The 72,089-nt window shown below is 43.4% G+C and overlaps 1 protein-coding gene across 3 annotated transcripts; it reads right to left on the bottom strand.

The window, feature by feature from the left end:
- Positions 1–24,410: 24,410 nt before the first annotated feature.
- On the bottom strand, positions 24,411–63,584 carry LOC147624206 (uncharacterized). 3 transcript variants are annotated; one of them, XM_086819155.1, is made up of 11 exons: positions 63,365–63,584; positions 63,238–63,276; positions 27,171–27,262; positions 26,823–27,072; positions 26,624–26,743; positions 26,442–26,517; positions 26,112–26,320; positions 25,759–25,867; positions 25,419–25,511; positions 25,164–25,324; positions 24,411–25,087 (listed from the first exon to the last, which is right to left on the bottom strand). In XM_086819155.1, the coding sequence occupies exons 1-11, from the start codon at positions 63,512–63,514 to the stop codon at positions 24,497–24,499; spliced, it is 1,890 nt and encodes a 629-aa protein (XP_086675281.1). In that variant the 5' UTR covers positions 63,515–63,584; the 3' UTR covers positions 24,411–24,496. The 3 variants fall into 3 exon arrangements, with proteins under 3 accessions (XP_086675281.1, XP_086675283.1, XP_086675282.1); XM_086819157.1 differs by having other exon boundaries at positions 27,171–27,327; positions 63,365–63,565; XM_086819156.1 differs by lacking the exons at positions 63,238–63,276; positions 63,365–63,584 and adding an exon at positions 62,293–62,352.
- Between the last annotated feature and the right edge of the window lie 8,505 nt (positions 63,585–72,089).

Raw genomic sequence — 72,089 nt, 5'->3', positions numbered from 1 at the left:
GGCATGGCACTCCCCTATACATGAGTGCTAGCTCTCGTTCACACCATCACTCCCAGGGGGGATTTGTTGCCATATATATATAGGCAGTGATGTGTGTGAACACACTTAGGACCGCCGGGGCACTTTTTCCCTCTTTAGGAGGTTTTTTCCCCCAGCTTGTATATACGCCCATCTTTCTAGGGCTAACTTATCTTTTGTACATTGACACAATCTAATACATTATGTGTTGTGTGCATTCTTGCTTCTTCTTCTCCAAGGTTTGTGTGCTTTCCTGCAACCCTAATTCCAACAAGATTGTCATGGAGAAGCATCCTTTTCTAAGGGATTTAGCCATAAAGATGGCTATTCTTTTAGAGAGAGAGATTTACTTAAAGAAATCATTACAATTCAGCATAAAGGTTAACTTAATGTTAATTAAACATTAAGAAACCTAGGGAAAGCTTGATTTAAATTAAAACAATCATTTTGAAAGCTTCTCAAACTTGAGAGGGGTTGAGAAGAAGAAAGTTATTGAGAAAATTAGAAAAAAAACCATAAAATTTGATTTTACCTCCAAGTTTTGGCTTGATTCTCTAATTGTAGTGAAGCCCCCAACCAATCAATTGGTCCACCAAGAGGAGAAGAGCAACTTCAAGAGTTGTTGTAGAGAGAGAGAGAGCTCCAAGCTTCCAAGAGAGAGGAAAATTTAAAGGATAATAGAAAATATGATTATTTTAATATAATACTGGCATGGTATAGCTCCCATATTTTATTACAAATGACTAAGGGTCTATTTATAGGTGAGGGAGGCCACTAACCAAGTCCAAGTGGGTTTTAGAATTTTTCAGGTTCAGTTTGACTCAATTTGGACAAGATTTGGACCAATTTGGCTCCCTTTTTTATTTGGTTTTATCCAGGAGAGAGGAGAGATAAAAATATCATAATTTTTTTGAATTAAAAACCCTTCCACACGTGAAATATCCCCTACTGCAAGATTCCTCTCCTTACTAAGGTGTAAGATATGCATCATTATTCCAAAATATCTCATTTTTTTAGTAATATCTCTTAATTTTTAACTAATAAACCTTGTATACACTCAGTCAACTCTTCATCTTATGTGAGCATTTACTCATTTTTGGGTATTTATTTTATTCTTTTGGATTAATCTCATCCCAATGCTTGGATTAATCCAATTGGCCCACTGGAACCTTAATACCATAATCCAAAAATTTTTGAAAATGCAGACCCTTAGGCTAAGCCTCCCCTATACCATTTTGAATTAATTCCTAATGCACGAAGACAGTTTACATGCAGATACACTCCGTAGCAAAATGGAGTTGCTGAGCGAAAAAAAAGGCACATTGCTGAGATTCCGTGAGCATTGATAGGAGAGAAGAATATGCCGCATAGCTATTGGGCTGGGGCTGTTTCTACAGCAATTTACATCATGAACAGGACTCCAACTGCAGCCATACATGATGTAACTCTAGAGGAGAGGTTTGGCAGAAAACCTGATTTGTCTCATTTGAAAGTCTTTGGATGCATTGCATATGTGCATGTGCCAGATGAGCTAAGAACTAAGCTGGATCCAAAAGCTAAAAAATGTGTGTTTATTGGGTATTCCCTTGAGAAAAAGGGATACAGGTGTTATAACCCTGCTACACTTGAGTTGAGGGTAAGCAAGGATGTTGTTTTTTATGAGATGAGCAGCTGGTATGCTGCAAAAAGAAGCTGTTGGGGCTGATGTGAGTGGAAATGTGGTTGCACAGAATGCAAATCAGCACAATCACAATCTTTGAGTGGACCAGGAGAGTCCTCATCTAGTGGTTCAGTTGATAGACAATGGAGTGACAGGCTGCATCATAATACCAGTCCTGCAAATGTGATTAGTACATCACATAAAGGCAAAGAGAAAGTGATTGAGCCCCTTAGTATGCCTGACATTTCTGCAGGGCATTCTCATGTTGATGGAGAGCCTGGTGGCTCAGAGATGAGCCTTGATGAGGATCTTGGAATACCAGCTATGAGAACACCTGGTGTAAAGAAGGCTATGGAAGCCATGAATGCAAAGTTGCGAAGATCTGGGAGAGTAAAGAATTCTGTGCAGAGGTTTACCTATGATGGTTATGTGGCACATCACTATGCATATATGGTAAAAATTGTACAGGTTGTAGAGCCCACATGCATTGATGAGGCTGTTGGAAATGTGTGTTGGGAGAAAGCTATGGATGAGGAGATGGATGCACTATATGGAAATGAGACTTGGGATTTAGTGCAATTGCCTGAAGGCAAGAAAGCCATTGGATGCAAGTGGGTGTACAAAGTAAAAAATAAGAGTGATGGAAGCATAAGCAGGTACAAGGCTAGATTGGTAGCCAAAGGATATGCCCAGACATATCGCATTGATTATGAGAAAACTTTCAGCCCAGTTTTGCCAAGATGGCAACAGTGAGAGTTGTGATAGCAATGGCTGTGTCAAAGCAATGGTCTTTACATCAGATGGATGTAAAGAATGCATTCTTGCATGGGGATTTGCAGGAAGAGGTGTATATGTTGCAGCCACCTGGTTATGAGGATGTGAGTCACCCCGAGCATGTTTGTTGCAGGTTGAAGAAAGCCTTGTATGGCTTAAAACAAGCACCAAGAGCATGGTCTGACAAGATTTTTGAATATTTTGTCACTATTGGCTTTCATGTAGCCAATGTAGATTTCTTGCTGTATGTGAGACACAGTGATAGAGGGGTTGTGAGACACAGTGATAGAGGGGTTGTGAGACACAGTGATAGAGGGGTTGTGCTTGTTGTCATCTATGTAGATGACTTGATCATTACGAGGGACCATGATGCAGAGATCTTTGATGTAAAGATCTTGCTTAGACAGACGTTTGAGATGAAGGATCTGGGGGAGCTCAGATATTTCTTGGGCATTGAGGTGATTAGGTCACCACATGGTGTGATGTGAGTACGGATATAAGGTCGATGGCTTTCACTTTTTGAAGCTAACAAGACTGTAAAAGCTATGTTTACTCTTCTCAAGGGTGACCATGAGTATAGAATATGATCTTCCAACTTCATTAGCTTTGTGGGTAGTTTCTTTTAATGATTATTGTTGCATATGGGATTGATGTGCTTTAGTGTGCTATCCTCAAGTGGCTTGAGAGAGAACTTGTTCTGGACAAAATCCAAAAACATTCTCTAGAGATTTTAGCGAACTATATGTCCATCTCAGAGGGCATTATGTTGCCATCTGATTATACACTCCAGGATTACTATGAGGAAGTGAAGAGAGAAGCACAAAGATACATGTTCCCATTGTCAGCACATAGGGGATCAGGTCGCTGTGTGACATCTTCACCAAAGCATTGGGTACAAAGAAGCTCCACAGATTCAGGGCTTCGCTTGGTGTACATGAGATGGAGTTGAGATCGAGGGGGAGTGTTGAGATATCGAGCTCATCTAGTGAGGCGGTGGACAACACTGATGACCCACCTGGGGGATAGGCCCCACACTTACACCACTGGCATGGTTGGTGAGATCGTGGGTGATGTGCGGCCAGTGGGATGACAGGCTGTGTGACAGCCATTGGCATAGTTATAGCGCCAGCTCATTTAGTGGGGTTCACACTATACATATATTTGGTTGAGTACCTTTTCATATGGTGTGTACTCTTATCTTTGTATATGGTGTGTTGAGTGTTGTGTGAAGAAGAAGAAGATTTTCAGCCTCTCACCTTGTGTGTTCTCTTTTAGGGTTTTGTGAGTGTGTGTGTGTGCTTACAAGAGCTCAAGCTCTCTTCTCCCCTGCATCTTTTCATCAAGGTCCCCCCATGACCTCATTCCATGAGATAGTCAAAATGTTCCCCACCACCATTCTTGACGTAAAATAATCTTTAAAAAACAGGTTTCATATGCAAATACAGTTTCCAAACAAAATTCATATCTTTCCATATTATTTCACATCATTCCTCATCATTTCTCATTACTTCACATCATTCCGCATCATTTCTCATCATCCCTTATCTTTCGACATTATTCCACATCTTTCAACACCATTCCACATCAATTCACATCACCCCGCATCATTCCACATCATCCCACATCACTTCCACATTCATTCACATCATCCCACATCATTACTTCATCTAATCAAACAATATAAATCATTCACATCATCCCACATCATTACTTCATCTAATCAACAATATAAATCAAGAAAGGCATGGTTTTAAGAGTAAACCATAAGATAAAATGCTTCTGAAGCATGAGAGAGGTTGGGAAGAAGATTAACAGCAAAAAAGAGAGTAAACATCATTGTTTAGGCTTACCCTTCGTTTGCTTGATTATTTACCTTGCAAAAGATGTGTAGCCCTCAAGGAAGAGGCTTGGCCACCAAGGGAAGAGGGTAATCTTCAAGAGAAGAAGAGGTTTAGTGAAGCACCAAAGCTTCACAATGGAGAGGCAAGGTAGAGGGATAAAGGAATTACACTAAAATGAAAATTACACTAGCATATAAATAAATCTAAGATGAAAATAAAAAGGAATGGGGCTCTATTTATAGGTGAGAGAGGCCACAAACCAATCCCAATTGGGATCTAGAGGCTTCCAGCTTTAGTTTGATCCAATTTGGACAAGTTTTAGACTAGTTTTGCCCACTTTTTACTCTAGTTTGGAAGAGGAGAGATGAGAGATGAAATATCTAGCCACTTTATGATATTTTTGAATAATAAAAAAATACCCCTTGTATGTGATTTCTAGGTGCCTCCTTGATGAGGGGTTTTCTATCTCCTGAGGTGTCACAAAGCCTCCCAAAAGTCTCCTAAAATATCTAAAAACGCATAATTAACCTTCACCTCATGTGAGCCTTTTTTATTATTTTCTTGTGGACATTTTCAAATTTTTCCATTTTTCTTTTAATTTTATTTTTCAATCTTAATGGATAAGGATATCACATTTTTAAATTCAAAATAATTTAATAAGGCTTAGAACTAGAAGGGGACTCCTTGGTTCACCCACCGTCCAAATCTAATGCAACTTAGGAATTTTTGATTAAAATTCTATTTCAAGGGGGATCACTTCCTATTGGTGGTGGCTAAAAGAAAATACTTATCCAAAAATATTTCAAAACTATATCACCTCTCTCTAGAATATTTTCTCTCTCTAGACCAAAACAGGATCAAACAAGATCTTCTTCCATTTCTGAAGGGGGGGATGATTACAAGAGACTGAAGGGGAGATTCTTACATCTTTTCATCATCAAACGCTGGAGGGAGGAATCTTACATCCTACCCCACTTAAAAAACGCGAGATGTCCTCATCTCTCGCAACCTCGAGGATAATCTTGGTAAAAATCATCTTCATACTCCGAGTTCGGTTATTAAGGCAGCCTTTAGCTTAACAAAAACACTTTGACATAAAGTAGTCCATTGAAATGGAACATTCTTCTTGAGAAGGTTGGTCAAAGGAGATGCTATCTGAGCATACCTGGGTATAAAGATTCGATACCGCCTAGTTAATCCTAAGAATTCTCTGACTTCTTTCACTGTCTTGGGCTCTGGCCAATCTACAACTGCTTGGATTTTAGCGCTGTCAAGAGAATTTCCATCCTTAGATACTATGAATCCCGAATCAACACACAATCTATTGAGAAGATATATTTACTCTTCTTTGCAAAGAGTTTACGTAGATGACCTTCATGATCTGCTGCATTTTTAGAGTATATCAGAGAAGACAAGAACAAAATCATCCAAGTATTCTCTGAGAATATCTTGCATGAAGGCTACCCTTGGAATATCTTGATCCATGATCCTGTTAATTACGAAAGTTCTTTGTCAAGTTCCTTTTTCCAACTTAACCAAGACACTCACTCATGAGGACAATAACTTGGCCAGAGGCCACTTGTAAGGTCACATCGCAGTCAATGTTGCACCGGTTATATCTTGATCCATGATCCTGTTAATTACGAAAGTTCTTTGTCAAGTCCCTTTTTCCAACTTAACCAAGACACTCACTCATGAGGACAATAACTTGGCCAGAGGCCACTTGTAAGGTCACATCGCAGTCAATGTTGCACCTGTTATGTCCCATCCATACCCTTCCAAGGACTATTTCTTCACGCATGGTTCCTGCATGCATCACATAGGACTTCCCCTCCAAGGGATTATTTCCAATGTGGAATAAAAGCGTGAATGTGCCTAAACAATGAACATGCTATGATGCCATGGTGGTAATGATGGCAGGGGTTTCTTTTAGTGAGGGTTCCCCAAGGGAATGCCATGTTTCATGGGACATCAAATTGTAACTAGCGATAAGAGCTAATTTTTGGACAAAGCTCATCGAGGTAGTCATTCCTAACCACAACAGAGCTACCTTCACCTCTCATTATTCTTCTTCAAGGTCGACCACTTGGGCCATATTGACCATGATGTGTCTCTGCCAAAGCTTGCCTTTCCTTGCTTTGGCCTCTTGATGTGCAACTTGTTTCATATCCTTGTGGTCTTTTTTTGCATTGTTTTTTATCGTGGATGGCTCTTAAGGTATCCTTGGCGAGAGGGCCATAGTAGCTTTTTAGTTTGCTACCATTGAAATGACCAACCATTTCTACACCATCAAGTGTTTCGATGCGCACTACCCCTTGTGTTGTTATCTCTCAGTGACTAGGAAAGGTCCTAAGCCTTTGAGCTTGAGCTTCTTTTTATGTGTCTTTGTACTAAATAAGAGGACCATGTCTCCCTCGTTCATTTGTTTGTCCTTAAGCTAGTCGTTCATTTGTTTGCAGGTCGCCCGAGATTCTACCCACTGATGAGTCCAATGAAATCTATGCCCCATCTCTTAAATGGTTATAAGAACACAATTGGGTTTAGGGCCATGCAGTCCTTGAAGCGGGGAATTGTTGTATGCTAGCACTCATCACACTACTTGATGTATTCTGTTGCGTCTGCCATTAAAATGGGCCACCATAACCCAATCGTAAGGACCTTACGCATAGTGATATCTGCTGCAAAGTGCACCCTAGCACAAGCAGAGTGAGCTTGTTCAAGGAGTACATACTCATCTTTTTGGACACAATGTCATAGAATTTTATCTTTCCCCTACCTATAAAGTTGTGTTGTTATCTCTCAGTGACTAGGAAAGGTCCTAAGCCTACTGCCCCTTGTGTTGTTATCTCTTAGTGACAAGGAAAGTTCCTAAGCCTTTGAGCTTGAGCTTCTTTTTATGTGTCTTTGTACTGAATAAGAGGACCATGTCTCCCTCGTTCATTTGTTTGTCCTGAAGCTGGTCGTTCATTTATTTGCGGGTCGCCCAAGATTCTACCCACTAATGAGTCCAATGAAATCTATGCACCATCTCTCAAACGGCCATAAAGAACATAATTAGGTTTAGGGGCATGCGGTCCCCTTGAAGCGGGGAATTATTGTATGCTGGCACTCATCACACTGCTTGATGTATTTTGTTGCATCTGCCATTAAAGTGGGCCACCATAACCCAGCCATGAGGACCTTACGCATAGTGATATATGCTGCAAAGTGCCCCCCAGCACAAGCAAAGTGAGCTTGTTCAAGGAGTACATACTCATCTTCTTGGACACAGTGTCATAGAATTTTATCTTTCCCCTACCTATAAAGTTGGCCTGTAATGCGTTGGTAGGGGGCTACTTGTTTAATTAACCAATGGGATCAGTCTTTATTGAGGGGGGATCCACTGGTAAGCCACAGGCTAAGAAGTGTGCCACCTCGTCGCCTCATTCAGGAATCAAGCATAGTTGGAATAAGGCGGCATCTAGTAAATCATCATCTACTCGTGTTGGCAGTTCACTGTTGGGGATCCTTGACATGTGCTCTGCTAGAACATGCTGAGATCCTTTCCTTACCGTGGTGGTAAATTCAAACTCAAACAATATAAGTAGCCACCTAGTGATTCTACCTATCATACGCAGGGCTTGTTTATCAGCAGGTACAAGAGAGCTTGATGGTATACAAAGAAATCAAACTTAGTCACCAGAAGATCATGGCAAAACTTCTTGACAGTGTAGACCATGGCTAATCCTTCTTTCTCGGTCATGGTGTAGTTCCTCTCCGCTTCATTGAGTTGATCGGCTAGCAAAACTGATGGAAAATACATCTTGTGTTCTCCCAGTTGTGGGGCCAGCACACAACCAAGAGCAAAAGCTAAGGCATCCATGTGGACATGGAAGATAATGTCCCAATTGAGGGACCTGAGAATTGGAGCACTTTCCAAGGCTTTTTTGAGCATCATTATGTAAGCCCATTGGCATTCTTCAGTCCACTCGAAGAAGATTAAGAGTCCATAAAGAGGTCAAGCAATATTAGCATACATAAAAATGAATCGTCGCGATAGTAGCCGCCAACGTGTCCCATGAAGCACTGGACTCCTTTGAAGTTGGTGGGTGGGGGCAACTCAAGGATGAGCCGCACTTTGCTATCATCTATAGAGATCTCCTGCCTAGAGACAATGTGTCCCAGGATCAGTCCGTGGTGTTGAATCCAAAATTTGCATTTAAGTGGGTTTAACGAGATGCGATACAACCTACACCTTTTTGCGCAAACATTCAAGGTGTTCCTTCCAAGGTGAGTTGATACAAAGGTCATCCATAAAGACCTCAAGGAATTTCTAAAGATATTCCTTGTAAGACATGCACATGAGATGTTGGAAGGTACCGAGGGTATTGGTGAGCCCAAAGGGCATAACACAGTATGCATATGTGCCCCATTCAGTGGCAAAGGCCATTTTGTGCTGATCCTTGTTGGGATTGATTAGCACTTGATTGTATCCAAAGAATCTATCAAGGAAGTTGTAGGCTTCCTTTCCTACTACTCGTTCTAGCACATGCTCTCTATGAAAGGTAAGGGATAATAATCCCTGATGGTAGTAGCAACATTGACCTTTTTAAGGTCTACGCACACTCTGACTTTTTTGTTCTTCTTGGGCACTATCATAATGGATGATACCCATTCCGTATACTCAATTTCATAGATTAATCTAGCATCAATGAGTCTGTTGATCTCTTCTTGGACCATCTTAGAGTATTTAGTGTTCATCGGGATAAGCCCGTTGTTTGACTAGCCTAGCTTCATCAATGAGTCTGTTGATCATGTGCTAGACTACTTCTAGAGGTACACCTTTCATGTCCGTGTACTTCTAGGAAAAGCAATCCTAGAATTTTGTCAGTAGATTGGTGAGCTTGGTCTCTTTTTCTATAGAGAGGTCTTCTCCAATATATAGTGGCCTCGAGTCTTCACCCGATCCTGCAAGATTTATCTCCTTCACCTTGGCTAGACCATCATAAGAGGTCCCTAGTTGCCCACTATCAGACCTTTGTGTGCCAAATCATATTGGACAAATCATTTGGCCATCTGGAAGGTCTTGAAATGTTTAGGCATCTGTTTGGTCTCTTAGACTTTAGCACTTTCTTCATTGACTAGCCTTTTGGCTTCTTTTTTTGCCAGTGCTAACTTTTTCTTACATACTTTGCACGAGTAGCAAAGCTTTTCTGATTGGAAATTGATGGGCCCTGCTGGCTATGGGATGGTATTGTGGACTAGAAGGGAGCTATTAAGCAAACTTCTTTTGCTAGATTTTGTTAAAGTGATCATGTGCTTCCACTGCCCCAACATACTTCAGCCAGTGGGTATCTGAATCGTCTAGGAAGATATATCATTCTAGCCTAGGGAATCCCTCAGGCCTCTGAGTTCTATGGGAGCGTGAGCCCCTTGATGTCTCCTCTCTAATGTCTTGTTCAAGTTCCTGGGTGTGGCAACATTGGGTAGGTATGCTAAACTAAGCATGTAAAGAGATGTAATCTCTTGCCTGTCTGCCGTAGTAACAAACCTTGTGTCGGTGCGCCTAGGCAAAATGTCCAGGGTAGCAAGGATATGCATCTAGTTCTCAAAGTCATCCGGCTCTGGAAGGGGTGCACACTCCTCACTATCCTTCTCATCTTCAAGTGTCTTGTGACACGTCTGACAAAGATGGACTGCAGTGGATCACGTTGTTGTTAACAGAGTCCTCTGTGAATGAACTGTCACTCATTGGGTGTACCTTCCACATGCGTAGATTGATCTTGAATGTTTGATCCTTTCTCTGAATGTATATGTGGTCAGTATTCCAATCGTGAATCATTTTTTATTCTCTCATGAATGGTCTACCAAGGATGCATTCGTAAGAAACTGGTTGATGTCCAAAGTTCATCACCACAAAGTTATAGCGATAAGTAGTTCCAAGGATCTTAATTTTTAGATCCCTTAGTAGACCAATGGGACTAGATGTGGCTCCATCAGCAAGTCTGACCCAACAATGTGATCTTAGCAAGTTTTTCAACATTGTTTTATAACAATGCTGCTCCGATTCCCCCATCCAAGATAGCTATGACTTGGAGGCCATCAAAGGTTATCAGTAAAGCCACATTGAGTTTGTCGCTTTGAAGTATTATCCTCACTCAAACCGTGGGGGTACCAGTTATTATCCCATGGGGTATAATGAGTTCTTCTTCCTCGGATTCATTAGAGCTATCAAGCTCCGTAGATTCATGCATATCTACCCCACGGCATCCCTCCATCCAATCCTTCAGATCATTCCATAAACTTGGGCTACCTTGGAGCAAGGTGTCAATAGGGATTTGTATTTGAGAAGAAAGGAAGGAAGAGAGACCTGCAATGTCTCTTGGAGCAGAGGCTGTCCCATGTGAGGAAGGTTGGTTTGACTTAGTCTTAAGCTCTTTTGAGTGTATCGGATGTGAACAAGGTTTTTAGTACTCATTCTCCTAAGATGGTCATCCCCCAGATTTCTAAGATATTCGGCCACCCTGTTTCCCTATTAGGGGGTAACTGTAGTGGAAGCCGCTACTTCTGTTAGCCTATGTGGGGGTGGCTAGTCTGGGAGCTTCCCAGAATATACCTGAGCTTCTTTAGCAGGCCCTCATGAAGTTCTTGTGGAAACATGTTCCCTTGAAATTGTCTTCAAAATCCATAGCACTCCAACAGCATTGCTCACAAAGGAGGTATGGCCCAAGGCATACACAATGAGTTGTGTAAGGGCACATCATCAAGACCCTCTAGAAATCTCCCTATTAATCTTTTGTTAGAGAACTTTTCTCTCGCACTACAGCATGAGTGGAGATATCTAACTCTATTGATGTAGCCTCTTATGGTTTCTCCTTCCCTCTGTCTAAAATTATGCAACTACTCCACTGGGCTCCATCTAGTGCCTTGGCAAGAATATCCTACCTTGAAGGCCTCTTTCTAGGCTTCAAAGGTAGCCTTGTCCTTAGCTTTTAAGGGCCTAAACCATTGGCATGCTTTACCATCAAGGGTGAGGCCAAAGGCACTCACCTTGACTTGATCTTCTACATGGCCAAAGGCCTCACAAATCTAATTAAACATCTCCAAATGTGGGATGGGATCTCCACTCCCATCAAACTTAGTGATAAGTTTCAAGATGTTGGCAGGTTTGTTCTGCTCTAATCTTGGTGTAGGTGCAGGTTGTACTGGTGATGGGGGCATGATGCTCGCACCCCCTCCCTATATCCATGGCTAATCTCAACATTTTTGGTGTTAGCCCCTGCCATGGCTGGAGCGAGTGTATGTTGAGGAAATGTTGGTGGAGGAGTGGAGCCAAGAGAATAATATACCATTGGAGGCCCTTTTCTGAGAGGTGGGTTAGCATGTACCCTTGTGGTCCCATGTGGTACCCAGGGTAAACTCCCTGTGGTGGGTACTGCTGATATATATGTGGACTGCAGATGGCACAAATATTCACTTTCTAAAGGACATGTGTGGAGCTTCAAAAAGGAACGGGCGTGCACTTTTGAAATGGAGAAGGGAACGAGCATTTGCTTTCAAAAGCTGAAAGGAATGGATGTTCTCTCTTTAATGGAGAATGAACAGGTGTACCAAGCTAGGGTCAAGAAAGGAACGGGCGTGGCAAAGTTGCCACGCCCACGGGCGTTCACTTCCAAATGCTAAAGGGAATGGGCATTTGCTTTCAAAAGGAGAAAGGAACGACACTTTCTTTCAAAAGGAGAAAGGAACGACACTTTCTTTCTGAATCAAGTGCAAGAAGGAATGGCACGGGCGTGGAAAATTTGACATGGCTGCGGAGCAAACGTAATGAGGCTCTAGAATGAGTGCGTACCCTTCAGAAAGGAACGGTCGTGGCACTTTAGATTTAGAGATTTTTAAGATTTGTCTAGGGATTTCAGGGAATTAAGGCTGCAATTCTGACATCCACCAAGTGTATTCTCTGACAATTCAGTTACACCCACTTGATTGAATGCAATTGAATGCACTTTATGCTCAATTTAATGCAAATATTTCAATTTTAATGCAAATGCCACATTTAGGCTAAAGATCTTACCAAATTTGGTCAATTGAAAAGGGAATGGATGTGGCAGATGTGCCATGACTGTGTCAAGGGAACGGCCGTTCGCTTCTTAGAGCATAGCCAATAGAATGCAAGTTTTGCTTGGTTTTTCCTTTCTAATTGCTACTAATTCAAGTATTTTCCCACTGATTTTTTATGTTTTTTATTCAATAGAGAGCTAGAGGTAGTCTCTAGCTTCCTATTGGTGCCTACAATGCATGATGAAAACCAACTAATTAAGATTAATTTGTGGATTCAACTAAGATGCAAGCTTGAAGAAGAAAGAACAAAAAATCAAAGTTTTGTGTGAATGTCAAGGGCAATGTCAGAGCACTTATTTGCTTCTCTCGCGCTTGGTGAAGATTTCAACACTTCGATGCTCAATTAACCTTTAATGATCCATGTAATCACCATAAAAAACAAAAACAAACACAAAATCAAGCATCCAACCAATGGACTTGCACTCCAACCAGGCTAAACAAAGACACTAGCAAATGAATAGAGTGGAGGATCTAAGCTAAATGCATTCCTTGACAGTAGCGCCAAAGATGTTAAGGATAGCACACAAGAAGGAAAGAGAAGAGCAGAGAGACACATGCAAGGGTCGATTCCATAGAGTTTCACTTAGCCAAACCCAATGAGGGTTAACTCCTCGATGTGAAGCCGCTAGGGGCTCACTCCACCTCTTCTTGTGTCACCCAAGAAGAGATTCAATGGCTAGGTAGTGAGCAAGAAGGACGAAGCTATGGAGAGCTCAACCTTAACTTCATGCAACAAGCATGCAAAAGGGATGTGATAGAGAGCAAAGAGAAGGGAGAGAAGGAGAGAGATTAGAGCATTACCATCCCTACTTACACACACCGACAATCAAGCATGCAAGCAAGCAAAAACACAAGCTAACATGCATCCACAAGCTCAAATGAGAGATAGAAGAGGCAAGCTCAAATGAGACTAATGGGATTGTACCTTTTCATATTCAATAAAATGACTTATATACAAGAGCTCATAGTTACAATGGCCGATCACCCAGTTACAATTAGGCGTCCAAAACTAGTTTTCCTAGTCTTTCTAGCTCTATGTATAACTAATCCTCATGAGCGGCATTACACAAGCTGTAAGCTCGGTCATCCCATGTCTCTTATACAATAAGTGCATTGTGTGGTTACAAAAAAGATAAATTACAAAGAGTGTAGCCACACTAAAGGTAATGTTAACCAGAGTGGTTAACACGCTAAAGGTAATGTTAACCAGAGTGGCTCCCGTGGATGTTGAGTCAGCACATTGCGGTGTTCTCTCTATTTATTTTTTTTGCTTTGTCTTCTTCTATCATTGGAGCTCTCGGATCCTGTGTGTTGATAGGAGTGGTAGTCAGCGAGAGGATCCATACATGTGGAGCTGAAGGAGAGTTTAAGGGTAGGATGGATTAGGCATGAAGCATAGTTATTTGGGTGAAGCGGGGGTGATTAAAAAGATCCAGGCAATGGGTTATACGATTGAACAGGCTTGCGCCAGCATGGTCCCCTCATCCAAAGATGTACCTGGATGGCTGTCCTCAATGATGAAGCTTTGTGCAGTGTGTGCACATAGGACATAGCCTAGTGAGATTTGCAGGTGTTGTGCATGGGCAAGGGAAAAATGTGTGCTCGTGGTCCTAATCCCCTAGATCCTAATCACCTGTAGAATCTTTTTTTTTTGACATGTGTTTATTGGTCCAGCACCCCTAGAGTTGTGAGCTTACCTTTGAGTTTATCTTTGAGTGTTTGGATAAGCACGGCCCCTTGGTTTGGTGACAAAGTCGAGGGGTGGGGTGGGGCTTCGTGGGTTGAAAGGCTTGGGAAAATTGAGCTTTGGAGTGCCCATGGGTTAGGTGTGGGCAAGTCCATAGGATTTTGTCGAGGAAGATGGGACTTGCTATTGGTCACCAAACCATCTTTATTGATTGGACAAGTACTAGCGTGGTGGGTGTGGTTTGGGCAAACTCCTAAGGGGTATCCCTTGGGAGCCAAATGATGGAATTGCCATCATGGAAGCCTTAGGCTTCTAAGAGACATTTGGGCACCCAACGCTATCGAGTGATGAAGGTCCGTGGTGTCAAGGCTTCTGGCTTTTTTGTCAATGAGGTTTGGAGCTATGATTTGGTTTTCGATGTGGAGGAGAGGCTTTTGATTGTGGCTTTGAGAGCCATAGCTGTGTGTTGCCTTTATGGACGGCTTAAGCGGTAAGCACATTAGTAGGCACCCACCAGCATTGTTGGCTACGATATATATGATATTAAGATATACCACAACAAACGATAGAGTGAATATAAATTGAAACAACTTATAATGGTATGCAAAAACATAAATCTATATCTTTAAACTTAAAATTATTTTTTATTAAAAATATAATTGTCCTTTTAATCACAATAAGATAAAATATTTTAAAAAAAAACGTTCACCCAAACCACAACGAATATAAACATAACTATCCCTATGTACAAAAACGCATTTCCTCTCACTTGTAGATTAACAGATGCAAACTCTATTAGATAATTACTTAATATAGACATAGAATATATAGGCTTAACAAAATATGTGCCAAAAGACAAATTCACATGTATATACTTGAAGCATAAATCTAATCTCAAAGAGACAAGTGCATAAAACTATTGAAAATGCAAATGACAACATTGTTCTATAACTTAAGAATTAAATCATTGATCTAAAAAAACTTGTCCCAATCCACCTTCTTTAGTATTTGCATTTTTAGCACATTTTTATCTTCTTTATTCATTTCCAATAGAAACAAAGTCCTATATCTCAAGCAATGAAGCTAGCATTCTAGGTTCTTTATAAACCAAAGGGAATTGCTTGTTGGAACTTCTCATTAAATCATTGAATAGTTCTAGCTCTAACTTCTTGCACATATTTCCATGACGACATTCACACACTTCTTGATAAAGAATGCTTTAGTTCATCCTTTTCTAAGGCTATGTAGTTCCTTCCTTGATGACATTTACACACTTTTCTAATACTATATTGTAGTTCCTTCCTTTTTTAACTGCATAAAAACTATGGTACCTAATGCAAAAGATATATCAATACAACCACAAAATAAATCAATAAAATTATTGAAACACAAGAACACAAAAACGTGGTGCTTTATTCAAATATAATAAATTGAGAATCCAATTAGCCTCAATTATTATAAACAAAATTGATCAAGAATTGAGGCTTTTTATATGGATGTACAAGTGTCTTAGATCCATATACATGTTTAAGGTTTTTGGTCACATCATGGAATGATAATTATTAGATATTTGGTACTATTACACTATGGGGTGATGTACTTATGCCATGGGCACTTTTGTCCAACTCGATTTTTTCCCATGGCCATCTAGGTGTGAACGGGTAGCTTAGGGTTAGCTAGTATATAAGCAACCTCAGTCATAGTTTAGGACTTCTTACTCATTTGTACTTTCTCTTTGTATTTTTAGAAAGGTTCATGTCCCTCCTTTGAGGTTACCATTCTCTCTCACACTCTACTACATCTTTGTGTTCTTATCTTTGACCATTATGTCTGCCAGTGAGTCCAACTCTCCATTTTGTGTGACCTAACAATGGTATCAGAGCAAAGCGGGATGGTCAAAGAGAGGAGATGAGATGAAAGAGAGGATGAGAGAGAGAGAGAGAGAGAGAGAGAGAGAGAGAGAGAGAGAGAGAGAGAGAGAGAGAGAGAGAGGGGGTGGAGAGAGACAAAGACAGAGGGTGGAGAGAGACAAAGAGAGGGGATGGAGAGAGAGAGGAGAGGAGAGGATGGGAGTAAGATGAGGTGAGATAAAGAGAGAGTATGGAGAGGGAGACAAGGCAAAAGAAAGAGTGAGAGGGAGGGTGGCAAGGAGGGAAGAAGGGTGGGGGGGGGGGGGAGAGAGAGAGAGAGAGAGAGAGAGAGAGAGAGAGAGAGTAGGGAGAATGTGGGAGAGGGAGGAGAGAGAAAAGAAGAGAGAGGAGAGAGGGAAGAGAAAGGGAGAGATAGAAAGAGAGAGTAGAGAGAATGTGGGAGAGGGAGGAGAGAGAAAAGGGAGGAGAGAGGGAAGAGGAAGGGGGAGAGAGAGAGAGAGAGAGAGAGAGAGAGAGAGAGAGAGAGAATGTGGGAGAGGGAGAGAGAAAAGGGAGGAGAGAGGGAAGAGGAAGGGAGAGAGAGATAGATAGATAGAGAGAGAGAGAGAGAGAGAGAGAGAGAGAGAAGAGGGTGGGAAAGAGAGTGAGAGGGAAGAGGGTGGTGGAAAGAGAGAGAGAGAGGAGGGAAGAGGGTGGTGGAGGGAGAGAGAGGAAAGAGAGGAGAGGGGAAAGAGGGTGGGAGAAGGGGGAGGGAGAGAGAGAGAGAGAGAGAGAGAGGGAAGAGAGAGAGAGAGAAGAGGGAGAGAGGGAGAGAGTAGGGGCGATATATATATATATATATATATATATATGGGAGTAAGATGAAGTGAGTGAGTGAGAGGGAGAGGGAGAGAGAGAGTAGAGGTAGAGATAGGAAAGGGATGAGATAAGGTGGGCTAGAGGGGAGAAAGTGGGCTGGGTTGAGCCGTGGTGGTAGAGGTAGTGGGAGGAGACAGGAGGAGCTAGTGGTGGAGGGACAAGAGAGAATGTTCACATCTTTAAGAGAGAAGGGTTGCTAGCAAAATTTCCCTCCCAAGCTCCCTCAAAAAGTGGGAAGAGTCTAGACCTATACCATAGTTCCCTCACAGAAAGAGAGGGAGAGAGAGAGAGAGAGGCACCAAGAGAGACCGATAGCATAGCTCGCTCACAAAAAGAAAGAGAGAGAGAGAGAGAGAGAGAGAGAGAGGCACCAAGAGAGACCTATAGCATAGCTCGCTCACAGAAAGAAAGAAAGAGAGACATGTCTACTTTCAATAAGTTGCATTCAAGTGTGTCAATCTAACTATTGCTAAAGATAGAGAGTGAGAGAGCAGGGCCATGCTAGGTCTATTTTCAGCAAGTTGCATTCATGTGTGAAAACTAACTTTTGCTGAATCGCCATGCAATTACTAGCGTGACCGATAGCTTGAATTTGTAAAATTTAGACTTTTTAGTACTTTTCAAAGCTTACTTTTAAGCGCCAAAAAATTATATCCTTGACATTCCTTTCCAAGCCACCTATACATACTTTCACCCAATAACAAGTTATATTTTGTCCTCTTAGCTTAGCCATGACTTTTAGAACTATGGTGTCATAGTTCGCCACCTTCTCCACATTGGTGTAGTCAGTAGTTTGTGGCTTTCAACTGTATCATTGGCAACGCTGCCAGCTTCTCCTGCCAGCTTCTCATGAGGTACTAGCTTCTAAAGTAGCTTCTTCCCATAGTTTGGTATAAGTGACAAGGACTCGTCTAAGGTAATGTTGAGCTTCATCTTGTTGAGGTCCTCCCAAATCTCATATCCTTCTAAATTCTTTTCATCGCTTTCTTGCTATTGGTTGGAGTCATTGGTTCTGCCTTGTTTCCCTTGCTTCATTTATTGGGGTGGTATTTATTTTTATTTCTTGTTGGTTTGTATCCCAACATGTCCAGGTTAATGGTTCCATTGCCCATCTTCTTTTGAGTTGCTTTGGGCTCTTTATTGGTGTGGTATTTCTCTTTATTTATTGTTGGTTTGTATCCCAATGTGTCCAGGTTAATGGTTCCATTGCCCATCTTCCTTTGAGTTTCTTTGGGCTCTGTTTGGCACTTCTTTACCTCTCCATTTCCATGAGATTCTCCCAAGGACCTTTGATGCAAATCAAATTTGGACTAGTTGTTAGAACGACAATATATAATCAATTGTAGCACATTAAGCCACACCTTCTTAAATCCACCACACTTTCAATCTCAACAAATGACCAACACTTAGTAAAGTTCTCCCATGTTAAGAAGGGTAGAATCTTTTGGATCCATCTCAAGCAAAGATCTTTGGGAGGAAATGAGCCAATGAAACACAAACATGAGCGGACAAACAACAAAACCCTTGGAAATAGGAGCTGCCAATGGGCCTCCAAGCTCCGAATTCACCAACTAGCTTTGAAAACATCACCTTAATATTTATGAAGAAGCCATTCAACTTCTCTATCTTTGGGTGTAGCTCGAGTGATAGAGTGAGAGCAGGACTAGGAACCTCAAGGTTTGATCCCACAAGATGCGATTAAACCATGTTGGTGTGGATGCCACAATGTTTCAAACATTTGGTGTTGATCCTGAGCTAGGTTTATCCCAAGGTGACCATGACCACCAAACAATGCAACCACAACTCTTGTTATAAGAAAATTGAGACATGTCTCTTTTGTTGTACCTCCAAGGATGTGTTCTATAGTACACACAATAGGCAAGTGCACATAGTGCAAGAAAGAGTCCCGCTCTCCATAGAAGATCATTATGGAACCGTCTTTATCACAAAACCAAGTTCTAACCCTTCTCCATTTGGAAAAGGACACGAGGAGGAGTAAGGAACCAATGTGAGGAGGCGTAAGGACACGAGGAGGGGTAAGGAACCAATGTGAGGGACTACCTCATTGCACAGGGTATTCATAGAGCATGTCCTCGCCACATAGCAAGCCTACAAGTTTAAAGCTAGGCTGGCGTAAAGGACAAGTTCCATTGGAAACGGCATAACCTAACCCCATAGGAGGGTAAGAGATCCTATAACCTAAAATAGAGGGTTTCGCACAACCACCTCCTTACGTTCCATCGCTATAGAGGGTTTCACACAACCACCTCCTAACATTCCACTCCTATATGAATATGTAAAAGATATGCTAAAAATGACATTTGAAATGGGAAGGGGGTTTGCAACCAACATAACACCTAGAGGCTGAGAATTGGGAAAAACCAAGCCAATCCACATCTCAAGGATGATGAACAAAATTGATGGAACTAGAGACCCCATTCAATACACCTAGAGAAGTTCAATTAAATTTATGAGGCCATGGGATGGATTGCTGAACCCACAAATATTTTCTCAGTCAAACTTTGCCTTGATGAAGTTCAATCAAATTTGCGAGGCCATGGGACAAATTGATAAAGGCAAAGAAGGCCAGTGGTTTATGTCGCCAAACCCACTATATTAGGTGAGCTATTGCGAGGTCTTGACACACTTTCATAGGGGGATTCTTGCCGACTGGAGCCAGCAGATGGAGATTAATTGCATAGATCTATAACTTCAAAAGCAAGAGGATGGAGAAACAATGCGAGATTACATTGTACAAACCAAGTATCTCCATATGAGATGTAATATCTATGAAAGATTGGATGGCTTATCACTCACCAATTGATTTATGATCAGTCTCAAGAGCAAGAGGCTTCATGACCATATGTACAAGTCTGGGCACTACATCTTTGATGAGTGTTTCCTGTGAGGCAATAGAGGAAATATCCAAGGTAATAAAGGAGTAGAAAGTTCAAGCTTCAACCTTGAAGCTCTAAGTGCTAGAGGTGGAAGCCTCAAAGGTTGCACAACAATCCTTAAAAAGGCTAATGAACCACAACCAAAGGCCTGGAAGAAGAGCACGTGGAAATGCAATGCATGATCATTTGTCAAGGGAAACGACGTCATAACCATAGAATTAATTCGAATGATAGCTCCAAAGCCTCCTCCCTCTTGAGAAGATAGCCAAAAATCTTTTCTTCAAATCATCTCTTCCCAAAGAGAAGACTCAAACCTTCTAAAGAAACTCAGAGAGTACCCGAGTACCCCAACCCCGTGTTGGGAAAGGAGCAAATGAAACAAGCCAAGGAACTTGTAAGGAAGGCGTAGGCTGCATTAGACCTAATACTTGAGAAAGTGGTCAAGTATGAACCACTAAACCCACTAGAGGAGATTCTTCACCCCAATCCAGAGCTAACCATAGAACCAATGAGGGGAACTCATGCTCTCCACTCGCTCACGACCAAAGGTCTTGACCAAGATTATAGCCAATTTGACTACAAAAAGAGCTAGTTCTAGAGCCTTTACCTTTGAAACCAATTCGACAAGATTCTTCATTGCTAGATGCAATGAAGGAAGAATCAGTGGTGGGAGGTGAAAGTTGGGCCTTCCATGGGCCATCATAAACACCATAATATTTTATTCGATGTCAGAGTTGATGACTTCATTTCGACAACCATTAGAGGCACCACCTCCTAGGGAAGGATCAAGCACATCCCGTACACATTAGCAAGCCCACCTCCAAGTGAGTACGAGCTAAGTAAGTGAATATCGCACAAGGGACATAGCAGGCCTCACAGCCTTCTTATCCTTAGAAATCCAAGTCTAATTAGTTCTCTTTTACAAGGGAATTCTCAACTTCACAGAGACTTGTCGCACTGGTGGATGAAACCAATCAGGCCTCTTCCTTTAAAACCAATCCAATCCAATCCAATCAGATTCTCCATTACTAGATGCAGTGAGGGAGGACTTAATGGGAGGTGAAAGTTGGGCCTTCCATGGGCCATCATAGACACCATAATATTTTTTTTCGATGTGAGAGGTGATGACTTCATTTTGACCTCCATCAGAGGCACCACCTCCTAGAGAAGGATTAGTGCACATCACGTACACATTCATAGGTCCAAGCCCACCTCCAAGAAAGTACAAGCTAAGTGAGTGTGAATATTGCACAAGGGACATAGCATGCCTCACAGCCTTCTTATCCTCAAAAGGCCAAGTCTGATTAGTTCTCTTTCACGAGGAAATTCTCAACTTTAGAGAGACTTATCCAACTGGATGAATGGGATTTAACAACCCACATAGTTGAACTTGAACATGAATAGGAGGAGGATGATCCATGCCATAGTGAGTACTCTCCGTCCATACCCAAGATAAAAGGACAACAAAAAATGCCCATGAACAAGCTTGGACACTACTTTAAAATGGATGAAATAAACATCTAGTTACTTGTTATTTATAAAGGCATGATGGTCTTTATAATCTTGGATGGTGGTGATGGCAGCAGCACAATCCCCAAGGATTGTTAGGAGGCATAGGAGGAAGCCCACCACTCATAGGCATAAGCTTCATGGTCAAGCTTTCTACACAACAAAAACATAGCTAAACCTTTGGGCATTCTTCAAGATGCAAAGATTAAAACCTTCTTCCACCACACATTCGTGGTAATGGATTTTCGAAGAAGAGGTCAACCGCTCTTGGACCTCTTCAATCAATATTTGCAAAGCATGCAACGCAAAAGCTCACAGCACGTCAATTGATGTCTGCAGAGCTTATAAACAAGATTTTGGATAATGAAGATAAGGACCAAGAATATGAGCCTCTTGGAGCCTACTGACTCGGAAGGACTGAACTCACATTTGACACTCTTCCACATAAGCTTGGGACAAGGCTTGCATAATTGGACGATGCTAAAATCACATCCATGTTTGTGTTTGATGCATTTGAAACGAACCCAATTGGTGGAACTAGCTTACCTTAAGCTCGAGTTCCTTGAGAAAGACCACTAGCTTGGTTGACACTAGGGCTAAGTCATAACATTTTGTCGTAGGAGACTTGGATCTCGTCAGGGCACCTACCCCTCACATCTTTCACAAAACGACCATTACCACGATAAATAATTCTCAATCCATGACTGTCAGTTGTTTTGAAGTGGAGTATCTTATTGGATCCAAACCTGCCTTGTGCAAGTTTTATGTGAGACACGCAAGTACATTGAAAGAGAGCATCATCCTCGACAGGGAATGGATTGTGGTCATGGATTGCATCATTAGCTCGTAAAGAAGGAACACAAGTATGTTCGAGGTACCCTTCAAAATGATTACCATACCCTTGGTGGATTAGGGCACCCCAAACCTTTCAACATTCCAAACCTCATCCTCCACTTACGAGCCACCACCTCAGGTAACCCTTAACACTACACAACACCCTCGCCCGCTGTGTTGGCTACCCCCTCAAATCCTTATGGAGATCCAAGACTTCATCGGCAAAGAACGAAGACTTATCCCCAAACCTCAATCTCATCAATCCTTCAGGGAGGTCACCACATGGTGGAAACCCAAGAGTACCCTGGCTAGGCCACCAAGGAAAGTAAGATACCCATGCAAAGACTTGGCATCCCCATTTAGTCCAAAGCCCAACCATTCACGAAGATCTGCCAAGCAAGAGCCCTATACAATACCCAAACCTTAATCCCCATTGGATCCTCATCAAGCTTCCTTCGTAGAAGCCCAGGGCTGCTATGAAGAGAACCTGTCCGTTTGGGTTCCAAAACCTCACCGTCCGCATAGCCTTGGAAGCCAAAAGATCTAAGTGATGGTCTTAGTGCCCTACCACCCCAGAAGCCTACACTTTGTTGGATCCCGACAAAATGGCTAGGGAGACAAGGATTCTACGAAGTTGCACCTTATCAAGGCACTATCGGGTCCCATTCTTGCACATAACATCCATGCCCTATGCCAATACCTTACATGTTTTCCTTCGATCCAATTGTCTTGCCTAGTCTCGTCTTCTTCATTGAGTAGTTCAACCCTCTGTCCATACATGAAACATAATTTTTGGATGAAGATATGATACAACCCTCTTCATTTTTAACATTAAGCGATACACAATCATCATTTCCTTGTAATACCTTTATTTTTGCTTGCTTGAATGCCATTGAATCTTTTGCTTACTTAATGGATGTATGCTAGATAGTTTTGATGATTATAGGTTTTCTTCTTCCTTCTTCTTTCCGCACCTTTTGTGAGAGAGAATCACTACAAATTTGGATCTCTTCTTGTCTCCATCTAGGCATTTTGGCAAGGAGCATTCTGGTGTGACAATACAGTGAGGATGCGTCGGACGAGCTAGTACACCCATAATGCAAAGTTACATTTGTGGCTTGAAGGCAAGACCTAACGACACATGGCTCGACAAGGCTAAGGTAAGCTCTTGACTTACACATATTTTAAATGTGTATGAACACTCTCCCTAACTTTAGCTCTTTCATTCATCTAGTGCTTATGATAGGATCTTGGTACAGGAGAAACCTCTCACCACTCACTTAACTTTCAAACTAGAATTAAGCAACCATGTGCAAATAAATCAACCATGTCAAAAGTATATGAAAGCCTATAAAAGCATGAAAAATAACATAATTATTGGATATAATCTTCTCCCCATCCCCCTCTCCCTCGCAGCGGCTCCACTTCTCACACTAATGCCAGCATTGTCTACATTTCTTATAAAAAACTCAAGGAACTATAATTACCTTTTATTATAAAATTGATCTTATCTTTTACAAGAATAACCATAAGTCATGAAACTAAGGTTGCAACCATAAATAATTGTACTCACATGTGCACAAAATATAACACATCCTAACTATACAAAAATGGGAGCATATACATAATAATAAAATGTCAACATGTGATCAAATAAAGTAACTTTGCATGATACCACATACAATAAATATACACTATGCATGAGCCTACACCTATATCACAATGTCCTAGTTAGCTCTGTTGTAGTGCTCACACAATCATGTTAGTTACATATAATCCATCAGAGTCCTCACAATCAATCCCAACATGACAATATATAATAGGCATAAGCATAAACACCAATAATACTACTAGCTCAGTATATAACACGAAATCACCCGCAACACCACTAACAACACTAGCTCAATATATAACATAGCATCACTCACAATACCAATAATATTATCATAGTTCCAAATGTGCACACTAATAACACTAGCCCATTGGTATTTAATACAAAATCACCCATAACACCAACTAAGAGAAACGGTATTGTGGTATTTAAAGCGTCGTCCCCAATCTACCATAGAAGGATTTAGCTAACATCCCTCTTTCTTGAGTTGTGGCCTCAAATTGCATGCTTACTTATATGAGTGAAATATGAGTTGATGAGATCGGAACAAGTGAGAAAAATCACTCATGCATCCACTAACCATATTTTATAAAATGATTCTTGAAGGTCAAAAGATGCATGTGCGATAGTGTGTTGATTCCTCTTGATCAATAACTAGAGGTGACTCTTCATAAGTAGGATGTAAAGACAATGGTATTGTAAAGGGTTTCAACAAACCAATGTGAAAAGAATTATGAGAGTGCCCAGTGTGATGATAGATCAAATCAAAATTGGATAGTCATACATGAGCTTTTAAACCATGCAAAATTCATCACCAAAAATTTTAGAAGTCTTATTACAAGTGTAAGATTTTGATAAGCAGAATCAGAAAAGTGCTCATACTCAAAATGAGGAAAGTGATAAGAAACAAGTCCAGAGCATGTGACTTCCCTTGCAACCATGCCACTTCCTTGTGTTTCTTTTCCTGAGATGCTCCTTTCACTTCGGCATCTATCACTGCTGACCTATTTGGCACTGTGGAAGATAATGATGATCTCTTGACGAGTCCGTTCATGTGCATGTGAGTATCACTAGTATTTGCATGTAATTTAATTCGATGACTGCTATGTGGTGAAGAATGTTCCCTGGAAAGCGGCACATCATTTTGGGCACCTTGATTGCAGCAACCCTCTTCACCACACTGCAACATTTCACTCACACAAGAGACGGCAGGTCGCTCTGAAATTTTATGCTGCATTGCTGTGCTACGCTCACCGTTTTGTGCATTCGAGAGCAGATTTCCAGTTATTGGCTTGGTTTCAAACCGAACCACTTCACCTATCACCGACCATCTTCCTGTTGAGATCACTCTAACATCTACAGAGCTTCCTAGCAAGTCTTCGGCAGTGGGTAACAGCACTTGAACATACGATTTTGTATGGCCCACCTGCATCAATATGCACAAACTCAGTTTACCATATATTTGAGTCCATCCCACATTGCAGAGCTACATTCAAACATACCAGATGGATACCATCAGCTGCTACATCTGTTACCCACACTCTACACATCATCCCCTCCATATCTTTGTAGGGGGAAAATGACTCAAAAAGTGATGTCAGCTTGCGGCTCCGCTTTTTCACTTCTCCCGTCGGTACCCGCTTCATGCGAGCCGCTGGTGTTCCTGATTTTAATCATAAGCCAACAAGTCAATCACTTCCTCATCACAACCAAACAGCTTCAAGCATCTCTAAAGACAAGTTTTGGAATCAACATACCAGGTCTGGGATAAAACTGGGAAATGTGTACTTGTGGAAACTTGTACTCTTGAATCAGCTTGATGGTTTCATCGAAGTCCTCATCAGTTTCACCTGCAAAGACACATTGCCATAATCGTACAAGCTGCCAGTTGGTACTGACCACAGGTTTTAGTAGAAAGAAGAGAGAAGGAAATGGGACACCAGGGGGAAAAGCGGGAAGGGGGGCACTGCGGGGGGGGGGGGGGGGGGTGGATGATGGGATGCAAAGCATGTATGGAATTTTTCCAATGAAACAAATTTATCCAGCTAAAGACTAGGGGATCTAACTTAAACCAGTCGTACAGAACTGGAGGGAAACCTGGGAAACCACAAATCACATCAGTGGCAATCTGCATTCCAGGAACCAGTTTAAGAAGAGTATCAACTACTCTTCTAAACTCACCAATAGTGTATTCCCGTTTCATTGCCTGAATTCAGTAAAAAAAGAGGATGTTAAGTAAGATTATGGGACCAATTGTGGGCTCATAATGCTCAAATATAAAAGAATAGTGTACCCATAACATCATCCGCACACATACTTAAAGGGTTACTTGTACATTCTGTCTTAAGTTCATTTCCAACATGCATGGAAAAACAGCGACAGAAGCATTAATGTAGTGTTCAAAAAACTCCATCATTGGCATGCATAAGGTGGTGTCATGGCGGGTTTACATGTAGCACGGTATCACTTCCTGACTGCACAGGCACATGGAGAAAAGAGTAAACACATGGATGGCAAAGAATTTTTGCAATCTCTTCAAGATGCTCTAAGATGTAAGGTGGATTGGTCATGCCGATCCGCAGCATAACAGACCCATCTTTGGGCAGCTCTGCCACGAGCGCATGCAAGAGAGTAGGAAGATTGGTCTGAATATCGCGGCCTGTAAGAAAGCTCAAAAAACAGCACGACAATGTCAACTTAAAAGCTGTAGGAAAAAACCATGTGAACTGTGCTTACCCAATAAGTGGCTATAATTAGCATTAAGTCACTCAGTTACATACCATAAGCTCCCGTGTCTTCACTGCTGAGCCACACTTCTTTGACCTCGTCGGCAATCACCAATTTCATCCTCTCTACCTGCTTAACAAATTGGAGAGCGTTTAGCCTAAGCTCAGTGTTGGACTTAGAATCACACTGCACCAATAACATTATTTTCAACATTTCCAAGGCAAATAGACCATACCAAAGCCAAAACTGGATAGCTTCCCAGATGACCGCGTGCATGCTTAGTTTTACAGTACGTACAAGCCCCTAGGCAGCCCACATTTATTGGAAGTATCTCCACAAACTTGTTCTTTCTGACCTGCAAGACATTGATTCTTCATAAGGCATCCATGCTAGAACCTTTTCTTATTTCTAAAAGTTCCTAGATTTTTTGTTACCTTTGGTAAATCAAGAGCAGGAAGTGAACTCCTACGGAGAAGCCGCACTTCATGTCCTCTCAAAGTCTCCTCTACAACCTCCACTACACGGTCAATTTGCTGCACGCCAACAATGCTTACTCCATCCAAATCCTTCAGGTCCTTACTGCCCTGAGGCACACAACCCGCTACAACTAGAGGCTTTTTTGCACTCTTTCCTCTGTGGATTAATGTCTCCATGGCTGATTGACTTGGAGATTTCACTGTACACCTGTCCTAATCAACCCCATGAGTATACTACATAGCTAGGAAAGAAGGGAGAGATTTATGTGGAGTCAGAACATATCAAAGGCAAGGTTAGATTCTCACGTGTTTATTAACCATAAATCAGCCGTGTCAGGTTCTTCCGAGATGGTGTAGCCATACGCTGAAAGTTGTCCCGCCATGTACTCACTATCACTCTGTATCAAGCAAAAAACTGATTTGCAGTAGTGCACTGCTTATATGGCTGCTTCTATATTTCTACCTGTCAAACAGACTTTCAAATAAACCCACAGAGAAAAGAGGACAAAAGGGGCAAGGTTAAGTTTCTTCAGAAAGAGGTCTAAATTGGAATCAATCCCGACAGCCCACAGAGAAAAGATCAGGGGAGTAAACCCTCTGATAGCAAGGAAAAGAAGCCAGGGTGCAAAACCTTTTGTTCCTGGTTTGACAACGGAACAGCCAAAGGGCTAAAGGCAAAAAAAGATCTTACTTTTTAAGTGTTCATTGTTGACTAAAGAGAACGAGGGAAAGGCAGCTTTTAATGCACATGCCAGATATATACAGACATGGCAGTGCCCGTAAACTACAAAATGATGTTTTCAGGCATGATGACAGCTTCAAAACCAGTCCACACTATTCATGTTTGATGCTCATTGGACAACCTTACATAGAATACCCAAGAGTTTTAAGACGTTACGGATGGGGAAGATTGGGAAATTATCGCCTAGGTATTGTGGACCTTAGCAGATTCTGAAAAAGATTGGTGAGGTGGCCTATAAGCTAGAATTACCTCCTAATGTGCAAGTTCATCCAGTTTTCCATGTGAGTAGACTCAAGGAGAAACTGGGGGGCTTAGGATAGTATTGTCACTCCTCAAGAACTTGTTGATGTTGAGGACTTCCACAGATCACACAAGCATTGTTGAAACCGATCCCGTCAAGTGGGAATAGACTCCGTTGGACACCCACACGCTAATAGCACAACTTAAATTTCACAATATAAATGAACAACTAAAAACTGAAATGAAATGAAATGTTGATCAATGGACACCAGCACTGGGGCCGGAACGGGCCGACCCCCCCCCCCCCTCAATATATGATATATTATTGGAAGTATTTAAGAGATACAATGCTCCATGGGTTCAATGAACCAGATGATGTCCATGTACAACTGAGATGAATACAGTTACCAAACAAGAGACTTGAAGTAGACGTTCGAAGGAGAGCGATCCACTTGAAGAAGTCTAATCTCTACGGTCCCATGCCTTCACTGGAATCCGCAGAGAGCGCCCCACTGGTGTTCCAGGACCACGCACAAACAAGCGCTCTCGTACTAACGCCTGGCTCTCCCGATCTCGGCACCCATGGACCGTGGTTCTCCAGAAGCTTGGACTACCCGGCACCGAACGGGTGTTAGCAGCAGAGAGTATCCCTTATAAGATTTACATCAAAGACCTTTGCTTGAATCTCAATCCACTTACCTTCTTGCAAAATAACGGATATGGCCTTCACAACTAGTAGGCACCCACGTATGAAAGGAGAAGTCTCTATTACTGCTGTTGCTGCCAACCCGCAGGTGAGAGAGTCGCCTGTAGCTCGCTAGTGGGAGAACAAATATCAGAGGCGCCTAAGTGCAGCTGCATAGGGGCTAGAGAAGGACACCTGGGCGCAGCCGCCTGCTGGCCAGAGAGGAGCGAGAGAACCTGGGCGCAGCCGCCTGCTGGCCAGAGAGGAGCGAGAGAACCTGCGCACAGTCACCTGCAAGGCAAGAGAGGACAGCCGCCTGCAGAGCAAGGTGGAGAAGGTGGCATCTGGGCGCAGCCGCCTGTTGGCCAAAGAACAGTGATATCTGTGCGCAGCCGCCTGCAAGGTGGAAAAGGTGGTGTCTGGGCGCAGCCGCCTGCTAGCCAAAGAGCAGTGATATCTGTGCGCAGCCGCCTGCAAGGTGGAAAAGGTGGTGTCTGGGCGCAGCCGTTTGCTGGCCAAAGAGCAGTGAGGTCCTGCACACGGTCACCTGCAGGGCAAGAAGACAGCCGACTGCAGGGCAAGATGAAGAGGTCGCCTGCACACCGTCTGTGGATAGCCGGATGAAACGGTCGCCTAAACAGTCGAATACGGATAGCTGGATGAAGCGGTCGCCTATATGTAAGCGTTGGGTAGGGCACACGTCCAACAGCTGGCCCGCCCACCTAGCTTGCATGGAGGCGGCCAGTTCCCAAGGTTCCAAGGTGGGGGGTGGGTAGGTGGCCATCCACCCACCCCCACACACATGAGGGGTTCCCTTTCCCACCATGACTCAAACGTGGGTGCCCACCCTTCTAAGAGTACCATGAAATATTGGGAAGGGTGCCCACTCATTAATGAGTGTGAAACTGCAACCTTATAAAAAACAAAGGTTAAAAAGAATGCTAAGAAATAAACAAATGCAATACACTTACCACTTGTTCACACAATAAAACTCGTCAGAAGACAGAGCAAACTTCACGACTCACTAGCAGGCGTCCCCGCTCAGTAAGTGGCACGTCAAACAAGCAAACACAAAAATACAAGTCATGCGAAAACAGTTACAAACATGCAAAACATGAATGCATGTGCAAACAGTATCATGGACATATCTCCCGTTCATGGAACAAGTACTAAACATTTCTGTCGGGCACAATAATGGCACGATAGAAAACATAAATCCCGGTCTTCCTATCGAGTGACAGTCCCATAGGTAAGACACAGATCCAGGCACGAGCCTCCCTATGGAGTGACAATCCCATAGACAAGACACGGCACAAATACTGGCTCTTCCATGGCATGACAATCCCATGGATAGAACACAGTCCAGGTCATACATGGGTGGCACCAGTCTGGCTCCCGTCCATCCGACACCATCCTGCTAACACACGGGTGACACCAGTCTGGCTCCCGTCCATGTTATGCAATAAAAATATTGGCCCCTTCACATGAGACACCGGCCTGGCCTCAAGTGAACGAGACACAAATCTGGAGATGGACCAAATGGTCGGCCAATTGGTGACATCCCCCCGGGCTTCTAAAGAGTTGTCCTCAACTGAAAAGCCTCAAGATATGCCTGCAACAGCTGTGGATAGTCAACAAAATAATCCTCATTTACCCACTTTGCATCAATGGGCAAATAGTTCGTGAACTTCACAAGGTGTCGCCGGGAAAGCTTTCCTGCAGGTAGCTTTCTGTCCTTGTGAAAGACAATCTGTTCTGGCTGGAGGATCTCCTCAAGCTCATCAATCTCTGGCAGATCTTCTGTGACAGGCTCGTCAGGATCTCGCCCGACATATTTCCGGAAAAGACTCACATGAAATGCATTGTGAATCTTCAAATGACTAGGTAAAGCAAGCCTGTATGACACTTCATTGATCTTTTGAATCACCTTGAAGGGTCCATAATAGCGAGGAGAAAGCTTAGGATATGATCCTTCTCGTCCTGGCCTCTTCCGAAGCCTAGCTTTCTCAAATTTGAGCAAAACCCAATCACCTTCTTTGACTTGCATGTCCCTTCTATGCTTGTCAGCAGCCATTTTATGCTTATCTTGTGACCTTGCAATGGCTGTCCGTACTTGAGCAAAGGCTACATCCAAGTCACGAACATACTCATCAGCTGCAAAAATCTCATCCTTTGTACGAAGGATGGGTGGCAATACCACTCTGCCATAAATAATCTCAAACGGAGCCTTTCCCGTGGAGACATGGATCGTATTGTTGTAGGCAAACTCAACAAGTGGAAGATACTTCTCCCATGCAGTCTTTTGATCTGCCACATAACACTTCAACAAATCCAACACGGCTGAATTTGCAGCTTCACTTTGGCCATCCGTTTGGGGATGATAAGCTGATGAGTACTAGTACACATATACCTGTCACCCTTTGTGCCTTGTGGAGATGATGCATGACGAGAGGTGTCTGTCACCTCTTCCCTTTGCATAAATGACCTTAACCTTTGAGATGCGGGATCTGCATGCTTCAAGCGAGGTGGATTTCTGAATTTCAGCTCTCCATCTTCCCCCTCTTTGATGTCACCTTTGCGGAGGAGGTAGGAAAGTGCCAACTCCCTTGGCTTCTTGCCCACTTCTCGTGCCATGGACTCAAAAGTCATGTCTACCATTGCATCGGCTTTCCTTGCTTCAATGGCACTTTCCACATGGGGATCTTCATGCAAAAATTTCAGCTCTTGCTCTTGTGCCTGCAAAAGCTTTCTCATATGCTCCAATTCAGCCCTCATTGCATCAGGCTCTTCTTCTTGCATAACTGTCTTTCCACGAGACAGTTGTCCCCTCGAATCACTATCATTCAACCTCTCAAGGGGCTTGTGCCTTCCCTGTAAAGCATCAGAACCACGCGAGGCACTTGATGGGCCCCTCAAATTAGGCACTTCCAAAGGGTTGCGTGGTTTTTCCCCTTGGACATCAAGTGTGAAAGGACACTCTAACATATAATATTTTGTACTTCTATATTATATGGATGTGGCACACATGCAAGGGTTGACTTGCATTTTGTGGATACCACACTTTTGGCTCTCTCTCTCTCTCTCTCTCTCTCTCTCTCTCTCTCTCTCTCTCTCATTTCTGTGTGTGAGCTATTCTACCCTGCACCTATGTGCAGGTTTGTGTGTGTGAGTGTGTGAGTCCAACACCCAACATTTGGTATCAGAGCAGGGGGCTGACCCTGGAGTAGTGCCTGTGGGGAATCTGCAAAAAAACCGGCCAAATTCCGCCCAATTCTAAGCTCTGGGACGTTCACTGGTTTTCGCCGCCCAGCCGCCGCCGCCACTTTCGCTCCTCCGCTCGCCGCCGCCGCCCAGCCGCGCCAGCTCTTCTACTGCACAGGGGGCCACCGGCGCTCAGCCCAGCCGATGGCAGTAGTGCGCAGGCGACCACCTCCGCCCCTGACTCGGCAGCGCTGCTGCTCACGTCGCCCCTCTCGGCCGGCGCCTCTGCTGCTCCGCCACCGCCCAGAGCCGGCACCCGTTGCCGTTCCTGCTCCGGCTGTCCTGCGCCGACGACTCCAGGCACCCTGTGCCTCTGTTCGCGCCCAACGCTCCCTGCGCCCTCCGACTGCCTCGTCGCCTTTGTTCGCCGCCAGCGACTCTAGCACTTGCCGTTACTAGCTCCCGCCTGCTGGACTAGCCGACTCCAGCGCCGTGCTGCTTCCGCCTGATGCTCGCCCGCCTCTGGCTGGGGCCCGACACCTGCCGACAGCCTGCTGGCTCCCTCCAACGCCCATCAAGCGTATTTGGTTGTATGCGCTCCACCTTCACTTCCGCCTGGCTGCTGCCCGTCGACAAAAGCGTCAAACTGCTGCTGCTCGAACGCCTCTACATGACCAGTGCCTCCCGTGGCCAGCAACGCTCCCAGCTGACTGTACTACAGGTAGAAATATACAAATTTACGCAAAATTCTGCTCACATAAAATTCTGCAGCCATTTCAGTGCAAGTCATATGCAGATTTTGCAGACACTTCTGTGCAAGTCAGATTTAAAGGAAAATTGCAGGTGCAATTTGGGGGATTTCTCAATTTCAGGAAAAATTAAAAAAATTGGGCATTTTGCTTTGCCTGCAATTTGGGGGTTTTCGAAATTGAGGTCAAAATCAGCAAATTGAACCTCTTTCATTTGGAGAAATTTGGGGGTTTTCAAAATTGAGGTCAAAATCAGCAAATTGAACCTCTTTCACTTGCAGAAATTTGGGGCTTTTGTGGAAATTGGCCAATTAGATGCACATTGAAGCGATTGGAGTGCATAAAAATTGGGGATTTTCAGATTGGAGCATGTAATTGGGCATTACAGCTGTGATTTGTCGCGTATGTATACACATTGTGTGTAATTGGACAATTTGGTGCAGGTTTACACTTGCTTTGGTTTGCAGGCATACATTTGCACAGGACATTTGGTTGCCTGGCAGTGCACATTGGTGCTTGGTTTGCTTGCAGATATATTTTGTTGACATGGCACAGAATGCTACAGATGTATTTGGTGTGCTCACCCAGGAGGACAAGCTGGATGGATCTAACGACTCCCTCTAGAGTTTCATGATCCATAATTTGCTGGTAGCCAAAGGGCTTTGGGGCATCGTGTGTGGTGATGACACACGCCCACTTACCATACAGCCAGCCACGCCTCAAAGGGGAGGTGCTCAAAGAGCTCCTGATGTAGAACCTGCTCCCACACAAGAGCAGAAGAGATGGGACTCTAGAGATGCACAGGCCATGTCATTGATAGCCCTTTCAATGAAAAGGACTATTATTCCGCACATTCGTTCTTGCAAGACATCGAAGCTTGCATGCGATACATTGGAAGCAATGTATCAGGTACGCAACGAGGCAAGAGTTGCCTACTCGGCAATTGGATCTTCTTTCTATGGATGAGGGTGACTCTATAGCAGATCATCTCACCAAAGTGAAAGATTTGCAGGAACAATTGCTCAACATTGATGAGGTTATCCCAGACAGACAGATGGTCACCAACACTCTTCATTCTTTACCGCCTTCCTACTTGGGCTTTCACACCTCTCTCAACCTCTCAATGAGAGGAGGTGCTGATCCCGTCACTTTCAAACGCAAGGCCAAAGAGAAGAGAATGCAAGCAAAACTCAAAGTGAAGGCGAACCACGAGCAACAAACCCAAGAAGACTTGAGGGACCACTTCCAACACACACTACGGACTCTCGTAACTTCTTTCAACCCTTCTGAGTCCTCCACGACCATAATCACAACCTTGACAACCGTCATCCGTGCCTCACCAAACTTCACTAAGTACGTCAGCAAATGCCACCATTCGGTTGTGACCCAATTCATCCACAAGTTTGTTGCCCATTTTCCACTCTCTGAGATCACAAATCCCTAAGATAAAGTCCATTTGGCGGCTCCACACCTCACAAGTGATGCAGTCACTTGGTGGAACATTGGTCCCGTTTGCACACAAATTCCTACACTGGCTTACCGAACTATGATTGGGACACCATCGTGTCCGATTTGAAGACAAGGTTTCTACCTCCGCAATGCATGATGAATCTCAAAGATGAGTTCTATAAACTCACCCAAAACGGTTCCCCTATGCTCACCTACTCCAACGAAATGATCCCATCAGCTAAACAGTTGGGGAAGTCTGAGGAGGAGAAGCTGAAGCAGTTCATTCGAGGATTGGATCCAAACATTCGGTTCCCCGTTTGAAACTTCGAACCCCAGAGTTATGATAGGGCTTTGACTCTTGCGCAGAACCACGAGATGATACTCAATGGTGGCAAGCCCAAGACCGCTACAGCCACCCCCAAACCTCAACAGTAGCAGACGTAGACCACCCAGCAAAACTAGGCATCTACCCAACATTCACATAAGGGGGCATCCAACAACAAAGACTAGAAGAAGAAGGGCCAGAATAGCTCTTCTACTGTGAAGGAGCGACAAGATGGACCCAAGAAGACTCCTGAAGAAATGATCAAGGAGGACCTTACCAGAGGATTTCTAGAGTCACATGAGAAGGTACGGTACTTCAAAGAGAACCGTTGTTTTTTCTACCACCACACGGGTGACGGGACATACGCAAAGAAAGATTGTTCCATATGGCAAGCGAAAATAGGCAAGCAACAAGCCTCTACAGTGGCTACCACGACATTTCTCCACCCCCGCTCTCAACCACCAATGCCTTACAGGAGGATTTCTAGAGTCACATGAGAAGGTACGGCACTTCAAAGAGAACAGTTGTTTTTTCTGCCACCACACGGGACATATGCAAAGAAAGATTGTTCCAGATGGCAAGCGAAAATAGGCAAGCAACAAGCCTCTACAGTGGCTACCACGACATTTCTCCACCCCCGCTCTCAACCACCAATGTTGTTCAACTCTTGCCCAAGTAATTTCAGGACATCATGTTGCGGGATGATCTCCCACCCAAACCCCGACCTTCTCACCCTGAAGACCATCGTATCGATTTGGTACCTGGAGCTGAGCCACCCAGTAAGTTTCCGTATCGTCTTTCCAAGGCGTTGGAAGCTGAGTTGGAGACGCAACTAGTGCACTTGCTTACTTCTGGTTTCATCAGGCCTTCATCCTCTCCATTTGTTGCATGGATTCTTTTTGTGCAGAAGAAAGATAAGACCACACGTCTCTATGTGGATTACCGAGCCTTGAACAAGTTGATAATCAAGGACAAGTTCCTCATGCCAAGAATAGAGTACATCCTCGAACGACTCAACAGTGCTAAGTACTTCACCAAGATCAACCTTAAAAGTGGCTATCATCAAGTCTGAATTTTCGAAGCCGGTATCCTGAAGACAGCCTTTCGAACAGAACGACGTCATTACGATTTTGTGGTCATGCCTTTTGGTTTAACCAATGCACCAACGACCTTCAACAAGATGATTTATTGAGTCTTTGTCGTACTCATCGGTGTTGACTAGTGCCTTGAGTACTAGTGGGGAGAAGAGAGAGAGAGAGAGAGATGATAATCAACACAAGACTAAAGGGATTGTGGGAGTACAAGATGTAGTGGAAAGAATAAATTCATTATAGAAGTAGGTCCTTTTTATAGGAGAGACCTCATCACATATTCTAAGCATACGCTAGATGTGATGCCACCACATATGCTAAATATGATTCCACCACATATGCTTAGTATGATGCTACCACATATGCCAAATATGATGCCACTCACATATGCCTTTTAAGAGGTTGTTCCTACACAAGAGACTTATACATACTAGCGGTTGTTCATAGACATTGGAACCGCTTTATTTAAGGCTTACATTCAGTGCTAGTTTACTCAACCACCTAGCACTTGTTTATTCCCACATTAATCACTATTAATATTTAACATTTTCCCCCATAGTGATAATGTGGCTAGAAAGTCCAGTCATCTTGGACTACGTTTACTTTATCTTCTGGCTGCTGCTTCTTGTCGAAGAAGGTAGAAGAAGCAGAATTTGTAGTCTTCATCAACTTTCAGTTTTGCAAGCCTCTTCCAACACTCTTCAATGTAGTGCCTTGGCTTGTGGCAGTAGTGACACTTTCCTTTCTTCTTCTTGGTGTCTCCCTGTGACGAGTCCACTTTGCCTTTGTCCCTGGAGACATAGGCTTGGTCTCCTCTGCTTGCATCACCCCTGGATCTATTCTTCCTTGTCTGCTCCTCTTGGAGAAGTAATCCAACCAACTACTCGACGGATATAAGATTACCTCCTCCTCTCATAGAGAGATTCAGAGAAGTATGGAAACTCTGATAGGACTCAGGCAAGGAGTTAAGAATGGTGGTGACCAATTTTCTATTATCAACGACCTCATCTATATTCAGCAGCTGTTCTTTTAGGTCTGTTACCTTGGTAAGATGATCTGCAATGGAATCACCTTCATTCATGGTCAAGTCATCCAGCTCCTACATCAAGTACATGACTCGTGCTTCATTACGAGACTAGAACATGGTCTCGAGGACCACCCAGGCAGCCCTTGCAGAGCTACAGGATCGGATGTGAGGTAAAATTGAGTGCTTGATTGAGAGAGCAATCATGGCCATTGCTTGAGTATCTGTCACGTGCATATCTTAATCCGGTGCCATGTACACATGATTATTCCTTACAGCCGCCTTAAGAGCAAACTTAGAGGAGGTTGTATATGGGTAGTTTGGAGCCAATTTGCTAGCCCTATAGGTGCTCGGAGGTGCCCAGGACATGCACCAATGGTTGGGACACATATGAACACATTATATGACATTTTTGATGACTTTTTATGGCTTGAAAAGTGAAAACTGACCTAATTACGACTTGCTATCACTTTACTATATAAAGGCAAGTTATGGGTCATTCATAATCATTCAAAGACAGAGATTGTAGAGCCAAAGTCCAAGGACATGCAGTCTAGCAATTTGGATCAGCCAAGTACATCTCCAAATCAGCATTTTCCATTAACGCACAGTGGAGGACACTAAGCTTAAGTTAATTCATAGTCTAGATCTACATTGGATCTATGACAATCATTGTAATTACTCATTCATTCAGTAATATATGGATAAGACGCAATCCTAGTCATACACGGGTGGCAACAAACATGTTCCCGTCCATTGGCACAATACTGGTCACACACGGGTGGCACAAAACTGGTTCCCGTCCATGTGACACCAAATGACAGACCCTTTCACATGGGGCACTTCAGAGAGCCCCGGACACCGACACCTATTGCAGACCCATAGACATGGCACACATATGCAGAGGGCCTATACCACGCCCCACAGCAGCCACCTATACCTCAGCCCCCACAGGAGCCTCGACCTACCACAGCTAGCTTCTTTACCCACTCGATGGTACAGGAAGCTATCCGCCGCCTACAGCATGGACGGGCCGCCAACCATATGGGCCTGCAGGGTGAGCATCTCATATATGCAGTAGATTCTTTGGCTCCTTTTCTTGCACACCTGTTTAACAGGGCACTAGCAGAGGGTTTGCCTGCAAAGTGGACGATGCACACCATTGTGCCGATTCACAAAACAGGGGATATGCTCGATCCAAGCAACTACAGGACGGTTATGGTTGGCCACGTGCTGGCCAAACTCTATGGTGCAGTGTTGGAGCAAGAGCTTAGCTTATATGCTGAGCGAGCAGGTTTACGCTCATCAGGGCAGGCAGGCTTCAGGAGAGCTTTCTCTACCACTGACCATGTATTCACTTTGAGATGTATGATTGATCAGGCCAGAGTGAGGAAGAGAAAGCTCTATTGCTGCTTTGTGGATTTCCGCAAGGCATTTGACACAGTACCACGAGAGAGGCCCTTTCAGCGCCTGCAGTCTCTTGGCATACCAGCAGATATGACATGGGGCATCTATGCATTATATGAGCAGGTTTTTGGGCGAGTCAAGAGGTATGTCCGAGACTATTGCTAGCACCATTGGTGTGAAGCAAGGATGCCCACTTTCCCCCACGATATTTGGGTTATACATTGATGAGGTGGCTAACTTCATTACACGGGGAGGCGGAGATGGAGTTGATTTAGCAGGTACCTCAGTACATATTATGCTTTATGCTGATGATATTGTATTAGTGTCTGAGTCTCCAGGTGGTCTACAGCAGCATCTACATGCACTCGATGATTTCTGCACACAGAGGGGTCTTACTGTGAACCTTGGGAAAACCAAGGTTATGGTCTTTCATACATCGAGACGACAGGGCAGGAGTCAGCTGACATTCACTCTCGCAGGACGCCAGGTGGAGGTGGTGACATCATACGTGTACCTAGGGGTTACCTTCTCTGCAGCAGCCACACGCTTCACCATGGGTTCAGCAGCCAGAGCTAGATTGACACGGGGATATGCAGCATTGGCTATGCTAGAGAGACACTACCACCAGGCGCATTTTCAAGAGCCCCGGACGAAGGGGTGGCTATTTGACACATTAGTCACACCGGCATTGATGTATGGAGCAGTGGTATGGGCGCCAGCCTTGCTACCCATTGGTGGACACAGATAGAGAGACCACAGGCTCTCATGATGGCACGCATGATACGCAGCAAACCGTCAGTACCTCATGATATTATCCGAGCAGAGTTTGCTGCGCCTCCTATGATGGTAGAGGCCATATTTCAGACTATATGCCTGCTAGACAGATTCAGAGAGATGCCACAGGACAGATTGTCATACAGAGCTTTTGAGGCATCTAGACAGCTGGCTGAGGCAGGAGACAGAGGATCATGGTATGCACAAGTCACACATTGGTTCTCACAGCATGGCCTAGACATGGATCATCTACCACCATTCCATTATGACAGGGATGCACCACATATCCATCTCTCTCATAGTGAGAGGAACAGAGTATTGAGACAGGATCTATGGCAGCTCTATACACGAGAGACATGGATATCGCCTACACAGCCTCTTCCACCGAAGATGCTATCCTGCATAGATTACTTCATGAGTATCACTGATGATGGATTTATAGAGAGGCTAGATACATGGAGGGCTTTTTACCACACGGCTCCCAAGTGGCTATTGGTCAGCATAGAGTTTCATCACACCGATTGGAGATTGAGACTGGCAGAGCAGCACGGATCCCCCGAGAGGAGAGGGTATGCAGATTGTGCAGAGAGGAGGTGGAGAGTGAGGAGCATTATGTATGCAGATGCAGAGCATATACAGCCATCAAAGAGAGATATCCCATTTTATTCAGAGAGCCACATTCCCTATGCCAGATCTTTAAGGCAGCAGAACAGCGCATACTAGGGAGATTCATTCTAGACATACAGCACCACAGAGAGACATCATTACACGCTCAGACAGCTCCAGAGGGGGGACGACAGACACGGATTACCACATTTTTTTAGAGATCCATCCCACTCCCAGCCACTACACGGCAGGGAATTACTCTCCAGAGAGCAGAGACACTCAAAGCCCGCAGGAGACAGAGGACACCTGGCTTTCGGACACCACGCCTATACCAGAGAGAGATGACAGAGATCAGAGCTCAGTTTCACAGACCATGCATATAGCTTTGCATTCTCCTAGTAGTAGAGCTCCATCCCCTCCCCCACTCATTGTACTTATTGCACACCCACATTCAGCTTTTTAGTTCAGTACTTTTTTCATTTTGTTGGGATGACAGAGGATACCCCATTCAGGTACACTGATTTGTCTCATAGGCCGAGTTCGGTCTTTTGGAAGACGTTAATAAAATCTTTCTTTCTTTCTTTCTTTCTTTCTTTCTTTCTATGGAGTGACAGTCCCATAGAAGTGGCTCCAGAAATGGAGATGGACCAAATGGTGATAAAGGAAGGATGACAAAGTGTCCACCCCGTCATTACGTTTAGCAGAAGGGAAAATGTAGCGTGACTATTATGGAGAAGCGTACTTAATGATAATTAACGCAAAGCAATAAAGATTAATGCTAATCACATGCTCATGACAAAGAGAAGTAGAGAGAAGGAGAAGAGAGAGACTCTTTACCTGACGTACTCCTATATATTACTGAATGAATGAGTAATTACAATGATTGTCATAGATCCAATGTAGATCTAAACTGTGAATGCTATGAATTAACTTATGCTTACTGTGCGTTAATGGAAAACGTTGATTTTGGAGATGTTCTTGGTTGATTCAAACTGCCAGATTGCATGCTCTTGGACTTTGGCTCTACAATCTTTGTCTTTGAATGATATGAATGACCCATGACTTGCCTTTATATAGTAAAGTGATAGCAAGTCGTAATGAGGTCGGTTTTCACTTTTCACGCCATAAAAAGTCATAAAAAATGTGTGTTCATATTGTGTCCATAATATGTCCCAACCATTGGTGCATGTCCTGGGCACCTTTGAGCACCTATAGGGCCACCAAATTGGCTCCAAACTGCCCATATACGGCCTCTAACTTTGCCCTTAAGGCGGCTGTAAGGACTAATCATGTCTACGTAGCACCCGATTAAGGTGTGCACGTGACATCCCGTCCTGCTAAACTTGGAGTTGGGGTGCACACGATGCGCCTTTGCTCCATGCTGTTGATTCGTCTCCCACATGGTGTCCACCACTATCTCCTCGAGAACTGCGAGCAATGGAATTGGCCCCTTTGCGTCTGGAAGCTCTATTGGCATGGCAGACTCCATGAACACCTCAGAAACTAAAGTACTTATCTTCTCCTCGTCAATGGATTTAGAGATAATTGTGGGAACCTCGCGAACTGTCACCTCCTCAATGGCTATGATGATCTCAAGGAATCTAGAATTATTTGTAGCTCTGCATGCTTGAACAATTGCACCTCTTGGTTGACCTCGACTTGCAGATTCGACACGGTTTCTAGTGCCTCTTTGGTATCCCTTTGTCCTTAGTCTTCTACTATGGTACTCTCGTCCTCTTCCTTGGTCTTTACCACACTTGCTTCCACTGGAGTACTTTGACTCATCATGGCAAAAAGCTTCTTTATTTCTTTCCAATAATCTTCTTCATGTCTTTCGTCGTCTTTTCTTCTTTGCCTTGCTTCTTCTTCACATTGCTCCCTTCAGCAATCTTGATCTTCACATGCTTGGTGGTAAATCTTTGCACTTTCCTAGGATGCCGGTTCGAACATTGCCCAACTAGCTTCACTTTGCCTTTTCAAAATATCCTCTATGGTTTTCATAAAGAAATGCTTGCTGTTTTTTTGCTATAATCAGTCCCAAAACCCTAAACCTAGTCTTCTACATGCATCCTAGACACCCTAGAACCATGCTAGACTGAAATATAGACTTTCTAGTACTATTCTATGCTGACACTGAGCAAAAAGCCGATGCAAAGACTGATTTAATACAAAAACGCAAATCCTATGCTTGCAAACTCTAATTTACTGATTTACATGGATACCTTAGCATTGATGCAAAACTTTTCCTACGAACAATCTAGACATGCTTTGATACCAATGTAAGATGACTACTATGCGAAAGCGTGCTACCTTACCTACTCTACCATGGGACTGTCACTCCATGGTAGGACTGAATTTGTGCCGACCTTGTCTATGGGATTGTCACTCCATAGGAAGGCCCGTGCCAGGACTTGTGTTTTGCCTATGGGACTGTCACTCCATAGGAAAACCAGGACTTCACATTTCTGTCGCGCCAGTTTTGTGCCCCACAAGAAATCCTTGTACAAGTTTCATGAAAGGGAGATTTCGTCCATTACATGTGCACATGCATTTATGTTTGCATGCATAAACTTGTTTTCGCATGACTTGCTTTCGTGTGTTTGCCTGCTATGTCGTGCCAGTACACTGGACGGGGACGCCCCCAGTGTACCATGGGTGTGCTGTTTGCTAATGAGTTGGTATGGCGTGTGAACATGTGGTAAGTATTACCCTTTTTGGTCTTTTCAAATGTAAAATCCCTTAAGTAATGTCAACCTTAATATTTATAAGGTTGAGTGTTCACACACATTTAAACATTGGCTAGACATTTGCTTTAATGTGGGTGCCCAACATTATTAAAGTTTAATGATAATAATGTAACAAGTATTCCATGAAGAAATTCCTTTTTCCCACACGTGGATGGTTGGTGGGAAAGAGATTGATGGAAAGTACTTGCCTCTGTCTACTAGCTTGTACCCGCCTCTGTCCAACACCCTGTACCCGGTTCTACCGCTATACCAGCCTGTACCTATTTGTACCCAGTTGTACCAACTTGTACCCGGCTGTACCTGACTGTATCCAATTGTACCTACTGTACCTGTTGTACCTAAATATACCCGACTACACCTGATGTACCAGCCTGTACCCGACTGCACTTGCTGATGTACTTGTTGCTAGAGTACCTAATTGTACCAGCATGTACCCGACTGCACTTGCTGATGTACTTGTTGCCAGGACCTGCCTACAGTTTGGGAGTGCAATAAAAAGGGGATGAGCTTCTCTCTTGAGAATTGAATTTAAATATTTGTCAGGTATTTATCTTTGTATCTTCAGATTCAATAATTATTAAAATTAAATGTTGTTTGTACAAGTCTTGTTTGGTAAAAATATCACAACATGTTGCCTTCACTAAGTAAGGCCATCAGGACGGTAACTTTTTCCTATGATTACCTGACCGTGCCCTCACATTTTGAGGAGTCAGTGAAGGTCATTTAGGGTATGAGGAAAACTGGGAGCAAAGCTGATTCGAGAGAACTAGGTATTGCTCCCTCCGTGGTGTTTCACCTTGCCAGGCGTTAGTACGGGCGTGCCTGTTGGTGCACGGTCCCGGAAGACCAGTGAGGGCAAGTGTTCACCCAGTGAAGGTGGGAGATTACCTGTGACTTGGTCTACTCCGACAACTAATTCTTCACGGACAAAATCTTATTGTTTACCAGTTGTACTCACTCCTTGTTATGGAGAAATCTAGCCTAGGACCCATGAACACTTGTACATATAAATACTCCAAGAAATACAACAGTATTGAGGGAGGGGGGGGTGCTGGTGAAACCGGCCTCTGATAGAAAACCAGAGTGCGGTAGGAGCAATCACCCGTCCACTTGTAGTCTAGATGAGAAACAAAACACAGATTGGAGCTAGAGTGCCCAAATCTGAAAACACAGCGACACCTGTTGGCCCCAAAGCTTGGCGCCCCTTGCGGTATTTCTTTATTCAATTAAAAATAATATGGATGGCTGAGTACAACACAAAGACCAGCCAAGAGTTTACACCTGTAAGTCCAATCTGACGGCCCACAAATCCTTCTCAGCACAGAGGATCTATGCACACAGATCTGTGTCTTCAAACAACACACTGTGCCTCCCTCTGATCAGCCAAGATCACTAAGCAGGCCAGCCATGGGCATACATCTGGCATAACTCAAGTGCATGATACATCTTCTCAGCTCAAACATACATGTGCTGTCCAATCTCTGTCTTAATCCCTTGTCAATCTGCCATACCCCTCCTCTCACAAGGGGCCAGATAACACATATCTGCAACAGACATCAAGCAGTAGAAAGAGAGATAGATGAACAGAAACAGAGCTTACCAAGTTCAGCTCGTGAAACAACACTGGAGGAAGCAACAGCACCAATCTGTGCTTGCAGGCACTTGAATCCACAACCCTGCTTCACACGTGTGCTTGTACTTGCCTGTATCCTCCTCCTGATGTCCACTCTTATGCTGTCCTTGAAAAATACAGATCTGAAAATCAGCACAGTACCCGTCTGTACCGCCTCGGGATACGTGCCAAGAGTTGTACTTGCACAAACAGCCGGCTGTCCACTCTTGTACCTGCCTGAATCAGAGTAAACAGTCTGTCCAGCACCTGTTTGCACCACCTGCAGCAGCCTGCAGCAACTGTACTTGCTGTACCTGGCTGTCCGTACACTGTACGGCAGCCGTACAGTGTTGTACTGGCTGTTGTACCTGCTGGTACAGTCTGTCCAGACCCTGTGCGCAGAGAATCCAGCAGAGAGAAGAAGACCCGCCGCCTGTACCAGAGAGAGAAAGAGAGTGCTTACACAGATCTGGCCGTATAGTGCTGTACGGCTGATCTACACTCAGAAAATCAGCAGCAGTACACAGCAAAACAGCAGCCGCCTCCCTTCTCCTGTGCTCTTCCACGTTAGAATACATGCGCATGAGGGAACTCCCACTTTTGCTACACGATTCCCCAAAAAGGGAAGAGAGAGAGAGAGGAGAGAGAAACACTCCTCCCCAAATTAATCCCTAGGGCCCCAAACTTTAATAAGTTCCTAGGGCCCCTAAGGCCTAGGGGCAAACTTCAATAAACATTAAAACTTAATGTTTCTAGTTCCCCCCTTCACACCTAGGGATGTCCACACATCTTAAACTCTGTCCGGGCACCCCCCATGTGAATCATAAAATATTCTGACTTTGCAACCACCATGCCCACACTTGTCCTGCTCCATTTTCACAGGGCCATGACATACCCCCCTCTTGAAAGATGGCAAGCGTCCTCGATTGCATTCTGGTGATGCATCAAAATATCCAAAGTGAAATATACAATATGGCAAGATCAGCGTCCCAATCTCTCTAAGCCATACACATGTATCAACATTCACTGCAAACCAATGGCATAGTAATAGTCCAAGTTGTATACCACTGTGAACCATACATATCCACAACAATCTCATGTGACTAGTACACATATATCATAGAAGTCCCATAAACAGATGTACTGTCAGCCTCAGTACCTTCGGGTGAGATAAAATCTGCACCAAGCGACCTCTAGATGTCATCTGAGCCTGTTTGTATCAAGGGAGTGGAGGTGCTACCCCCCTCTTGAGCATCAGGTAATGCTCCAGACCCATGCTCTGCTGAACCTGAATGAACCACAATAAGAGTCGGCTCTAACTCAAAGGCATCGAGATAAAGCTGCAAAACCTGAGGTGAATCTGTTAAGTCACCTTCCTCCATCTCTTCGCATCCATCGGTGAATAGTTCGTGAACTTCACAAGATAGCGACGGGAAACTTTACCTCGTACCTTCCTTTCTTTATGTGCCAGTATCTGCTCTGGAATCAGAACCTCATCAAGTTCTTCAACTTCCGGCTGAGCCTCATCTGATACATCCTCAGGCACATCCCCACGGAAAGGTCTAAGAAGACTCACGTGAAAAGCATTGTGAATCCTCCAATGATCTGGTAACTTCAATCGATAGGTTACCTCACCAATCTTTTCCAAAACCTGAAAAGGCCCATAATAATGCATGCTCAACTTAGGGAATAAGCGCTCTTTACCCTTCATCTTCTTGAGCCTAGCCTTTTCAAAGCGCAAAAGAACCCAATCACCCAATGCAAAACTGTAAATCACGTCTGTGACGGTCTGCGGCTTTCTTTTGCTTCTGCTGAGTTTTCTGGAGGGCCAACTTAACTCTCCGATAAGCTTCATCCAAGCTCTCCACATACTGATCAGCCTCAAAGATCTTATCCTTTGTATGCAAAATGGGCGGTACCTTCTTCCCTCCTTCTACAATCTCAAAAGGCGCCTTGCCTGTCGAGCTATGTACAGTGTTGTTATATGCAAACTCCACTAGAGGAAGATACTTTTCCCATTGTTGCTTGTGCTCTGACACATAACACTTGAGAAGATCCAACACTGTAGAGTTAGCCTCTTCTGACTGACCATCTGTCTGTGGATGAAATGACGATGAAAACTTGAGAGTTGTACCCATGTTGTCAAACAACCCTCTCCAAAACAAACTCGTCATCCGTGGATCACGGTCACTAATGATAGACGTAGGCAAGCCATGATACTTGAAGATGTTCGCCATGAACAACTTCACCATATGATCCACTTTAATCGTCTTCCTCACGGGAATGAAATGAGCCTGCTTACTGAACCTACATATGATAGTCCAGATCCCATCATTTCCCGTTTGTGTCCGTGGAAGATCAAATACAAAATCCATGGCAATGCTCTCCCAAGGTCTATCTGGAATAGGTAAAGGCTGTAATAACCCAGGTGTCTTCTGACGGTCAAACTTTACCTTCTGACATACGATGCATTGCCTCACAAAGGCATCAACATCTCTTCTCAAGGTTGGCCAATAAAAGAAAGTCTCCACTGCTTTGACCGTGGCGTCAATACCTCTATGACCTGCATACGGTGGAGCATGACTTTCAATCATAACCTTGAGTCGCAATGGCCTGGTAACACACAGTCTGCCATGCATCAATAAAAACCCATCTCTGAGAGTGTAATGCTCATGCCGCTGACCCTCAGACATCTGATCATACAACCTTTCAAAATCCTCATCATGGGCATACTCCTCTTTCATTTCATCAAGCTCATGATGATAAGCAAGTGAAACTGCAGAGACCTGTGACTTGCGTGACAAAGCATCTGCCACTACATTCTTTTTGCCTTCCACATGCACAATCTGGAAGTGAAACATTGACAAAAAGTTTGCCCAATGCATATGCTTCTCTGAAAGCTTAGTCTGCGTGAGGAAATATCGCAAGGTCTGATGGTCCGTCTGTACAGTAAAATCAGCCCCAAGCAAGTAGTGTTTCCATGTAGAAAGAGCGTGAATTACAGCCAACATCTCTTTCTCATACACCTGTAAATGCTTCTCGGCATCTTGCAAAACTCTACTCTCATAGGCTATCACATGTCCCTCTTGCATGAGAACTGCACCAATGCTACTTCCACATGCATCACACTGGACAACAAAAGCCTTTCGGAGGTCCGGTAACACCAATACTGGGTCCGAAGTAAGCTTTTCTTTGAGCTTTTTGAATGCTGTAATTTCCCGATCAGCCCATCTAAACGGAGTTGCTTTCTTCATCAAAGCATGAAGAGGTGAAGCAATTTCAGCAAAGTGCCGTATGTAACGCCTGTAATAGGAACACAATCCTAAAAAGCTGCGTACATCATGCACGGTCCTCAAAGCTGGCCAATTAAGTATTGCTTCCACCTTTGCTGGATCCATACGGACTCCATGACCAGACACAATATGCCCCAAGAAATGTATCTCCTGCAAGAAAAACTCACTCTTCTTGCCATTAACCACCAACCTATGGTTTCTGAGTTCTGCAAACACAATGGCCAAATGCCTTCTATGCTCTTCCTCAGTTCGTGAATGCACAATCATATCATCAAAGAATGTGCCCACAAACTCTCTATGAGGCCTGAAAATCCTGTCCATCATTCTGTTAAATGTGGCAGGCGCATTTGTCAAACCAAAGGGCATAACCAAGAATTCATACAACCCAAACGTGGTTCGGAATGCTGTCTTATGCACATCCTCGGGTCTAATGCGTATCTGATGATACCCGCTTTTCAAGTCAATACGACTAAAAACTGTGGAGCCCTGTAAGCGGTCCAAGATGTCATCGATCCTCGGTATGGGGAATCGATTCTTGATGGTATTCTTGTTCAGCGCCCTGTAATCAATACACATGCGCCAAGAACCATCCTTCTTCTGCACTAAGAGCACAGGTGAGCAAAAGGGTGATGAGCTAGGCTGAATCAACCCCTTATTCAATAGCTCCTGCACCTGACTCATAATCTCTTCTTGTTGGGCTGCACTAACACGATACGGCGGTCTATTCGGTGGAGTACTACCAGGAATCAGATCTATGGCATGATCTTCTGGCCTCTCAGGAGGTAATTCTCCTGGCAATGACTCGGAAAAACAGTCTTGAAACCCACTTAAGAAATCAGCCCTGTCCTTATCTAACATTGACAAATTAGACTTAGACTCATCATCCTGTGCATCCTTTACATAAATCAAGTACGCGGAAAGATGCTTTTTCATTACTGATGAAATCGCCGAAGCGGATACAATAGGAACAGATTCCCCTTTGAGTTTTACATCCAATACATGCTCTTTCCCTCTATGAGTCAGAGGCCCATACATACCCATGCCTCCCTGAGGATAACCCCCAGTCATGGATTGAAACACCGAGCCACCACCAAAATAACCTGGATGCATATTCTGCTGAGGAATAGGTGGCTGTCCATAGAAGGAACTCTGAGAGTTTGCACCATAAGCATGCTGCATATTCGGAAACTGGCCAAAAGATGGTTCCTGTGGAATGGCACCACTATGACCCTGAGGAAGATTCTTCGAACGAACCTTCTTCTTCTTTTTCTGGGGCTCTGTGCGGGGCTCTGTACGAGATCTCAGAAATTCAGCAAATCTCTCACTCTGTGTGAGCTGCATAAAAGTATCCATAACACTAGCCAAGCGATCTTTGAACCGAGCATCATCATCCTCTTTACCATGCACATCTTCTGGCTGTGTTACATCCTCATAAGGCTCAACATCTGCAGCCTGTTCTCTTGCAAAAATATCCTCAGATACATCTCTTTCAGGAGAAGTCTCTTGCTCTTCTTCTTCATGATAGAAGTACTCTTCCTCTGTATCAGACATGATTGCTGAATTTTCAGCGATGGCTTTCTTCAAAGCAACCACGAGCTCACCCCCTTCAGAAAGTTGATGATTGGTCCCGGGGACGGAACCTTGAAACCGGCCTCTGATAGAAAACCAGAGTGCGGTAGGAGCAATCACCCGTCCACTTGTAGTCTAGATGAGAAACAAAACACAGATTGGAGCTAGAGTGCCCAAATCTAAAAACACAGCGACACCTGTTGGCCCCAAAGCTTGGCGCCCCTTGCGGTATTTCTTTATTCAATTAAAAATAATATGGATGGCTGAGTACAACACAAAGACCAGCCAAGAGTTTACACCTGTAAGTCCAATCTGACGGCCCACAAATCCTTCTCAGCACAGAGGATCTATGCACACAGATCTGTGTCTTCAAACAACACACTGTGCCTCCCTCTAATCAGCCAAGATCACTAAGCAGGCCAGCCATGGGCATACATCTGGCATAACTCAAGTGCATGATACATCTTCTCAGCTCAAACATACATGTGCTGTCCAATCTCTGTCTTAATCCCTTGTCAATCTGCCATACCCCTCCTCTCACAAGGGGCCAGATAACACATATCTGCAACAGACATCAAGCAGTAGAAAGAGAGATAGATGAACAGAAACAGAGCTTACCAAGTTCAGCTCGTGAAACAACACTGGAGGAAGCGACAGCACCAATCTGTGCTTGGTATCCTCCTCCTGATGTCCACTCTTATGCTGTCCTTGAAAAATACAGATCTGAAAATCAGCACAGTACCCGTCTGTACCGCCTCGGGATACGTGCCAAGAGTTGTACTTGCACAAACAGCCGGCTGTCCACTCTTGTACCTGCCTGAATCAGAGTAAACAGTCTGTCCAGCACCTGTTTGCACCACCTGCAGCAGCCTGCAGCAACTGTACTTGCTGTACCTGGCTGTCCGTACACTGTACGGCAGCCGTACAGTGTTGTACTGGCTGTTGTACCTGCTGGTACAGTCTGTCCAGACCCTGTGCGCAGAGAATCCAGCAGAGAGAAGAAGACCCGCCGCCTGTACCAGAGAGAGAAAGAGAGTGCTTACACAGATCTGGCCGTACAGTGCTGTACGGCTGATCTACACTCAGAAAATCAGCAGCAGTACACAGCAAAACAGCAGCCGCCTCCCTTCTCCTGTGCTCTTCCACGTTAGAATACATGCGCATGAGGGAACTCCCACTTTTGCTACACGATTCCCCAAAAAGGGAAGAGAGAGAGAGAGGAGAGAGAAACACTCCTCCCCAAATTAATCCCTAGGGCCCCAAACTTTAATAAGTTCCTAGGGCCCCTAAGGCCTAGGGGCAAACTTCAATAAACATTAAAACTTAATGTTTCTAGTTCCCCCCTTCACACCTAGGGATGTCCACACATCTTAAACTCTGTCCGGGCACCCCCCCATGTGAATCATAAAATATTCTGACTTTGCAACCACCATGCCCACACTTGTCCTGCTCCATTTTCACAGGGCCATGACAGCTGGGGGCTTTCCGGCCCCAATGATGGTGTCAAGTGTTCTTTATCATTTTCAGTTTTAATGTTGCAAGTATTGTCCATTGTTTGAATTAGTTAAGTGATCTAAAATATGTGTATTTTATCTTCCGATTTGTAGGCCTCCTGGAGGGAGCGATCACATTGGTATCAGAGCCGGGTCGTCTCTCTTTCTCAAGAGGAGACATGGTGTTTTGAGATCGGAAGCAAACACAAACACTTGACTCAATGGACAGCCAAGGCAACCCTTTGGAAGTGCCAAATTCAAGAGGCTAGTCTAGTGCTTCTTGTGATTCTAATGTATTGCATGGAAGGCACAAGCCTCTTGAGACAGTTTATGACAGTGCATTCATGGGACAGCCATCCCGTGGAAAAGAGCTTGTGCAAGAGAATGAGCCAAATGCATTGAGTGCTGAATTAAAGCACATGAAGAAGCTTTTGCAGGCAAAGAAGAAAGAGCTGAAATTCTTGCATGAAGATCCCCATGGACAAAGTGTCATTGAAGCAAGGAAAGTTGATGCTATGGTGGACATGACCTTTGAGTCTATGGCTCGTGAAGTGGGCAAGAAGCCAAGGGAGTTAGCACTCTCCTATCTCATCCGAAAGGGTGATCTCAAAGAAGGAGAGGATGGGGAGTTAGTATTCAAGAATCCGCCTCGCTTGAAGCAAGGAGACCCAGCATCTCAACGGCTGAGGTCTTTTATACACAAGGAAGAGGTATCAATCACTTCTCGCCATGCATCTACTCCTCATGGTACATGAGGAAACAAGTATGTGCATGTTGGAGCTAGTGGGCGACATGATGGCCTTGTGGATTCAAAGGATGTTTATCATGGAGAGAGTGGTCGGCATGCAAGCCGAAAGACTTTGCCCATTGAGTTGTATCACGGTGAGACATTGCAACATTTGGAGAGGTCACATGCATCTGGGCCACAGATTCATAATGCACATGCCACCGTGTTTCGTGAAACATCTTTGGTTGACGATGAAGCCCATCCAGAGAGGGCTGCCCCTTTGGATAAGGGGAAGAGAAAGAGAGAAGTGTTGGGCAAGGTAGGATCAAAACGTACGTACGGATCCAATCCGTACCGTACATCCGTACCGTACGGGGATCCGTACGTACGGATCGATGCGTACGGGGTTTTTTTTTTTTTTGGGCGTGCTTGCGTCTTGTCTCTGCGTCTTGTGTCTGGACTCTGGAGGCCGTATGACCTCAACCTTCCGGTAAGGGCCAGCCGCCATGCTCTCTCCTCTACAGCCGCACTCTCTCTGTTCGCTACTCTCGCCGCCGCCTTCTCCCTGGGCCGCCCCTTGCTCACCGCCGCCTCAGTTTGCCTCTGCCCTCACCGCCCCTGTTCGCTTCACGCCTCTGTGCGTAGCCGCCCTCTCTGTTCGCCACTGGCGCCCAATACGGCTGGCAATATGCTGGCCCGGCCGCTTTTCCCGACCCACCCTTGCCCAGGCCCCAAGGCAGCAACATAACTCTCTCTCTCTCTCTCTCTCTCTCTCTCTCTCTCTCTCTCTCTCTCTCTCTCTCAGAGACTTAGCCCACCATCTGTGGACGACTCACTTGTGACAATGTGACTTGTCTTAAGTAATAAGTATTAAGTATTAAGTACGATTAACTTATTAAGTATGATTGACGACTTGTGATTCTAATTTCTCACTTTTGAATTAGTAGGTTTGTGACCTTGTTGTGTCTCTATTTCGAAAGTTTTATATGTCAATGTGGACATGGACTGAAATTTTATGTAGGTGGCTGAAATTTCTGAGATTTTATATATTTTTACCAATGGTACGTATTTTTACGTACCTTAAAATTTTCTTCCGTACCAAACAACGTACAGTACGTACGGATCTGTGCAGTACATAACGTTTGGTACCACCTTGGTGTTGGGTGTTGGACTCACACACTCACACACACAAACCTGCACATTAGGGTTAGGTGCAGGGTAGAGAAGCTCACACACAGAAATGAGAGAGAGAGAGAGAGAGAGAGAGAGCCAAAAGTGTGGTATCCACAAAATGCAAGTCAACCCTTGCATGTGTGCCACATCCATATAATATAGAAGTACAAAATATTATATGCTAAGAGTGTCCTTTCACACTTGATGTCCAAGGGGAAAAACCACATGGGAAAAAGTGCCCTTGGTTAAGCCTTGTTCACACATAGCACTACCATAAGTGAGCATATGCCTACAAATCCCCCCTATAGTGGAAGTGTGAACCTGTACAAGGTAGCAGATCACTCTCTGTATGAGAGTAAGCCCAAAGCTTTGCGGAAAGCTTCAAACTTTTCTCGAGGTAAAGCCTTTGTGAATAGATCTGCAACATTATCCTGTGTAGGGCAGTAAGATAAACTGATCTCCCCTGCATGTAGCCTCTCTCTGACATAGTGATAATGAATCTCAATGTGCTTGGTACGTGCATGAAATACTGGATTTCGTGCCACGGCCATAGCACTCTGGCTATCAGTGAGAATGGTGGTGGGTGTCTGCTGACACTCACAAAGATCAACCAATAGTCTCCTCAACCATACACAATCTACTGTAGCTGTGAAGACTGCCCTGTACTCAGCTTCACAAGTAGATGTGGCAACAGTGGGTTGCTTTTTACTCAACCAAGATATGCATGAACTGCCAAGAAAAATTCCCACTGGTGGATTGCCTAGTATCATAATCACCAGCCCAATCTGAATCACTGTATGCATAAAGCTGCAAGCTGCCCCCCCGGGATAGAACAAACCAAGATCCAGGGTACCCTTAAGATAACGAAAAATGCGTTTGACTGCTTGCCAATGCTTTGTGCCTGGGCTGTGCATGAATTTGCTCAACAAAGACACCCCAAAAGATATATCTGGCCTCATGTTACACAAGTAAATGAGGCATCCCACTGCCTGGCTATAAATGCCGGCCTCAAAAGGTTCTCCAATATCATGCATAGTAAGCCGTACACCTGGTTCTACCGGAGTAGAAATGGGCTTACATTCATCCATGTGAAACCTTTTAGCAAACTTTTTATGTACGTAGTTTGCTGCATAACAATGCCATCATCTGTATGCATAAACTGTATGCCGAGATAGTAGTGTAAAGGCCCCAAATCTAGCATATCAAATTCAGCTTTCAAATCAGCTTTGAAATCTGAAATTTGTGCTTTGCTAGTACCTGTAATGAGCATGTCATCTACGTACAAGATGACTATGAGAATATCGGCATCGGTTTTCTTCACATACAATGTGCTTTCAGCTGGACTATTCTCATAACCTTGGCTGGTTAGATGAGCATGTATCTTATCATACCAAGCTCTTGGAGCTTGCTTTAACCCATACAATGCTTTGTGTAACCTGCATACTTTATGTTCCTCGCCAGGAACTACAAAACCAATGGGCTGATTTACATATACTTCCTCCTGTAAATCCCCATTTAAGAATGCAGTTTTGATGTCCAATTGATGCACTATCCATCCTTTATGTGCAGCCAATGCAATCACTGATCTTATTGTGGTCATTCTCGAAGTAGGAGCAAAAGTCTCTTCATAATCTATTCCCTTTTTTTGGGAGTAGCCTTTAGCCACAAGTCTTGCTTTGTACCTGTCAATAGTACCATCAGACTTTCTTTTGACTTTGTACACCCACTTTGTTCCAATGACATGCTTGCCTTTAGGCAATTCCACAAGATCCCATGTATTGTTCTTCATGATAGAAGAACTTTCAGCTTGCATAGCTTGCAACCAATGCTCATTCTCATGTGCTTCTTCATAAGAAGAAGGCTCTTCTGAATCAAAGAGACCACCCACTGCTAATGCAGACTCTCCACGATGTATATTCAAAGCATGGCTGGAACTAGCCCTTGTTCTACCTGTGAGTGGAGCTGCAAGTTTGCTTTCTTGCAAAGTTTTCTCTTGGCACTAACTTGGCTGTGTCTATGGCTGTTTGCTCTTCCCTGACAAGATCTTCCACTTCTTCCATAGAAGGGGGCTGAATGGCTGGTTGTTCCACATGTTCTACATGAGGATTTTCTTGTGTAGGGGCTGGCTGATCTGAATCCCCCCTAGTTGCAATGGGTAAAAGTCCATCAAACATGTCCTGTATGCCTGTATCATTGCTTTTATACAAGCTGTCCATGGGCTGTTCTGAATTTTCAGCAAATACCACATCTCTACTTACAAAAATCCTTCGTGCAGTTGGATTATAAAGACGGTATCCTTTGCTCTCATTGCTGTAGCCGACAAAAATGCATTTCATTGCTTTGTCATCTAGCTTTGTTCGGAGTTATCTGGCACATGTGCATATGCCAAACACCCAAATGTACGCATATAGTCCACTGTTGGCTTTCGGCTATACCAAGCCTCAAATGGTGTTATGGTTTTCAAAGCTTTTGTTGGACACCTGTTCAACACACGAGTTGCACACATTATAGCTTCCATCCAAAATTTGTGAGGCAACTTTTGTGCTTTCACCATGCATCTTGCCATCTCCATGAGAGATCTATTTTTCCTTTCAGCTACACCATTCTGCTGCGGTGTATAAGGCACAGTACATTGGTGTTTGATGCCCTTTTGAAGCATATAATCCATGAATGCATTTGACATGTATTCTCCACCTCTATCTGAGCGGAGTGTTTGGACTTTACATCCACACATATTTTCAGCCATTGCTACAAAGTGTCGAAAGCATGTAAACACATCTGCTTTCGCTTTCAAGGGGTAAGCCCAAGCAAACCTAGAGTAGTCATCAATGAATGTGACGAAGTAAAGATGACCCCCTATGGATGGTGTCCACATTGGACCACATACATCACTATGTATGAGCTGTAATTTACTTTCAACTCTAACAGCTCCATCTTTGGGGAATGGTTTTCGTTGCATCTTTCCCCCTCACATACATGTCTTGGTGGAGACTCAAGAGGCTGCATATTATCAACCATATGATGCTTCTACAAAAGCATCAAACTTTGAAAATTTACATGCCCAAAACGAGCATGCCATAGCTCTGCATCATGCATAGCAGGAGTGTGGGCAGCCACTGTATTTGCATCATAAGTACGCTTGGCATAGCTGTCCAGCTTATACAAGCCTTTGTATCGTGTTCCAGAAGTGACTATTTCATAACCCTTTGATGGGTCTTTTACCAAACACTTCCCGTCTTCAAATTCAACCTTTAAACCTTGGTCGTTTATGGCTGAGACGGATAGTAGATTTTTCTTTATCCCTGGAATATACAATACATTTTTCATACAAATATTGGCACCATTGGCTGCAATAAGTATGACATTGCCAATTCCCTTTACTGGATATGTGGTATGATCTACACATGATACAGTGCGGCCATTTGAAGCATAAACCAAGTGCTGAAATACATCTTTGCATGAAGTGATGTGGCTCAAAGCACCACTATCAAAAATACCATGATGCATTCTGTCTGTCAGATGCAATGCAAGACATATCAGTGTTTGAAGCACTTGATGTGCCACTAGTGCATGTGACCAAAAAAGTGTACTCTTCTTGGATTACATTAGCTGATTGCTGTGCTTTGTCATCACAAGAGTCTGCTACTGCATTGCCTGCTTCTTTTTTTTTCTCTCTTGCAATCCGCTTCCTACATTCACTGATGTAGTGCCCAGGCTTATGGCAGTAATGACATTTGCCCTTCTTTTTGGGCTTGTTTGCATCCCCTTTGTCAGACTTTTCACCACCAGAAGAGGGCTGTCCATGACCAGCCTTGATAGACTGTTGTCCCCCATGCCTAAAGCTCTTTGCTTTACCTTTATCCTTGGCTGTAAATGCCTTGTCTCCACCACGGTTGCTCGATAAGTTTGCTCTTGTTTGCTCTTCCTGCAAGAGTAAACCCACGAGCTCTTCAAAAGTGACGGGATCACCACCTCCTCTCATTGAGAGGTTGAGAGAGGTGTGAAAGCCCAAGTAGGAAGCCGGTAAAGAATGAAGAGTGTTGGTGACCATCTGTCTGTCTGGGATAACCTCATCAATGTTGAGCAATTGTTCCTGCAAATCTTTCACTTTTGCCATGGAGTCACCCTCATCCATAGAAAGAAGATCCAATTGCCTCTTCAAGTAGGCAACTCTTGCCTCGTTGCGTACCTGATACATTGCTTCCAATGTGTCCCATGCAAGCTTCGATGTCTTGCAAGAACGAATGTGCGAAATAATAGTCCTTTTCACTGAAAGGGCTATCAATGACATGGCCTGTGCATCTCTAGAGTCCCATCTCTTCTGCTCTTGTGTGGGAGCAGGTTCTACATCAGGAGCTCTTTGAGCACCTCCCCTTTGAGGCGTGGCTGGCTGTATGGTAAGTGGGTGTGTGTCATCACCACACACGATGCCCCAAAGCCCTTTGGCTACCAGCAAACTACGGATCATGAAACTCCAGAGGGAGTAGTTAGATCCATCCAACTTGTCCTCCTGGGTGAGCACACCAAATACATCTGTAGCATTCTATGCCATGTCAACAAAATATACCTGCAAACAAACCAAGCACCAATGTGCACTGCCAGGCAACCAAATGTCCTGTGCAAATGTATGCCTGCAAACCAAAGCAAGTATAAACCTGCACCAAATTGTCCAATTACACACAATGTGTATACATACGCGACAAATCACAGCTGTAATGTCCAATTACATGCTCCAATCTGAAAATCCCCAATTTTTATGCACTCCAATCGCTTCATTGTGCATCTGATTGGCCAATTTTCACAAAAGCCCCAAATTTCTGCAACTGAAAGAGGTTCAATTTGCTGATTTTGACCTCAATTTCGAAAACCCCCAAATTGCAAGCAAAGCAACATGCCCAATTTTTTTTTTAAATTTGTCCTGAAATCGAAGGTAACTCCCCTTCCTCTACCTTCGGCCATGGAACCCCAACAACAATAAAATCAGCAAGGTCATAAGACTCCAGAACAGATTCCATCATTACCTTTCAGATGCCATAGTTATTCCCGTCCAACTGATGGTCCACTGGGAACGTGGGGAGTGTCAGGATCTTCACATGTCTCTCAGCCATCTCAAGTAAATCTGCCATTGCGGGGATGTAACTGAAAAGGGTGGGTGGGTGGGAACAAAGAACTTAAACCTGCAAGTGGCTGTCCAGCAAATCAGCCCGCCTTCCTCTTGCTTCTCCTCTTCCCAAACAATCCAAAACAGCCCACCAATCAACAACACAACAATCCCCCTCTTGCTCACACAATTCCCAAGATCTCTCAAGAGCCTAGAGCTCTGATACCATATCAGAATATGTAGCGGAGATGATGACAAAATCTAAGAACACGAGCAAGTGCACTGCAGAAAAACACAGCAATGGAGAGGGAGAGAGAGAGGCGTGTAACTCTGCTATATATACAAGATAAAATCCCGAAAACAAGATACAAAGAAGTGGGGGACCATGGGGCCATTTTATATGGCCCCATATCTGCAGTCGGCCTGTAGAAGAGACAGCCGACAGCCTGTTGAAGTCACCCGACCAGCACCTGCTCCAGTCGGCCAGCCCCAAATGGACAGCGTGTGGAGTCGGCCTGCTCCAGTCAGCCAGCAGCCAGTAGTCGGCCAGCATCTTGACCATCCTGCCAGCCCAGGGCAACCTCCCACACCAAGGAAAAATAGGAAAAAAATGGAAAAAAAATATGGAGAGTGGGAAAAAATGAGAAAACACCTAATCCGGACGGGCACACCCACAACAGAGGCCCTGGTGTATATGTACAGACAGGAGATGACCGCTAACAACACCTACTGAGCAATCTCGTCAACACTCAAATTGCCACCGGTTTGCCTGCCTCCGCTTTTTGGTCTGGAGTAAGCTTGGGCGCATTGGTCGAGTTCTTGGAGCCAAAGGCTCCCATGCTTTGTCCTGGGGAAGACCCCATCTGGTTCTGGCCTTTGCCCCCCCCCCCCCCCCCCCCCCCCCCCCCCCGAGGTGGAAGCCTTGGGAGTAGCCGACTGGGAAGTCTTGATTGTGCTTCATTTCAGCACTTTGCGCAAGCGAGAGTGCGTCTTCCAAGGTGGGTAGCCTAAACATACGCACCTCCCACTGGATTTGCGTGTCAAGGCCATATAGGAAGTGCCCTTGCTTGTCCGTATCAGATAAGCCTAACTGCAAACATAAGTTCGAAATTTTACTGACAAACTGAAGAACTGGTTGCGCGTTCTGACACACTCCCCTAAACTCGTCTTCGAGTCGCTCAAAGTACTGGGGCGGTAGAAATTGCTGCTTAAGGTCGCGGACAAACTCGTCCCAAACATAAGCTACCATACCTAATCTGGTGTGGGCATGAGCCCACTGGGTCCACCAAGGAATGGCCTGACCTTCCAAGTACCAACTAGCTAAGATCATCCTACCAGTATCATTTTTTCTAATTGCGGCAAAGTAAGCTTCAAATTGATGCAACCATAAATAAAGAGTTGTGGGATCGAGTTTACCATTATACTTACTGAAATTCATTTTCTTGGGAAAATGATTTGAGGAAGCCGCTAGTGGCAGTCTTGTGTCCAAAGCCGCAACGTATCGCTCATGTTCCACACGTCGCATGGCTTCGTCTTCATGTTGTTGGATCTCCAATGCACGCATCTACAACTCAAGCATCAATCTCGGCTGCGGTCGTGACCCTTCGAGAGGGTCCCTGTGTAGAGGATCTGGAATCCAGGAAACGGAAGGAGAGGGAGGAGGAGACGGAAAACGCAGAGCTAGAGAACGGGTGTGCTCTTCCAGAGCCAGTATCTGCGCCTTCTGCTCTTCCAACTTGGTACTCTGGTCTACGATTGCTCGCATCATCTATTGGAACATCTCTTTTACACTCATGCCTGGACTGCCTGGTGCACTTTGGTCCCAAGGTTCTTGGTCTCTCTCGTCGTCGAAGCGCGCCATAGCAGGAAAATGCACCTCCTTTCCGAAGCGCAATCTGACCATCCACAATGTGTGGGAGACTTCCGGAGGCTTCCGGAGGCTGAAAACCAAGCGTCCTTCGAGGGACGGGAGTCACTCCGAAAGGGGTGGTCCAACGGAGTCTGAAAACCAACCACACGAGCGAGAAAAAATTTTTGGTTTCTTGCTGAATCTTTACACTTGAAGTAGGCTCTGATACCACTGTAGCATGCAAAAGCTTCAGGGGAGATCGGTAACTTCAATGCTCAGAAATCAACACTTTTCACAACAAGAATAACGCACAAAACTGAATATAGATGTGTAGAAAAGAGAGAGAGAGAGAGAGAGAGAGAGAGAGAGAGGGTGAAGACACAATATTGGGTCCCGAATACCCTATGTAGGGCCCCCACCACGGACAGTGTATTTGCTTTTATTAGAATGATGCAAATCTGAAATAAAAGACTAAACCTGAACCTTCTTGGTTGAGATAGATCTCTGCCCTTGACCTTCAATCCTTCACCCTTGCGTTAGCTTCTCCCTTGGCTGGTCGGCTGGTTTTATCCAGGTCAGTTTGCTGAAATAAGCCCCACGACCTGTTTAAAGTAGCATTTAATGCTAATAAAACATGCATGTTCACACTAGTACTGCCTAGCCACTTACGCAGGCTGCTGTGCAGCCTTCTGGGCTCTGGCTGCCCTATGGGCTAGCCGACTGGCTGGACTGGCCCAAGGCATGTCGGCTGCCTGACCAAGCCCTCTTGGGCTGGCCGACAGCCTGCCCAACCGCTCCTAGGCTGGTGGGCAAGGGCCATGGGCCCCTTGGGGTGGCCTAAGGCCTACCCCCCTGCCCAAACATGGGGTACAATACCCCTTTCTGGAGTAGACCTAACGGATTCCCCCTTCTACATGACCTACACAACTGTCTGGCATCTGGCCACAGACCAAACACACAAAGCAACTGACATCATTCTAGAGGGAGACTCACAGTGCGGATTGGCACTGTTTCATGTGCAGGGCAATGCACACCTGACCTTGGATGCATGTGCAGGACAATGCACACTTGACCTCGGACGAATGGAGTGGAACCTTGGCTGACTCGTCCCGGACTGGGCTCACATGGGACCAGTTTTCCACCCCAAGTCCTGCACCTTCTTGTACAGATATGTCTACGCGGCATCCAAGTGCAGGATGCACGTGACAATACATTCCTTCATGGGCTTGTGTCAAGCATATAGCTCGCATATGGATCGGTTTTCTAACCTTGCAACACCATTGACAAATTTGCTCAAGAGAGTGAAGACTAGAAGACAGAAAGTTTCAGTCACAGGTAAGGCTTTGCAAAAGGCAGCTTCCAAAGCACCATTTCTTAAACTCGCATCATGGGATGACCCTTTTGAGGTAATCACCGATGCCAATAATCTCACCATAGGAGCATTTTTGCAACAAGAAGGCAAACCAATAGCGTATTACAACAGAAAGTTGAATGGTAATCTTGATGACGGGATTCCAATCTCTGTTCATGGACGACTATCATCATCCCATTGTCCATTCCCGAAGTCCCAAACTTGTCATCCTTCCCTTCCTAGCAACCTTTTCACTGAAAACCCGGCTCTAATCCAACTTTGATGAAGATCTGTGCATCTATTCCATCCTATCCCCTTTCCCTTCATGCCCTGTCGCTAAACACTCTCTCTGGTCTTCGTTTCCTAAGTATTGATTCTAGCTCCCTCACTCCACCCCTTGGAGGATCATTCTCCCTTGGAATCGTTGCCTGAAAGCCTTTCCTGGTGTGCCCCAAGTGGCACCTAACTCACAGGACTGCCATTCCCTTCGGTCTTGTGGAACACCACCAGCCAACCTCCTAGGAACTTCTTCCATGTCTTGTGTTCCTTTCCTTGGATTGTGCACCTTCATCTTGGACTAAATCAGTGTTTAGCTTGCTGAGCTTGATGCTCTGATATCAATGTCACATGTGGAAGCTTTGGGAGTCTTCTTTCAGCCCTAAACACCATCCAAGAACATGCTGATGCAAAACGCAAGCAAAAGATAGAGAAAAGAGAAAGAGATAGCTGAGTATTCAGTATATTCATAATGTACAAAAAGGAAGTACAATATTGCAACCTTGGACTGCCTTCATGAAAAGGTAGAAACCCTAATCTAATTCCTATTCTAGAATTCAATCCCAAGGAAGGAACTGAATGCCCAACAATGAGCAAGTGTGCCCCTTTGATAGGGCTGGATTGCCTTCATGGACCTACCCGGCCGACCACAGTGCCTCTTTTATAGGGCTAGATTGCCTTCATGGACCGGCCGACCACAATGCCTCTTTTATAGGGCTGGATTGCCTTCATGGACTGGCCGACTTGAGCGGTCGGCCAACTCCAGGACAAATATTCACATATTTATTACAATCGACAAAAGAAACTCCATCAAAACCTGGCCAACAACCTCCTGCCCTTTTCCACAAGGTTCTCCTGCCCCAAACACAAGCTCCAAATCTGTTTTCTGGTCTGGTTCTTTATCTATTGCCCTACAAGGAATAGCCCTGGGATCAGCCTGCACATGTCTTGCACATGACACTTTTGAAAGGGTTCTATCAAGGGCATTCTCAAAACGAAGATAAATGCCAATAAAGAGTTCACGTTATTTTCCACACTTAACAAAAACTGAAGTGCAATGTTGACTGCATGAGGATCTAGTCACATAACTTGAAATTTTCAACTCCATCTCAACACAAGAATTCTCATCAAGGCCATAACATCCCCAGGTGGTGTGTTATTTATCTACATTTGCAACAACCAGAGGGTATAATAATAGCTTCAAGACAAATGCAAAGCTTCATCCTAGATCTTAGATCATCTAGTGGTATAGTAGTATGTTTGTGTGTAAGGCTATTAAGCTTGGTCTTGAGTGTTAAAAGGCTTCCAAGACTGGATAAATATGTGGTAATGCATGTATGTGAACATCGTCTAACAAGGAGTAAACACTCACTTAAATGCTTGTGTGTTTGTCTGTGAACCACCTCTTAGAGGAGCATGCATAATATCAAGATATTGTATGTGTGTGACATAAGCAATGATGTCAGAAGAGAACCTTTGTAACCTATAAAGGTACATGTACTCTAATGTTACATCATTTGAGTCGTGTACTTTACACTCTCTCTAGCATTGTCTAACTCTCTCTCTCTCTTGGTTATCTATGTTAATCAAATGCCATGATGATGTTTCAATTCTAGCCCCCCATAGCCTCGCTATGCCTACAACCCTAGCTATGAACTACTCCATTAATTCGTATCAGAGCATTATAGGGTTTCTCCTACCTCCACATCAACACCATTGTCCACGACTATGTGCTTTCTCATTCCAATAGCATCAAACTACTACGTTAATCCTCCAAGTGCACAGTCCGCCACCATCACTCCAGGCTGTTGCCACTGTTGATGTAGCCGATGTCGTAGCTACCTTCACCACACTGTGTCCATGTATCCTATCAACAAGGCGTCGAGCCATCGTTGAATAGTGTAGAAAGGTTTTAATAAATCTTATAAGGTATAAGCCTTATACCTTACTTACAAAAGGCCACATGCACGTTGCCGCCCTTTGCTCCATACAGCTGCACCACGCTGGTCGTCAACTGATGTTGTATCGACTCATTGTTGCTGTTGAGCGCTGTTGCCATCCATTGAGTTGCCGCCATCTCCAATGAGAACCTCTGCTTTGTGAAGAGCTCCACGACTATCTCTACATCAGCCCATCTCTACAGATTTGCCTCAACCAACAAACACATCAAAGGGATCAACACAGTACTTGCATCAATCAAAAAGATACAAAAAACAAAAATTGGAGCTTTTTCAATTTTTTGCAAAATCATGCTTAATTGAAGCATTAATCTCATATCCCCCAACATTATTCAAGATTGAGAGCATATCTCAAGCATTGGAGAGTTGCTACTACAACCTCCTATAGCATTAGATTCAAGAAACCCTAATTTTTCAGGAGCAATTCTATGTAATGATTCAACCTCTGAGCCACCAAATGAGTAGGCCAAGTTGGTATCAAGGGGGATGATGATAAAATGTGGTGCTACAAAGCACAAAAGTGTGTTTCCATGTTTGTGCGAAAAAAATGTGTTGTGTTCTCTTCATTTATGTGTTGTTTATTGTTCAGATGTGAGTTGTGTGTTGTGAATGTGAGTGACCTGATCCTGTGTGTACTCTATCCTTGGGACCCCATATCTCGCATGAGAAACTAAGCACTTGACATAGGATGAGGTAATTTCTTGGGAGGATTGTTGGGAATCAAGGTCTTCTCTGTGTGAACCCACTCATATAAGTGTGGTAGTATGTTTGTGCGTAAGGATATTAAGTCTGGCCTTGAAACTAACCATGCAGTTTACGAATCCAGCTAAAAACAGTTGGAGTTAAAGTTAAACATATCAGTAACACTGCACTCTTGGGCACAAATCACACCAGGGAGATGCTCTTTAAGTAATGAGACTGATGGACTGACCTGGTTATGTGCGCATCCGAAAGTTTTCAAGTAGATTGTCTACACGAGAAGGCAAGGTCACAGAAAAAAAAAAAGGAAAATAAAAAAATCCCTACGTAGCATGATAAAAGAATTCAGAGGCCGAGACCTGGACGCCGGGCACGAGGGTGGACGTTAGATTTTCCTTAGCGGTGTCGAGGGGCTTGATGGAGCGAGTGCGGGGTTTCGGGAGGACTGTGGGCAACGGCAAGTGCAGCCCCGTATGACTCTCTAACGCCATGTCCTCGATGTCTTCCATAGTCCCTCTCTCTGCTAAAACTACAGCACGGCGCCCATTAAAATAGAGTGCGAAGGCTTGCACACTTGGGCGCAGCACTTTTGTGTTCGCATTCTCCAAAATAATATATACTAGTATTGCACCCACGCATTGCTGCGGGCCGACGAAGGTTCCAGAAAAGAACTATTCCCTTTCTACAACCATCTCTCTCTCTCTCACACACACACATGCATATGCACATGCACATGACCCTCTCCCTCTCTCTGTCACTTACACACACTCTCAAATGTTGAAACTCTCTCTCTCTCTCTCTCTCACATGCACACACATATACACCTCACATGCACACACATATACACACCTGCTCTCTCTCTCTCTCTCTCTCTCTCTCTCACATGCACACATATACACACCTGCTCTCTCTCTCTCTCTCTCTCTCTCTCACACACACACACACATGCACACACTCCCTCTCTCTTCTTACACTCTCCCACACATAGAAGCGCTCTCTCTCTCTCTCTCTCTCTCTTTCAATCTCTCTCTCTCTGACTCACACACACACTCTCTCTCTCTCTCTCTCTCTCTCTCTCTCACGCACATATACACATATGTAAATATATAGTATATACAATATTATGTTTTAGATACATAAACCTATACATATACACATATACTTATACATATATACATGTATTTAAAAATATAAATACAAACATCGACATAATTTAATTGATTTTGATTAAATTTTAATGTGCGAAGATGGGTGATAAGTTGTGGTCACTTTTAAATATATAGATAGATATATCATACACACATCTAAACACACACACACACACAAACATATATATATATATATATATATATATATATATATATATATATATATAAACACACACACACACACACATGTATACACACATATACATATATGTTTTCTATTTAATTTATATTTTATTAAAAGATACTTTTTATTCTCTATCTCTCACTCTCTTTCTCTCTCTTTTCACCCTCCCTCATTACATCTCTCTCTCTCTCCAGGTCTTCCCCATCTCACTCTCTCTCTCAAGCACATTCTACACATAGATGCAGATGTACGCACATGCATGCATATACTCTCTCTCTCTCTCTCTCTCTCTCTCTCTCTCTCTCTCTCACACACACACACACATACATGTACACACCGCACATACACTAATCTAAACGCACACTCTCTCCTCCCACACAAACTCTCCTACGTAGAAATTATCTGTCGCCTCTCTCTCTCTCTTTCTCTCTCTCTCTCACACACACACACGTACACACCGCACATACACTAATGAAAACACACACTATCTCCTCCCACACAAACTATCTCCTACATAGAAATTCTCAACCTCTCTCTCTCTCTCTCATGCACACACACACACTCTCTCTCTCTCTCTCTCTCTTTACGCACACTCTCTCACATAGAAACTCTCTCTCTCTCTCTCTCTCTCTCTCTCTCTCACACACACACACACACACACTTAAATAGATTTACACACATATATATAATTTTAATTAATTAAATTTTAGATTAAATTTTAATGGTAGGGATGAGTGGTGAGGTGTGCTCACTCTCAAATAAATGCATCTTACATGTAATCTCTCTCTCTCTCTCTCTTTCTCTCTCTCTCTCTCACACACACACACATGCACATGCACACTATTTATATATACATGCTTACATACCTATAGATACACATACATACATAATATATATAAGTGTGTGTATCTATAGGTATGTAAGCATGTATACAAAGATTTCATTAAAAAATGTGAGATGAGATCTTCTTAGATTCAAATTCAAAATTGCATTGGAAGATGTGAGATTTGGCTCCTCCTCACGCTTGCAGGAGGAGTGGTTATTTTGAAATAGTCCCACCTCCTTTGCCCACGTGGAGGGAGGTGGGGTTGTGGTTAATCCTGTATAGATTGGCACCAAAATATTTTTTATATTTTCATTAAATATATTATGCCAGATTTTTAAGAATAAGAGTGTTTTTCTAAGGTTTTATTTTAGTATCTAAAATGAAATGATGACCTCCATATCCTCTCTATTTAAGGCAATAAAATGATGACCCCCCATATTGTTTCTATTTGCATACACACCCATATGCTTTCTTTGTTTGTGGGAAGATATACATATATACATATATATATATATATATACCAGCTCACGACACATACCCACGTCGCGCAGCCTGATGGCATCGAACCTAGGTTCTCGTAATGGAACCCAACTGTTCTACCAACCCATCTACTCGTGGGCTCACCCATATGCTTTTTATTTACAATCCTGCAATAAAATGATGACCTAGCATATCGTTTCTATTTGCATGCATTCACCCATATCCTTTCTATTTAAGGTCCACAATTCTCTCACTCAATGAGTACAAGGAGGAAGAGAGAGAAGTTGGAGAGGGAGGGAGGTGTGGGGGAAAACACATTTTCTAAAGTTGTATTAATTAAATGCCACTTCAATGACATTTAATTAATACATATCAAATATTTTTGTCTGAATATACGTATCAAATAATTTTTTCCGAATATATATATCCAAATAGGCGATTGAATCGAATTTCTCTTTTGGGGGGTCATTAAATAATTAAGATAGTGTGAGAGAAAGAAATGTTGCATTATTGACCTTCACGAGGGCATCTAGAGTGGAGTTGAGGAGGGAAAGGTATGCGCAATGGTGGGTGACCTACAGTCCTGGCTACGAGTTGTGGCCACATGGTGAACCTCCAAAGGTTAGGAGACCTTTATGGGTGCATATTCACCCTTAGGCTAACCCTTAAATATGGATGGTACGATCAATCTAATAGTTAGAAGGGCATATCCTTGGCACGATGTGAAAATTTTAGCTTGCTTCTAAACTTTCATCTTGTATTAAGGTCAAACTTAATAAAAACAACATCTCAAAAAAGAAAACTTGGGCAAAAGTTTTTCTTTGCCCATCCTACAGGGTTTGGTGATAGAAAGTTGGATGGGACAAATTTACACTCTCTGAACATTCGAGAATAAATCCATTCTTGATCCATATAAGTTGTGAGAAGAAACTGCGACAAGGGTTGATGCAAAGCTAGGTCCTACTTTGGATCCACTAGATCCACTACAAACCATACCGCCAGATCATGCTCTCACTTTGGCATGGAGGTGAAGGAATGCAAACACATTATGTGCCGTCATCACACCAATGTCACTGATTCAGTGAGGATGATTTTGATTCACCATACTACCACTTCAGAAGCATGGTAAGTTCTTAAGAACTAGTGTGAAATGAGCAATCAAACAAGGATACAAAAACCTTAAGAATTGTCTTATAGCAGAAAAGCATTCTAAAGGAGAAGCAGCAGAGTAGTTCATATTGTGTATAAAGAATCTGCAAGATCATATGGTAGTGGTGGGGAGATCACCAAGAACAATGGGAAACTAGCACACATGTGCATCAGAGTTTCGCCCTGAATGTATGATAGTTGGTTGACCTCACTAAACACACAAGTATGCCACCTGCCTCTGAGATTTGAGGAGTTAGCATAATGCTGGTGGAGGAGGAGACACGCTTTAAAGCTAGAGATGATAGTGACATTGCATTGTCGATAAATGCAAAGGAAGGTAAGGGGAAGAGCACCGGTAATCCCAATGCTTCTAAGAAGAAGAACAAATCAAAGGCAAAGTGTTTCTACTAACAAGCCTAGTCATGTGATAAAATTATGTAGACTAAAGGAAGAAGATGAGAAGAATTACACTTTGAGGCCTTTAAAGAAGGAGTCTAAGGATAATGTTAAAGAGAAAAATCGGAGGTATTTGTGGGAATCGATGAGAACTTGGCAAAGGTAGAACAGTCCTCAACATTTGATGGTTCATGGATCATCAATAGTGGAGCATCTCAACATATGACTAGTGAAAAGGGCTAGTATAGCTCTCTCAAGCCTGTGGGGGAGTCTATCGTGGTAGCAGTCGAGAATAATGCCAAATGTCAAGCATGGGAACATGTACCATTTCTTTTATTTCTAGAAATAGTGATACCAAGAAATTGCCCGATGTCCTTTATGTGCCAGACATCAAGAGGAATATGCTACTGCCAATTGTAGCCATAACCCAGCCATAAACTGATTGTGACTTGAAGGTTCAACACCATATTAGGAAATTTGGGAAAATCCCAATTTCCTCTTTAGTAGATTTGGACTATATTTGTTAAGGTCAACAAGAACAAAGTGTTAAAATCGTCGAGATTTAGACTATATTAGTTAAAATGATCTAGAAAGAAATGTTAAAATCCTCCAGAGTTATACTACATTAAGTTATTATAATAAATACATGCTCAAAAAATGGCTTCCATCAAAACCACTTAGCTTTCTGTCGAAATCACTTACTCAATGTTACCACTCAAGTTTGCATCAAAAACACTCAAACATTGGAAATATATCAGGATTGTTCAAACTTGGTACTCTAATATAATAACTTAGAAAGAGTTCATGATCTAACTAGAAGAACTAACATATTTGAGTCAAAATACCACCTAAGCTACCATCTAAATAACCTAAACAATGAAAAATACCCCTTAAGTTACAATCTAAGTCAAAATACCACTTAAGTTACCATATGAATAACTTAGACAATATAAAACTATAAGGATCATCCAAACTTAGCAATACTACTATTCATAAGGATTGTTTAAAAAATATCATAATATATTGATAAAGTTTCCACCATGTAAGACACATCTTTGATGTGGAAGATCTCTCTGACTTTAATGGGTAAATGTGGTGGTCGCATATCATCATCTTTAATATGGTATCAAAGATGCCTTGATTTGCCGCAATTTCTTTAAGCCTATGAAAAGCAACAACAAGAGTTAGCATTTATATTTTAAAGAGAACAGATATAGCATCAATGTTGCATGCTTTTTCCTACACATTAAGGTTGAGAGAGTGAAAATGCCTAGAAAGTTGCATCCCTTGGTCACTTTGTAGTAGATGAAGTTGGAATGCATGAATATGGACTTTATCATTGGTCTGCCATTGATAAGTGCAGGTTATGATTTCATATTCATTATGTTCGATAGGTTTACTAAATTGGTATATCTATTTCGAGTAAAGAAAACCTTTACTACATTGGATATTACTAAGGTGTTTCTACATAAGATATTTCAACTTCATGGATTACCTCACAAAATTATAAGCCATAGGGATGCCAAATTTACCTCTCGATTTCACGCATCATTTTTTGAAGCAGTTGAGACTTCACTTGATCTCAATTTTTCTTATCATCCCAAAATTAATGGCTAGATAGAGAGGGTCAACCATGTTATAGAAGATACTCTTTGAGCTTTTGTGGGATGAGACAGCCAAAAAGATGGTTGAATTATCTTTACCTAGTGGAATTTTCATATAATACCTTTGACCATAGAAGTATTGGTATGAGTTTGTTTAAGGTAATGTATGGACATGAACCTCTCACAACCTTAAATTAGTCAGATCCATTGATCAGGGTGGAAGTCTTGAAGAAGATGTTGGGAGGATGTTGGATGAGATAGATTCAACAAATGCATCAAGGATGCGCAAGATAGGCATAAGCAATATGCCGATCTTAAGAAGTCTAGTCGAGAATTCAAAGAAGATGATATGGTTTTTCTATATGACCCAAGAGAAGCTCCTTGTCTTTGAGAAAGTATAAGAAGTTATCACTAAAGCATTATAGACTATATGTTATTACTCAAAGGATTGGAGTACAAGCTTACAAACTTCTTCTTCCTCCATATCTTTAGATCATAATGTATTTCATGTTAGCTTATCAAAGAAGTATATCCTTGATCCTACTCATATCTTGGAGGATGATGAGGGAACAATGCCAGTTCAAGGTCAAATAGAGCTAAATATCCTGAGAAAGTTCTAAATGTTAAAGAAAAACCTCTAAGGAATAGGATATTGTGGGAACACTCAATCAAGTGGAAATTCTTTTTGGTAGGACATAGATGGGAGAAAGAGGAGGATGTAGCAAAGACTATCCTCTATGTTTGCAAGATAAGGACATCTTGATTATTTAAGTTGGGGAGAATATAAGATCCCTCTTACCCTATACTTGATTAATGTAAAATTCATCAAACTATACAATTTATTAAGTAAAGAGAGAATGTGCATTAGTGGTGTATTTTGCACTAATAGAGGTGCACATTCTTGAAAAAATTATATTAATAATTTTATTAAGCATGGAAAAAGGTGAAAGAAATTATTAAGTTTCGCATGCCGAAAAATTCAAATAAAGCCTTGAGGGCCTATGTGCCCATATGCATGCACACCTAACTTTAATAAAGGGGAAAAAAATTTAAAAGATGAGTAAATTTGAAAAACTAGAGGCCAAAAATGGATTCAACACGTGCCATTTCCCCTTTTATAAACATCGGGCTACAAATGTTAAGGCTTTCCATGAAAAATAAATAAATTAATCTAAGGTGGGTGTGTGTACACATTATTTAAATAAATTGGCTCTAAGGGTAAATTGTTGAAGGTTGGCAAAACCATGGTTCGAGAAGATCCAAGGGTGGAATCGGTACGTGGGAAGTGGTAAACCATTAGTGGTAAGTGGTAAGTGGAAAGTGGTAAACCATTAGTGGTAAGTGGAAAGTGGTAAATGGTAAGAGGTTTTGTCAAATCAAGGTGTTGTGCTCATCTCTATTAGTTAACTTGGGAAAAAAGGGGCTCATGCATATCCTAAGGTTTAATCTAGCTACAAATAGTTCAAGAATGGTCTACAAAGTCTTGAGTTAAATAAATTGTGAGAAGATCCCACCATTTTACTCTAGTTGCCCATACTATAAGCTTAGTTGCATGGTAGGCTAACTCCTATACTTCCTAAGTGTTGTTGAGCATGCATGTGGGCTTGGTTAGGCTATAAAAGGCCCCATCCCCCTTTACATTTCCCACATGCCTGCTTGTAGGAGGCTACATACTATCATTTTCTCATCATTACACTCTACACTAGTACACAAGGATTGTTAAGCATGCATGTGGGCCTTGGTTAGGCTATAAAAAGGCCCCATCCCCCTTCATAATTCCCATGCTTGCTTGTAGGAGGCTATATGCTATGATTTTCTCATCATTATACTCTAAACTAGTACACAAGGGTACCTTACATATCATAGATGCTTACAATCTAGTCAAGTGGGCTTGTATACATCAAATTGGGCATATCTTGGGTACTAAACTCAAGGCATAAAAAACTCATTGATTTCTTGCATAGTTGGAGGCTTCTCCTTCAAGCCTATTGGGGGGGGGGGGGTTGGTGAGCAATAGCATGCGAGTATTTCCAAAAATGGCGAGCGGCTTTAAAATAATGGGGGGGGGCTTTTTTGGCTACATACCTCTCTCTCTCTCTCTCTCTCTCTCTCTCTCTCTCTCTCTCTCTCTCTCTCGCAAAATAAAATTATTCCAATAAAATGATACAACCCAATTACAAGCAAAATAAAATTGTTCTAATAAAATGATACCCCATAACATTTTTACACATCACATACATCTTTAAAGTTAAACTTGTAACATGAGTTGTCCACTAAACTAATTCAGGGTAAGTCTGTTCTCTATGTAGACATTCAGTTACCTCCCTTTCTATCAAAATTGGTTGGTGGATAAACATATTTTCATTTTGGCTCAATCCCATGACTCTCATGTGCTTGCATGCTAAGTAGGGTTTTTACTTTTTGACCCTTCCTAAGAAATCTGGACATGAGCATGATGGATGCATTTTTATTTGCATATCATAACTTCCCACATGATAGCCTTCTCCAATCGTTTTCAACGGTGTTCAAGCCGAGTGAAAGCCTCTTTTTGGAAGCTTGAAACACTTGCACTTGTGTAACTTGTGCACTTGTGTAACTCGTGCATTAATATCTAGTGCTTTCTTGATCCTTTTTGTAGCTTCTTCTGAAATTCCTGTTCTGTATCTTGTGCAATGGTCATCTCATGACATATCATTTCTACATGTGTTTGCCTCTTCCTTGGGCATTTCTAGTTGTCTTGAGCTCACAGGAGTTTCCCTTCCCAATGTCTTACTCTATAAGTTTTATCCTGCACCAATATGTTGACCTCCTCAATGCCTTTAGCCTGGCCATATAGTAGGCACACTGTGTGGGGGATGGTAAATGTTCTTATCCACAGTCCATGTATGCATGATGTCATTATTGCAAAAAACCACATCATTTGACTAGTCTTCCCAACAGCATGGGACCTTGTTGAAAAAAATGATGGTGCAGGTACTCCTTTTGCACATCCTACAATCATGCAACCACACTTACTGCTCCCTATATGACCCAAATACACTCAGCTAACCATTGGAATTCTCCTAATTGCCCAAAATGACTTGTGTATGGGTGCTTCCATTATGATTTTGTCACACGATTCATATCTTGTGTCCATATCTTCATCGATAAAATGTATTTTCTACGACGTCCAATAGACCTATCTCTCACATGTATGTTGTACTCAAAGTATATGATTAGCATCATCGTCCACATCAATTACATTAGATTGTCCTCTCTTGTATATCGGGCTGATTCTCAATCACCTGACAATGGAGT

This window comes from Cibotium barometz, chromosome 25, assembly GCF_041138505.1.
Source record: "Cibotium barometz isolate CiBa-2024 chromosome 25, ASM4113850v1, whole genome shotgun sequence".
NCBI lineage: Eukaryota > Viridiplantae > Streptophyta > Polypodiopsida > Cyatheales > Cibotiaceae > Cibotium > Cibotium barometz.
The sequence above is the reverse complement of the archived record's forward strand: the minus strand, read 5'-3'. Positions and strand labels throughout refer to the sequence as shown.

Excerpts from the sequence above, each read along its gene's own strand:
- LOC147624206 (XM_086819155.1), bottom strand. The coding sequence starts at position 63,514 with ATGGAAGACATCGAGGACATGGCGTTAGAGAGTCATACGGGGCTGCAC. Across the intron at positions 26,321-26,441 it reads TGAAGACACGGGAGCTTATG|GCCGCGATATTCAGACCAAT; the intron begins GTATGTAACTGA and ends GCTTTCTTACAG. Across the intron at positions 25,868-26,111 it reads GAAGTGATACCGTGCTACAT|GCAATGAAACGGGAATACAC; the intron begins GTAAACCCGCCA and ends TACTGAATTCAG.